The sequence below is a fragment of the Pinus tabuliformis genome, chromosome 2_1 (genome assembly GCF_031772625.1).
Source record: "Pinus tabuliformis cultivar Carrire ecotype Pingquan chromosome 2_1, CPIR1, whole genome shotgun sequence".
Taxonomy (NCBI): domain Eukaryota; kingdom Viridiplantae; phylum Streptophyta; class Pinopsida; order Pinales; family Pinaceae; genus Pinus; species Pinus tabuliformis.
The window spans coordinates 435,595,976-435,668,064 of NC_142299.1; the positions used below are offsets into that span (position 1 = coordinate 435,595,976).

Consider the following 72,089-nt stretch of genomic DNA (forward strand, 5'->3'; position numbering starts at 1 on the left):
TTAGAGGCTCCCTATAATCAATCACCTTCTTTGAGACTTAGTTGATGAATACATTCACCATACCTGTGATTCTTCGAACACAGATCAAACAAAATAAAGAAACCAACAAAACATATCAGCAACCTATCATAGCTGCAGACATTCAGGAAATTGTTTGATATTATAGACAAGGGCCTTCACACACTGGAGTGCCTGATGAATCTAGGAGTGCTGAAGAGTTCAATGAGACTAGAATGAACTGCATGGTTCAAGGATCCTATCTAACCTTATCTAACACAACGCAATAGCCTGAACATAGTTATTCATGCATTTGGATATAATCCAATCTCTGATCAAAAGATGTCTCAAAGACAAATTTATTCAGACACTGGCAAGTGCATTGCCTCATTTGCACCCATTTTTATGCCGACAAACTACAATTTCCAAATCCACAAGTACAACTAGATCATGACTGGATAAGACAGGTTTTCAATAAGCATGACCCCTGTCAAAGTCAGATAGGATTCATGGTATAGTAATAAATCCATTCGAAAGCATCCAAGTGGATTGGGTACCAGTGGTGGATGTGGCAATGCTAATTTGTTGGCTGTATGTGGAAAAAGACGCTATACATTTGAATGAATCGTTAGTGCTCTTAATGCATCAGATTCTTTATGAAAGATCATTTTTTAACTGTGCGTACATAATTTTTAGTAATACGATTCTTCGGTGCTCTTAATGCATCAGATCCTTTATGAAAGATCAATTTTTAACTGTGCTTATATAAGATTTAGCAATCTGGCCTCAACGTTTCAGAAAATTCATCAAGTTCCAGCTAACCAAATGCCAAAGTTTAATGTGACTTCATATTTAATGGTCAGTGTTTGTGCACTTGCCTCTTCCCAAGAATGGGTTGGGCATGAAACCCTTTCAAACCTATTGTTCATATATTTTGTTAGGATTTGTGGAACGACAATCATGCAGCAAAGTACAAATCCATATGTGATAGTTTTTTTGGCAGTCTTGTACAAGGTTGTATTTGGGAAACTTTTCCCAACGTTTTTTGGGAATACCATAAAATTTTTGGAGCCTATTGGTGACTTGTATGTTGAACAGAATGCGAATTATATTGGAATTTATGGAAGAACCAAGGCTTCCCATTTGTTGTCTATCCATGTGACTAACAGGTTAGTTTTTATAGAGATCACATACCAAAGAAATCTCCATGGGACAAGTGTAGGTCTGAAAGGTAAAAATACAAAACCATTCCCTGCATATCCCATGACTTTCAGGGTATATAGTCCCTCTAATTCTGTTTATGCTCAAATGTGGGGCACACAGTTGGAAAAATATAGATTGGAGACATGATCAGATCATTTCAATTCACAAGGCCTAACTCGAGCTTACTGTGACCAAGATTGTCCTAAAGAATAGTTATATAAGAGAGCCTTAAATTTTGAATAGGTTTTAAGAATGAAAGGAAGTTGAGAGGAGAGAGCATGCCCTTTAAATGCTCTGACAGATGCAGTCCCTAGAGGCATGGATCCCATGAACAAAGGACAGTCCACCTATTTTCAGGAGAAAATGGATTTGTCTACCAAAGGAATGGAGAAGGAAGCCAAAGGTACTATGGAACAGCAACAACATGACCTAGGTAGTGCTGGGGGGGAGACACAGGGCAAAGATACTGATAAAATAGATACTAAACATCAAGGAGGTCATCCTGGAGATACCATGGGTACTGAAATTACTCACCTGATGTCATTAAAGAGAAGCAGAACACAATAGGCCAAGAAGCAATAAAAGATCCCAAGGAAAGCACAAGCATGAGTATGGGAACGATTGGGGGAATTTCTAGTCTTCTCAAAGCTTCATAATAGTTTCATACTTATTGAATGAATTGCCCTGACCCTTCAATCGTGATCCAGCCATGATGTTGGAGTCCATTTCTTTTGACAAACACTCGAAGATGTTGAAGAAGCAAGTTCACAAACAAAAGAGAGTAGGGAAAGAGAAAATAGCTAATGAAACCAACAAATCAACTATTGTCAATGTAGGAACAATGCACCCAACCACAATGAAAACTACAGGAACTACTGTGGCAGAAGCTATCGGATCTAAAATCTTGATAATGATGGAATAAACGATGCAGAAGGACGAGAGGATAGCCAATATTGAAAACCAAGATCTGTACTATAAAGCAATGAAGCATCTCATGAATGAATTTGTCACATATATGGAGAGGCTCAATGAAGAAAATTTGTCTCTTCAAGATGAATTCTATGAGCATGTTCACACAACAAAAGATATTGTAGCCAAAGTTTCTGTTATTTCAGGACTGTTGTAATGGAAGATAGTTGATATGGCGAATAAGCTGCAAGATTAGGGTAGCACCATCCTATGGGAAGGGGATTTCAAGCTCATCTCAACAAATGTAGGTACTCTTTGGTGCCGCGTTATAGATCAGCTTGCTGTGAGCTTTCAACATGCTGGAGATTGCACGAAGGGAGCCAATAAAGACTCCAAGACGTTCCTCCAAGACAATGAGGATCTCATATCCAAAGCCCAAGAGATCACTGAACACTATAGCATGCCCCTATTCAAACACGGGGATCAGTTCATTCCTTTAGCTGAAGTTGTCATCAAGTTAAAGAAATCCCTAGAAGAAGACAAACAAAAGCAGTGTTCCATGGGGACGCGTCCCCCAGGGTCGGGTGCACGCACCCCTCGCACCCCATGCACCTGGGACAGCGGGACGTTTGGGGAAACGTTTCCCCACGTCCCCCTTTTGGGGGGATGCGGGGAGACGCAGGGGGGATGTTTCCCCAACGCGGGGGACGTGACTCCCCAAAAGCCAGGCGTCCCCCCTCAAAATGGGCTATGCGTCCCCCCTTAAATTTGCTTGTAAACAATGATTTATGACAGGGAAAACCTAGTATTTGACCATATTTCCCTACTAATGCTATGCAATTCATGGTAATGTTAAATTCTTAAAGTAAAAGTGACATTCTCCTTTATTTTTCATTTTCATCCTTTTACTTAAATTTTTAACATTACCATGAAATGACTCAGGATGTTTGAGAGTGGTTTCAACCTCATTGGATTTCATATGGAGAAAGTAGAATTTTAGATCTCACTCAAAATCCAGCAAACTTAACAGTTTTTCAGGAATTCAGGATTCGATGGATTGCAATGTTTCCATTGCATTTTGTCATGTACAAGGGTATGGAATTAGTATTTAATCAAGAGCACCAAGCCCTCTGTGTATTTTAGAGTGACTTTTAGACTCATCACTCCACTGTTTTTGAGTTTTAGCTATATCAATTTACTATTCCAGACTTTAGATTTCAGTATCTATTATAGTCTATTTTTCTTAGTACTAATTAGATTCTAGAATGATGAATTTAAATTTTAAATCAATTTAGAATCTAGAATGATGAATTTAATTTTTAAATCAATGTAGATTCTAGAATGGTGAATAATGAATAATGAATATGGATCAAAGTATTTCATTATTGAATCTCGTGGTCTATGGATGAATCATGTATGTATTAGTAAGGATGATGAGTATGGATCAATGTATTTCATTATTTAATTCAAATATGTATGTATTATTGTATTTATGCTTTCATTATAGAATATGAATTTGATATATATATATATATATATATATATATATATATATATATATATATATATATATATATATATATATTAAAAAGGAAAAAAATTATATACCCCTCGTCCCCTCGTCCCCCCGTCCCCCCTAAATTTACCTAAAATTTGAGGGTACTCCCACATGTCCCCTTTGTGCGTCTCCTTGCACCCGCGTCTCCCCGTCCCGATGTCTTGGTGGAATATTGAACAAAAGTTGCTGGAGCTGCCTAGTATTTAACTTGGGATAGATTAATCAAGGAATGTTAACTGAGAGTAGTTTATCAAGATAGGCATATATAATGCAGATGTTATAACACAATAAACTAGGATTGTATAATATCTGAGCAAACTGTTGGAAGATGGGTATTCATTGTAAAATGAAGAACCAATGTAGCACTGGGATAGACCATAGGACACAATTTAGATTGAGGGCTGAGTTAGACTGAGTAATAATCACGTTAATAGGTGTGTTTAGTTGCAATTAAGTTTCTGTTTGATGCAAATAGTTAAAGATTATGAATGAAATAGCATTGCATTGTGAAGACAGATCACATTGACAAATACCAGCATAGATTCATCTTAACTCCACACCTATTGAATAGCTAGAGGGATCAAATCAATGTTGTGAAAATCGTTATCGGGAGTAAATCGGCGAGGGGAAAAACCGGAAAAAAAATCGTAAAAAAATGGATAAAATCACTGAATTAATAGTGTCCTTCGTTGCTTCAGCGACTGCCACATATTTTGTCTTAGTTGTGGAATCCGCTGGAGTTGATTGTTTGTGTGCCCTTTAGGAGACAACTCTTGATCCAAGAGTCATAACATAACCTGAAATAGATACTCTAGTTTCTTTATCTCCATCAAAATCTAAATCAGAGTATCCAATCAAGTTGAAGTCATACACTTGTGTATACTTGAGTCCAAAGTCTTGAGTTCCCTTCAAGTACTTTAGAACTCTTTTGCAGCAGACTAATGAGCCTCACAAGGCTTTTGCATAAACCTGGAGATGATTCAAACAACAAATGCAATGTTTGGTCTAGTAGTAGTCAGGTAGTTGAGACTTCCTACGAGTTTTCTGTACTTTTTTTGCATCCGCAAATTCTTTTCCCTCAGTGGATGTAAGCTTTAAATTTTGTTCCATTGGAGTGGTCAAAGGATTGCACTCAACCATGCCAAACTTGTTCAACAAATCTCCAATGTACTTCTGAGAGAGGAATATAAACTTTGGATGTTCGGTTACTTCAATACCAAAATACTAGTGAACATAGCCCAAATCTGTCATGTCAAAACCTTTCTTCAACTCTTTCTTTATGGATGCAATGTATTCTCATTGTTCGTTGTCATCAAAGGACCATCTACATACACCACAAGGTGTACAACTATTTTGCCAGCTTTCTTGACAAACAAAGTTGCATCATCAAGATCATAATATTTGAAATTGAGTTTCAGAAGTTGCTCAGTCAATTTCTCGTACCAGGCTCATGGTGCTTGCTTGAGGCCATACAAGGATTTGACAAGCTTACATAGTTTATGTTCCTAACCGTTCACAACAAAACCTTCTAGTTGGGACAAAAAGACATTCTCTTTCATATCTCCATTCAAGAAAGCAGTTTTTACATCCATGTGATGGACTTTCCAACCTTTTTGAGCTTCCAAGGAAAAGAGTGTCTGGATGGTAGCCCATTTTGTTATGGGGGCAAAAGTCTCCTCATAATCGACCCCTTGTTTTCGTGCAAAACCTTTTGCCACAAGCCTAACTTTATGCTTGTCAAGTGAGACATATCCTTTATACTTGTTCTTGAAGACCTACTTGCAACCTATTGGTTTGGTTCCCAATGGAGGATCAACCATCTTCCAGGTGCCATTCTTTATCAAAGAAACATATTCTTTTTGCATTGCTTCTTTCCATTCATCATTAGAAGCAACTTGTTTGAAGGAAGTTGGTTCGAAATCTGTAGACAAATTTAGTTCACAATCATAAGAAACATCCATATCAACAAGTGAATCAATCGTCTACATCACCTCCATCCTATCTAATAGAACTTCTTGTCCCTGTGCTTCCAATGTCATTAGGATGAACAGTTTCAAGTGTCTTTGTGAGACATTTAGGAGGACCTTTCTAAGATGGCCCAGGTCGTTCAATTGATTGAGATGGGGCTGAATCAAGATTTAGCCTCCCAATTCTCTCAATCACATTACTTAAAGTTTCTTTTTGATCAGTCGCTAGAGCATCATGAGGGGAAGAGAGTGCTTCAGATGGAGATTCCACAAATTGATCCAGTATAGGGATCCCCCCTTAAAGATGTGGAATCACATTATCAAATTCTTGAAAAGACTTTGCATGCCTGAATTTTTCCAACCGATCAAGATGTTGCTCAACAACATTGTCAGTCTTGGAAGATTCAAGAAAGATCACGTCTCTAGATATTATGAACTTCTTATTTACTTCATCATAGAGACAATATGCTTTTGAGGTATCTGAGTAGCCTAAGAAGATACTTTTGCGACTCCTTGCACTGAGTTTGTTTCATTGTTCCTTAGGTATCAAGGCATAATAGGTAGAAGTAAAAACCTTGAGATGCCTCATCAATGGAATGTGGCTATAGCACATTTCATAGGGAGTCTTGTTTTTCAGAGCATGAGATGGACACCTATTCTTTATATACACAACGCATAGAATTGCATCAGCTTAACATTCTTGAAAAACTTCATTGAACGTACCATATTTAAGATTGTCCTGTTCATTCTTTCAACTAGACCGTTCTGTTGAGGATTACAAGGCATGGTTGTTTGATGTTTGATCCCATGCTGGCGAAGATAGTTGTCAAATTCGTTTGAAGTATATTCTTTTCCATTATCAGTACGAGTAGAGTTAATATGAGATTTTGTATGATTTTCAATCCATGCATGAAAGTTCTTGAATGTATCAAAAGCTTCAAATTTGTTCTTCAATAGATATACCCAATACATTTTGGTGTAGTCATCAATAAATGTCATCATGTATTTATTACCATTTGTAGAATGTAGGTTTTAACCCCGTACAGAAATTACCTGCATACGAATTCTAAAACACAGAAAATAAATAATGCGAGAGCAAAACACATAAAACACATATGCACAGAGATTTTCCCCTGGATCCCAAAACCGGGACTACCAGCTTGAATTTTCATTATGTTCTTTTCAATGTTATAATACATATTTATACATGCCGAAGCATCCAATACCATGGACCAAAAACCATCGCGTCCAAAAAACATGTGCGAAAATCATGCACAAAACCATAGGTGGGTCCGCCCAACCTAACATACAGTCCAAGAGAGATAATGCCCTTCAAACCCCCTGTTAACTACGTGGAAAGAATATAACACAACCCAACATTCTCCCACTTGTTGTTTTCTTTCCACAGGGGGCCACAAGAGAGCTTAGTCATTTTCCCAGCCCTGAAATGCCCATTGTCTCTCTACACCAAGAGAACTTCTCAGAGCTCACAGATTTTGTCAATGCATCTGCAGTATTCTTCAAAGTGTCCACCTTTACCAGCAACACCTTTTTGTCTTCTATCATATCCCTCACAAAGTGATACTGAACATCAATGTACTTTGTCTTTGAATGATATGCAGGGTTCTTTTCCAAGAAAATTGCACTTTGGCTGTCACAGTCTATCCTTATAGCTTCCTGTACTAACCCCATACTTGAACACAATCTTTGCAACCAAACTGCTTCCTTGCTTGCATGAGTGGCTGCCATTTATTCTGCCTCTGTAGTTGACAATGCCACTATAGATTGTTTCTTATTCATCCAACTGACTGCACCTCCAAATAGGTTAAAAACATACCCACTTGTAGATCTTCTCTAATCCAAATCTCTAGCCCAGTCTGCATCAACAAAGCCACGAATATCCAACACTTTGTCCAATCCTGGTCTTCCTTGGTAGCACAGACCATAATCACTAGTGCCACGCAAATACCTGAAAACCCGCTTTACTGTTGTCCAATGCTCCTTTCCTGGTTTTGACATAATCCGGCTCAATACTCCCACTGCATGTGCAATGTCTAGTCTAGTACATACCATTGCATACATTAGGCTACCGACTGCACTTGCATATGGAACACGGGACATGTCCTCTTCCTCTTCTTGTGTCTTGGGACATTGTTCAACAGATAACCTCACACCTACAGGAATAGGAACCTTCACCGGTTTACTATCCTGCATATTAAACCTCTGTAGTATTGTCTCGACATACTTCCTCTGGTTTAACCAGAGCTTCCTTTTTGCCCGATCTCTTTTAGTTTCCATGCCCAAAATATAGTTTGCAGCACCAAGATCTTTCATGTCGAATTTGGAGGACAATTGGGTCTTCAAATCCTAGATAATTTCTTTTTCATTTCAACCAGCAATATATCATCCACATACAAGACCAGATAAATAACATGGTCACCAATTAATTTAAAATACACACAGTGATCTGCGTTGCTTCTGGTGAAGCCAAGTCCCCGTATAAATGTATCAAATTTTTGATACCACATCCTTGGTGACTATTTTAACCCATACAGAGACTTCTTTAACTTGCATACTAGTTCTTTCTTACCCTTCGCTGCAAAGCCTTCAGGTTGCTCCATGTAGATTTCCTCTTCCAAATCCCCGTGAAGAAATGTTGTCTTCACATCCATCTGTTCTACCTCAAAATCAAAAGCAATAGCAACAGATAAAAGTAATCTAATAGAAGTTACCTTGGCAACAAGAGAAAAAATATCACCAAAATCAATTCCCGGCACCTGGGAATAACCTTTTCCTACTAACCGAACTTTGTATTCTCCACTTTTCCTTCTGCATTTGTCTTCTTTTTGAACACCCATTTGCTGCCAATGGGTTTTCTTCCAGCCGGCAACTCCACCAGATCCCAAGCCTCATTTTTGTGCAAAGATACCATTTCATCAACCATGGACTCTTTCCAGAGTTTTCCATCTTCTGAATCCACTGCTTCCTTCACAGTTCTTGGATCATCATTAGTAACAGACAAAGCAAAATTTGAATAAAACGCAGATGGACTATACCTTTCTGGCTGCCTTCTTTCTTAAACTGATCTTCTCACAGCCGGAATTTGTGGCTCTTCATCTTCTGATTCCTCCTCTGCTGTAGAGTCTGATTCTTCCTCCTTTAGCTCAAACTCTATCTTCTCAGGTTCCTTTGGTTGGACTTCATGTTTAATAACATCTTTTACCTCTCTGAACACCACATCTCGGCTGTACACAACCTTCCGTGTGACTGGGTTCCAAAACTTATAACCCTTTAAACCATCCTTACACCCAATAAAGATGCACTTTTTAGATTTACTATCCAACTTGGTTCGTTTCTCCTTTGGAACATGTACATTTGCATCACATCCAAATACCCTCAGATGTGAAAGAGAGGGTTTCTTACCAGTCCATACCTCTTGTGGAGTCTTAACCTCCAACGCTAATGAAGGTGACCTGTTGACCAGGGAACATGCAGTATCCACCACCTCTGCCCAAAATTCTTGTCCTAACCCAGCACCAATGAGCATGCTTCTTGCCCTTTCCATCAATGTCTTGTTCATTCTTTCTGCAACTCCATTTTGCTGAGGTGTATATGGAGTAGTCTTCTGTCGTGCTATAGCACACTTCTTACATAATTCTTCAAATTCCTTGCTGCAAAACTCTCCACCGTTATCTGTCCACAGCACCTTTATCTTCTTTTCTGTTTGATTTTCCACGAGAGCCTTAAATTCTTTAAACCTGTCAAAGACTTCAGATTTCTTCTTAAGGAAATATATCCATGTATTCCTTGAGAAGTCGTTTATAAATGATACATAGTACCTAGAATTACCCAGTGATGGAACCTTCAAAGGTCCAAACACATCACTGTGCACAAGTTCTAATATCTGTTTCGCCCTCTTACTACCAGAGGGGAAATTCACCCGATTCTGCTTCCCATATACACAATTTTCATAGAAATCAAAATCTAGAGAGCTATTACTCATACCTTCTACCATACCTTTACCATGAAGTATCCGAAGGCCCTTTTCTCCATTATGTCCAAGCCTTTGATGCCACAGCATGGTCTTCTCTCCAGAGACCACTAGATTTTCTGCTCCATTTTCAGGAACCACAGAACTATTGCACCCATCAATAACAGTGCTACCTTGCAGCTTGTACAGAGTTCCAATCCGAACTCCCCGCATCAATACCAGTGCTCCCCGAATCATCTTGCAGGTATCCTTCTCGAACACTGTTTTTACACCTGCATCATCTAACTTGCTAACAGAAATCAGATTTCTGGCTAATGCAGGAATATGTAGAACACCTGGAAGCGTTCTAACCCTTCCACCTTGCAACTTCAACTTTACTTTCCGCGACCAACGATTCTAGCCTTCCTGTCATCCCCCAAGAAGACATCACCACCATCATATTTCTCATACTCGCAGAACCACTCTCTATGGGGAGTGAAGTGAAAGGATGCACCTGAGTCAATCAACCATGCTTCATGATCTACATGTGTACTTGAAGAATCCAAGTACACATCCCCACCTTCATCTGAGGTGGTTTTCGCCTTTGCAGAAGGAGCCTCATCAGATCCCTTTCCTTTGTCAGGAGCTTTAGATTTACAGTCCCTTTTGTAGTTCCCTTCCTTTCCACATTTCCAGCACACCAACTTTACTAGTTTTCCTGGAGATTTAGATCTCCCTCTAGATTTAGATCTCCCACTCGATGACTTATTTTTGTTTCTGTTCTGGGACCGTCCTCGTACAGACAAGGCATCACCATTCTGGCTCTCCATATTTTTCCGTCTCATCTCCTCCATTAGCAAGGCTGAGACTATTTCATCAAACTGCAAGGCAGTTGCATTGCTACCTATTGCAATAACTAGACTATCCCACGAATCTGGTAGAGAACACAACAAACTGATGCACTTATCTTCATCTGAAATTTTAATATCAACAGATGCTAACTGACTTACCACAGTATTAAATGCATTCAGATGCTTTGTCACCGAGTCTCCATCTTTCATCCTCAGGTTATACAGCTTTTTCCGTAGGAATAGTTTATTCACCAGAGACTTAGATTGGTACAAAGTCCCTAACTTGTCCCACAAAGCTTTCGTCGTAGCTTCCCTTGATACATTCAGCAATACTGAATTTGAGACACACAATCGTATTGTGCTCTTTGCCTTCCGATCCAACTTCTTCCATTCTTCATCGAACACTCCGTTGGTTTAGTACCCGAATCTACCGTGATCCACTGGTCTTTATCCACCAATAGATCCTCCATCTTGAGTTTCCACAACTCAAAACTTTGACCATTAAATTTCTCGATTTCTATCTTTCCAGTGCTCGCCATCTTCTTTCACTACCAGAATCGATCTCGCAGATCTCCCACTGAACAGGGTCTACCACAAGCCCGAGTGAAACCCCTCAACAACAAAGGCGTCCCTTTGAAGTCAAATTTGCTCTGATACCGAATGTAGGTTTTAACCCCGTACAGAAATTACCTGCATACGAATTCTAAAACACAGAAAATAAATAATGTGAGAGCAGAACACATAAAACACATATACACAGAGATTTTCCCCTGGATCCCAAAACCGGGACTACCAGCTTGATTTTTCATTATGTTCCTTTCAATGTTATAATACATATTTATACATGCCGAAGCATCCAATACCATGGACCGAAAACCATCGCGTCCAAAAAACATGTGCGAAAATCATGCACAAAACCATAGGTGGGTCCGCCCAACCTAACATAGGGTCCAAAACCAAAATTTTTCGGGCCACTACCCCAGACCCCATAAAGTGGGGTTACAGGTGCCCTTCAAACCACCTGTTAACTACGTGGAAAGAATATAACACAACCCAACATAGAAGGAACAGACACTGGGCCACACAAATTAGAATGAATGAGTTCAAGCTTTCTATGTGCTCTGGAATGAGAATCATGAAATGATTGTTTGTTGTGCTTTCCTAAGATACAAGCATCACATTGCTTAAGTTTCCTAGGAATTGTAGGCAAACCAGTAACACCATTTTTCTTCAATAAACGAAGGTTGTCATAGTTCAAATGTTCAAATCTAGCATGCCATAAAAGACTTGATGGAAGTGTACCTTCATCATAGTGAGAATTGTATGAAAAGTTTTGTGCACGAGTAGAGGTTCCTTGCAGCTCCGAAAGTCTTTCTTCTCTTATCCCAATCATGACAAATGAGTTGTTTGATGCTTTATGGGCTCAACCTTTCCATCAAATATGTGAATGGAATGTCCTTGTTAGCAGATGTGAACCAAGAACAACAAGTTTCTCCTCAACTCTGGGAGGTAGAGCATCATGAAGAAGAAAGTTTGGAAGTGTTGAGAAATCTAGGGTGCAGCAAGTGTAGGTGATTTCTCTTTATTGATAATGCTTGTGATGCATTTTTACTTTACTCGATAACTTCTTTCCTTTATTATTATTAGTGTTATCTATCATCAAACAACTACTGAATCATAAAGAACAATGAGACAATAAGACACAAGATATAGGCGATTAGCCAAGGCCAAAGCATCTCCAATTGAGAGGGAAACCTATCAGAATTCTTCCCTTCATATAGAACTTCAATTGACAAATTCCAAGACCTATGACCCTTGACCAAGACTCTCCAAGACCAAGTCAATTTTCCTTCTTAAACAACTTCCAACAACAAACTTCGACTTTCCAACAACTTCTCCGACAACTTCGACCCCAACAACAATTTCTACAACTTAGACCTTGATGCAGCTTCAGGAGCTTCGACCTAGCAACATCAGGAGCTTCGACCTAGCAGCTTCACAGCTTCGACCTTGCAGCTTCATAGCTTCGACCTTGTAGCTTCATAGCTTTGATGCAACGTCACTACTTCGATGTAGCGTCACAATTTCGTCTTGCCCAGTAATAGTAGAAACCCTAACGAAAAAGAGGGAGAGAGAGGCCCAAAAACTTTGATCTTGATCTTCTTCGTCCTTTTCTAGCTTCTATCTTGAGGAGATCAAACTTGCTTGAGTGAGTGCCCAAATGAGGTCGAATTCGTTCTTATTTATAGGCTTGTGAGGGGTACGAAATTCGAACTACTATCTTGAGGCCAACTTGATCTTTGTGCCATGACAAGGTCTTGGAGGGTCTTTTGACTCGATAATTTTTTCTTTACAATCTGTAACATGCCCAAATGGGTCTTCAATACATGAAAATGACTCAATTGACTTTATGACAAACCTGGAAGCACTCAATGGGTGCTTGACCTAAAAATAAATTTCCTGTGAGCATGAAACCCATGCCTTAAGAACACATAATAAATTTATTTTTCTCTTTTTATTAAATACAAAAATTCACGATTACATATGCCATTATGAAGACCGAACCTAGTTACATATTTCAACACTCCCTCTTAACTAGGGAGGTATTCATAATCCATACAAGGTAATTGGACATTCTCAATCTGAATAATTCTCATAAGAAGAGTCGGATTGGTAACCCATATGTATAGCATCATATCATCTAGCATTGTCACATAGCAAGGCCTTCACTAATAGCTCTATCTCTCCACAAGATCAAAGCACAATGTTGGCGAGACCAATGATTTATAGAAACTCCCATCATTGTCTCTCTCGGAACATACCCCATCCAAGTTCTCTTAGAGTATGTTACTTGGATTCCACTCCTCAAAGAATATCGGTCCTCTACGACTACTCTTATCTTGGATGCCCTACCACATCCTCTAAGAGTATCGGATGCCAGATGCGTACCCAATCCTCCATTCTCTCTTCCTAGGTGAAGACAAAAATGATGTTTCTATCTCTCCCTCTCAATTTGGGAGGATATGCCTATTATAATGAAGGAATGTATCCATTCCTATAAAAGGAATATACCAAGCTCCCTCTTGACTAGGGACTTGCTTCCAACAAATCTTTAGGTGGAGGTCATGGGACAACCCCATGTTGCTTGGGAGCGGGAGCGAAAACGGGAGCGAAGCGACCATTTTCAGAAGCTCCCGATTTGGGAGTGAATCCGGGAGCGATTTTTTAAAAATATATATATATTTTTATATTTTTTAATTTTTGATACATATATGTCAACAAAAACATGTAGAATGATGAATTAGACATAAAAAACATAAAAAAAACATAGATTGATCATTGAACCATATCACATCAGTCATCTAGAAATTATAATCGTCATAAACCATGTCCACAAATTAGTAAAATACATATTACAACTACAACATATTGAGCCTTATGAATCATGATTCATCAAATTCAATCTTAAAGTTTCAACTTCAAGCTTTCAAAATTGAAAATTCAATAACATTTATCATCATTGATCACCCAAGTTGTACTTGTAAGCTAAGTTTAACCATTACAAGAAGTAATATCTAAGATATTTCTAAGTCCTAACTTCTAACTGTTAACATGATATGAAATTTTATAAATTTATAAAATGAAACATGAATAATGAAATGAAATGAAACAACTTTAGTCTTTCACGAAGCATCATATTCATAATTCACAATCATTACCAATGAGTTATAATTGCCAAGGCCCAACTTCAAACTTCAAATTTTCATTGTCACAGTGATATATTGTTTACAAAAAATATCATTATGATATGAAAGAGTCGAGTCAAGAGTCAAGGACTCAAAACTCAACAGTTATGAAAACTAAAGTCTAACAGAAACTAAAAAAGACAAGTAAACTGTAAATCTACATGTGGCCCTTGCCACGAGAGTCTCCAGGAGTATAAGCAGGTCATGGTGGTCTTCTAGGAGACTCCCGCACAGACCGACGACCAGAACTAGAACCTCCATGTGAGGGTGTAGATGGAGGTGGCGACAGCAAAGGAACAAGACTCGGACCTCGAGCACTGCTACTGGATGGTGGAGGTGGAGGTGGAGGTGGCATGGCTGCTTCATCTTCATCCCTTACGAGTTCCTCTTCTAGTTCTTCAATATGTACAATGCCATCCTCCAAATTGTCATCCTCTGGGTGATTGTCCCAAATTTTATATGTGGGATCCTCATAAGCCCGATCACAGTAATGACTCAACAACCTCAAGTTGTAGTGCACATAAACCAAGATTTCTGCTCGGTTTTCATTGAGTCTGTTTCTTTTCACATTATGTATGTAGCTGTAGGTGCTCCAACACCTCTTTGCAGAAAAAGTATTTACAACCTGTGAAAGAACTTTTTTTGCCGATTTTGGAAAAATTCGGTGGCCGCCATATGTTTCCCACCATGTGAGAGTATCAAATCTATCTTTGTCATCCATTGCATGGAAGTTACCATACAAACCAGTGCCACTGAGGTATCTGCCTATTTCAAGGCGCACAACTGCACATTCCTCCCTGTCAGGTACCAACTTTTCTAATGCTTCCAAATATCCTTTAGTTACCTCTGGATCTAAATGGGGTTTGGTCCTAACCCCACCCCCTGTTGCAGGTTGGCCCAACCAAGATTTAGAGTAGTATTTTGGCGTAAGGATATGCGCCAAGCAATGTAGTGGAAGATTACGCCTATTCCACCGTTCACACACACAATCATGAATCAGTTTGTACAAGTTGGGATCTCTATTATGAACAATATCTTTTATTCCCCCCAACATGGTATCCATTTTCTCATACACCTCGCCAATCACTGGTTTGTCTGTATCTGCAAACCTAATCATGTGATAAATTGGCTTGGTGAAATCCAATACCTGCCTCACACTTGTCCAAAACTGCCCATCAAGAGTGGCCTCCTCCACCATTTCAAAACCTCCCATGTCAGCTGCATTTGTAGCCCTTTCCTTTAATACCTGCCAATGTGGACTTGATACCATGCTAGCTAATGCCTCTCTTACCTTCAAAAGGCGCCTGAAGGTGAGGTAATAGCTACCAAATATGGTCTTCGCAATCTTCAACAATTCCAATCTCGAGTGACTGCGGAAAAGGCCATGGGTATTGCTATGATTTTTAATAAATTTTATCATTTGTTTGCCTTTCTTGTACAAATCACCAATCCATTGGTATTGTTCATTTTTGTTCTTGACAATATCATGCAACAGAAGGTTCAATGTGTGAACCAAACATCTAGACCAAAATATTTTGGGGTATTTATCCTCAATAATTGCTCCCGCTGCCTTACAGTTAGGAGCATTATCAGTGATGACTTGGATGACATTGTATGGGCCAATACACTCAATTGTTTCAAGTAATGCTTCTGCAGTGTTGATGGCGGTCTTGAACTTGTCTGAGTAATCATGTGCATTTAGAAAGATGGGACCACTAACAGACACAGTGAGAACACTTATCAATGGCTTGCCTTTTACATTTGTCCATCCATCAGATACAATGGACACCCCATGGTCAGTCCAAGAACTTGTCATTCTATTCAAAGAATGTGATATTTTTTCTTTTTCATGATCAAGGCCAACGGTTCTTGCCTTGTCATACCCAGGGCTCTTGTATCCTTTAGGGGCATCATTTATGGCAGAAACCATTTCGTGCCAATAAGGTGAGCGAAGAACATTGAATGGTATCCCACATGCATAGAGAAACCTGTAAACCTTTGAATCCACATCATTCCTACACCCCTCATCAAGGAAATCTGATATGGTTCTACGCCTTAAAGATGATGACCCTGTGCCTCCATATCCACTGCCTTGGGAGGATGCTGAAGGAGTTCTTTGTGATTGTGAGCTTGGTTCAAAGAAACCCCTTGATTTTTTTGATCTGTATTGGGCTTCCTCCTCTTCCCTTATGTATTTGGCTCTATCCACTGCTGACACCGCTGTACAAGTTTTGATTCCTATTTGTTTGTCTCCATCCCATGGCCTTTTCCCGCAGAGGTGTCTTCTAACACGTGTGTATGAACCTGTGTAAACAATGTTGCAATGGGGGCAATGAAATTTAGTGGTTCCACCCCCTCCTTGTTTCAGCCCTGTTAACATATTTCCACAATGGAGTTTGGTCTTGTTTAGTTTTTTGAGGGTCATGTTCACTCTCCTCCAGCTCCTCATCACCGGGGTTTTCACCAATTTGACTTTCTCCAACTTCTTCATCCCCCTCTTCAGTTTGGCCCCTCCGTTTCCTACTCTCCAGCACCATAATAACCATAAAAGGGACCAGGAAGAGGAAAGTGCCAAGAAATATAGCCAGGTCCATGGTGTTTGATGTTTGTAGGGTTTTGATTCTTGAATCTGCAAATTAATTTAATTTATTGGGATTAATTAATTTAATTTAAAGTCATGATTTTTAAACTCAATAAACTAAATTAAATTAACTAAATTACTACCTAACTAAATTAGAGTATGAGGCTATTCCTTCTTCTTTTGATATCTTCATCTTGTAGAGATTGAGCTTCTTCTTTTGGCGATTCGACAATTAAACCCTTAACATGACCAACGACTTCATTTTCTATGAGGATCAAATCTATTCTCTTCTTCCATGCAAGAATGTTTGACAACCCAACCAAATTGTTGCTCTCCTTGCAATATGAAGTCATTTTGACATATTCAAATATAGATATTAAAATACTTGTCAAGTGAAGATACTCTTTGATGTCAATATCTTCAACTCAATACCTTCTTGATTTTGATGATGATGTTGACAATGGAAGATGTCTTCCTTCAAAAGTGATCCTTCAAAGAGAGGGAGATCACCTTGGTTCCTTGATGATGATGACAACACCTTCTCCTTGATGAGATTCCCTTTCTTGATAGTCAAATTTGCCTTCTAGTAGTTGCAGCTTCTTATTCCACCTCTTTTTCGACCCCTGCAATTTGACTGCAATTTTTCGATCACTTTAGAAACCCTATTTTTTGTACGCATGGGAAAATGACAGATTTTATCATTCTCTTTTATTCTCTTGGATAGAGGCTTCTTTTGCATTTCAGCTTGCAAGATGGCTTGTCTTCTACTTGGTTTTGGCCTCCTTAGGTGACTCTATGATTCAGCTTCTGTTGCAACAAATGAGCCCTAATCTCCTCGCATATGTGAACAAGAATAGCCCAAAACAGACCGAACATTACTTCGATCCTTTTATCTTTGAGATGTGATGATCCTTAATATGAATGGTCCTTCTTGATGATTGATGCTCTTGATGATTCCAAGATGATCTCTTTATGCTTCATCCCTTGAGTATCCTTCTTTGTGTTGCCCTTCCTTGATGTAGTCACCTTAGCTTTGATACCATGTTGAGAAATCTAGGGGGAAACAAGTGTAGGTGATTTCTCTTCATTGATAACTGCTTGTGATGCATTTTTACTTTACTTGATTAACTTCTTCTTTCCTTTATTATTATTAGTGTTCTCTATCATCAAACAACTACCAAATCATAAAGAACAATGAGACAATAGGACACAAGATATAGGTGATCAGCCAGAGCCAAAACCTCTCCAACTGAGAGGAAAACCCACCATAATTTTTTTCTTCGTATAGAACTTCAATTGACGAATTCCAAGACGTATGACCCTTGACCAAGACCCTCCAAGACTAAGTCAACTTTCCTTCTTGAACAACTTCGAGCAACAAACTTCGACCTTCCAGCAACTTCCCCAACAACTTCGACCGTGATGCAGTTTCTGGAGCTTCGACCTAGCAGCTTAACGACTTCGATGTTGCAACTTAATAACTTTGACCTTGCAACTTCGATGTGTTGAAAATTCTAGGGCATCGAGATAAAGTGATTTCTCTTGTTAGTAATTGTTTATGAATGCTTTTTACTTTCTTAGATTAGGATCTTCCTTTACTTAGATTATTAGTGTTCTTTTTCATCAAATAACTACCAATGCATAAACCATAAAGAGACAAGAGGCAAAATATAGGCTATCACCCAGGACCAAAACCTCTCATACTTGAGAGGAAAACCTGAACAAATTCTTCTTCTTATAGAGATTCCAATTGACGAATACCAAGACCAAGACTCTTGACCTATTTGCCACTCCAAAACCAAGACACAAGTTCCCTTGATGAGATCCTTAGACAATGACAATCAACCTTCTGTTGCCCTTTTCTTAGCTTCTCTTCCACTTCGACCTCCTTTTGCTTCAAATCTTTGGCCTCCTTGAATTAGGTCTGCAATCCTAATTCAGAAACCCTATCTCATGTACAAGACCTTATCTTATGCTTTCACTTTCTTCGCTTTGGATAGGGTCTTCTTCTAGCTTGTCTCAACCTCCCTTATGACTTGAACTTATCCCAATTCGGTTACCTTGAATCTCGGCCTTACTGCAACTTCTTCTTCACATGTGACAGTAAATCCACCCTAAAACAGACCCAAATATGAAGCTAAGAACTTCGTTCTACTTCCTTCTTCCTTCGCTGATTATTAGGCTTCCTTCTAGGTGATTTTCACACTACTAGATTTCAGAACTACTTGACCGAAAATTTGATCCTGAAATAATGCTGAGATGGCCTATTTATAGTTGTTTCCCATGCTAATTAGCTGACATGACATGTTGGTGAGCCGATGTGTCTTTTGGTGCAGATATTATTATCTTTCTTGAAGTCGACTTGTAGGAGGAGACTTTGCTTGGTCTTGGAGGGCCTTCCTATACATTTAATGACTTATACAAAAATGTAACATGCCCAAGAAGGGTCGTTCGTACATGACATAGACTCAAATTGAGTTTTATGACTAGATGACAAATCCTAAAGGCTCACAATGGGAGCCATCACTAAAAATAAAATTTCTTGCTCATGAAACCCATGAGACAAGCATTACAATAATAATTTTATTTTTCTTCTTTTCATTAATTACATAAAATTTCAATTACACATGTCATTATGAAGACCGAAGCTAGTTACACTTTTCAACACTCCCTCTTAACTAGGGAGGTATTCATAATGGTACTTGGTCATTCTCAATCAGAATAATTTCTCATAAGAAGAGTCAGATTGGTAACCCATTTGTATAGCACCATATCAACCAACATTGTCACATACCAAGGCCTTGACTAACATCTCTATCTCTCCACGAGATTTGAGCACAATGCTGGCGAGACCAATGATGTATAGACACCTTCATCATTGTATCTCTTGGAACATACCCCACCCAAGTTCTCAGGGTGTGTTCCACCAAGACTATTCTTATTTTGGATTCCCAATCCTCAAAGAATATTGGTCCTCTATGAGTACTCTTATCTTGGATTCCCTAACTCATCCTCAAAGGGCATTGGATGTCAGATATTTATCCCATCCTCCATTTTGTCTTCCCAAGTGAAGACGAGAATGATGTGTTTATCTCTCCCTCTTAATTAGGGAAGACATATCAATTCCAATAAAGGAATGTCCCTAAGCTCCCTCTTGGCTTAGGAATTTTTGCTTCCAAGTAAGAAACTTGTTTCCAGGCTCCCTTTTAATTAGGGACCTATAGTAGCTCCTCAAGTGGAGATGATGGGACAACCATCTTCTTGAAGAACTCATCCTCACGATGTCATGGACTTCTTTTCGTTATCTAGGAGTTTTCATGTTTGGGACTTCGTCATGTCATCATCAGAAAGTGATCCATCTGTTCATATTTTGCCTTCCTTCATGCCATGTTTCTATAAGGATATTTCATCCTACTACATGTGCATCAGTGGTGGAAGACATCCATATATCTTCCCTCAGCAGCCCTGCATAAACCCATCCAGATATTTGTTCAAAAATAAAGGAATGAACATTAAAATTCAGCATTACCTTTGCAATGGTCTTTCATCATGACATCTTCTAGTTTGCATCAGCATCCTGCATACATATCGACACATCTCCCAAATATATATATTGTCAAGGGTCTCTTTCTTTTTCAGACTCCATCAGAGTCTTCATATCTTTCATGGAGATATCCTAGTTAAATCTTCTTGGTCTTTGGATGTTGATTGCCTTCTTCCATGGTTGCATATCCCATGATCTCTTCCTTCCTTTCTTCACACATTTTATTCCCAGGAGCTTCCAATCAAATTTCTTCAATTGTAGTCAACCATCTCATACTTCATATGAGGACATATTATGTTGATTTCATCTAGTGAATGTGTGACCCATGCATTCCTGCATCCCTTTGAGGGAGGAGATCCTTTATTTTGATCATGCTCTTAAGATAGAGCATTGGTCCATGATATCTGCAACCATATGACATGACTTCTACAATATCAAATGTAAGCATACATACCTCATTTTTCCTTTGGGTCATCCAAACTTCCAACAACTTTTTTGATTGAAAGAGCTTCAATTCATTGATCTTCTTCACTTTTATGTCATCATACCATCATCCCATGAATTCCACAAGTTTCAAATTCTTGATGAAACACTTGCTCCCCTCTTGATTGGTGAACCTTTCAATGAAGATTCCATCTGAGAACCTTGAGGATCTAAAGTATCCTCATTAGCAGATGTTTCCTTTTGAAAAATGTATGATGAACCTTGTACTATATGACCTTGCGACTTATGTTTCCAATGAGATTCCTAAGAGCTATATCCTTGACTTCCATAGATTCTAACCATATTTCATGCTTCTCTATGATGATGTCTTGAGCTCTTTCTTTTAATGCTTCTATGATGTCTTGAGCTCTTTCTTTCAATGCTTCTATGATGCCTTGATGCATCTCATTATTTTACTTAGTGAATCATGATAGCCATATCTTACAACATAAGACTTAGAAACATGAAAAGAACTTATGTGAGGAAGACTATCTCAGTAATAGAGATCTCTTACTTCCTCTTTCTTGGACTTCTTCTTTTCATCTTCCTCTACTTCTTTGTTGATATTATGGGTTTCTTCTCTTCCTCTTTTGTTGTTGTCCTTCTTGGTCTTAGCATAATCTCTTTTGTAGCGTCCATATTCTTGACACCCATAGCATTGGATCTTAGCTATGTCCCTTTTCTTTTGAAGAGAATTAGACTCTCAAACTTTCCTTTTCTTCTTGTCGTTGTACCATAAGCTTGATTTTGCTCACCTGCTCCCACATTAGATTTGGCCTTTAGTCTAGATTCTTCAATCTTGCATAGTGACCATAGATCCTGGAATGTTATAGCTTCTTTCTTCCCATAAATACCTAAAGTAAAGTCACCCCACTCCTTCGGTAGTGCATTTAATACAACTACAATCATTTCTCTATGAGACATGACTTCTCCCAGATCTTGTAGTTGATCTCGGATTTCAGATATCCTCATAAAGTATGAGGTTATTCCATCTTCCCTTGACATCTTCAGCTTGTAGAGTTCTTTACTTAATGAGATGCCTTCTCCAACAGTGCTTATAGAATACAACTCTACCCGTTTGTCATAGATTTCTTTCCAATTTTCGAGATTGGATACATATGGGATGAGGGGATCCTTGATAGATTCTATGAGAATCCTTTGAGCCCTAACTTCTCCTTTCATATACTTTGCAAGAGCTTGAGCATCTTCCTTTCTTGGCTTAGTGATAGATCCTTTGACATGTTCCATAACCTCATTTTCAATGAGATTTAGATTTGTCATTTTCTTCCATGCAAGATAGTTTGAAGTCCCAACAAATTTGTTGCTTTCTTTGCAAAAAGACATTTTGATAGATTCAGATGTGGACATAAATATACTTACTTGATAGAATGCTCCTTCTCGTTGTTGCTTCCTTGATGTTGACGATGATATAGAGAATAGAAAACGTCTCCTTGATGAAGGTAGTTTTTCTTCAAGAGTAATCCTTGATCCCACAGAGAGTGAGATCTCTTTGGATCCTTTGATGAAGATCAATGATGACTTCTTGGTGATGTCTTTAATGGTAAGGACCTTGATTCGTAGATCTCTTCAACTTGGCCTTCTTTTCTTGATGATGATCCCAAGATTTCTTTGTAGACTCCTTCGATCTAGGGTTATAATGCTTCCTTTGTAGATCTTGTCTTAAAGATGATCTTTGCTTTGATGCCTTCCTCGAGATTTGATCCTTGAGTGTCCCTTGATAAGATGCCCTTCCTTGAATTTGTCACCTTAGCTTTGATACCATGTTAAAAAATCTACGACATCGAGATCAAGTGATTTCTCTTCTGTTAGTAACTGCTTGTGAATGCTTTTTACTTTCTTAGATTGGGATCTTCCTTTACTTAGATTATTAGTGTTTTTTTCATCAAACAACTACTAATGCATAAACCATAAAGAGACAAGAGACACAGAATATAGGCTACCACCCAGGGCCGAAACCTCTTCTACTTAGAGGAAAACCCCAACAAATTCTTCTTCTTATAGAGATTCCAATTGACGAATACCAAGACCAAGATTCTTGACCTATTTGCCACTCGAAGACCAAGACACAAGTTCCCTTGATGAGATCCTTAGACAATGACAGTCAACTTTCTGCTCCTGCCCTTTTCTCGACTCCTCTTCCAGTTCGACCTCCTTCTGCTTCAAATCTACGGCCTCCTTGAATTAGGTCTGCAATCCTAATTTAGAAACCGTATCTCATCTACAAGACTTATCTTATGCTTTCACTTTCTTCTCTTTGGATAGGGTTTTCTTCTGGCTTGTCTTGGCCTCCCTTATGACTTGAACTTATCCCAATTTGGTTATCTTGAATCTCGGCCTTACTGCAGCATCTTCTTCGCACATGTGACAACAAATGCACCCTAAAACATACCCAAATATGAATTAAGAACTTCTCTCTACTTCCTTCTTCCTTCACTGATTATTAGGCTTCCTTCTAGGTGATTTTCGCACTACTAGATTTCTGAACTGAAATTTGATGCTTAAATAACGTTGAGCTGCCCTATTTATAGTTGTTTCCCATGCTAATTAGCCATCATGACATGTAGGTGAGCTGGCATGACTTTGGTGCAGATATTATTAGCCTTCTTGAAGCCGACTTGTAGGAGACTTTGCTTGGCCTTGGAGGGCCTTTCTATACATTTAATGACTTATACAAAAATGTAACATGCCCAAGGGTCCTTCATACATGACATAGACTCAAATTGACTTTTATGACTAGATGACAAATCCTAAAGGCTCACAATGGGAGTCATCGCTAAAAATAAAAATTTTTGCTCATAAAACCCATGAGACAAGCATTACAATAATAATTTTATTTTTCTTATTTTCATCAATTACATAAAATCAAAGTTACACATGTCATTATGAACACTGAACCTAGTTACACTTTTCAACATGATGCAACTTCATAATTTCGTCTTGCCCAGTAACAATAGAAACCCTAATGAAAAAGAGAGAGAGAGGCCCAAAAACTTTGATCTTGATCTTCTTCTTCTTCGTCCTTTTCCAGCTTCTATCTTGAGGAGATCGAACTTGCTTGAGTGAGTGCCCAGATGAGGTCGAATTCCTTCTTATTTATAGGCTTGTGAGGGGTACAAATTGCTATCTTGAGGCCGACTTGATCTTTGTGACATTACGAGGTCTTGGAGGGTCTTTTGACTCAATAATTTTTTCTTTACAATATGTAACATGCCCAAATGGGTCTTCAATTCATGACAATGACTCAATTGACTTTATGACAAACCTCGAAGCACTCAATGGGTGCTTGACCTAAAAATAAATTTTCCTTGAGCATGAAACCCATGCCTTAAGAACACATAATAAATTTATTTTTTTCTTTTCATTAAATACATAAAATCACGATTACATATGCCATTATGAAGACCGAACCTAGTTACATATTTCAATAGGAAGACCATGCAGTTTGAGCCTGATGGCTTGAGTTTTGACTTGTCTGCAAAGTAGACTGCTCCATCAACATTGTTAGTGAATTCTTCAAAGAAATCTCTTCTAAAATTGATGTGGCAAGTTGCTCCTGAGTCAAGCCACCAAGCATATTTCCATGAAGCAAGTGAAGCATTAAATAAGTCTTCAGTTACTCTAATGTTGCAACATGCCACAACATAATGAGCAGATTCGAGTGCTTTTCCTTTCCCTTTATTTAATGATTTTCCTTTCTCTTCATCCCTTTCTTGTCTAATCCTATCCTATGAGAGCTTACATGTAGAAGCATCATGTCCATTTCTATTGCACTGTATTCAATGAAGATCAGGCCTTTCATTAGAGAAATTTTGAGGTTTAAAATGGGCTTCCTAAAGAATATTATAAACTAATGGTGGAAATAATAAAATAAAATTAGATTACATCATCAAATTTTAGAGGGAAAAATACTACTTTTTCAATTTGTATTTTCAACTTATATCCCTACGGTTTTACTCACATTTCAAGCAGAAGCACTCATTGGAAGTGGAATTCAGTTCCTCTTCCAAGGAGTACCCACGTTGTATACTTTCGATGGACCATGCAATCACGTTTTTCATGTATGTCTCATTTTTCGTGTAGCAGGTCCATCAAAAGTATGTGACATGGGTACTTCTTGGATGAGGAATTAAGTTCCACATCCAACGAGTGCCCCCATTCGAAATTTGAGTAAAATCATAGGAAGATAAGTTGAAAATATGAGTTTAAAAGGTAGCTTTTTTATTTTGTTATTTTTAAATGTCTTTATTTTTTTACTCCAAAAATGGTGAATCATCCCCCATGGTTGACATCACCATATTGAATCCTATTAGTTTTTATAAAGTGGATTTTGATTGTACATTTTTGTTTTGTGGCCCATTTTAGACCTTAAAAATTCTTTAATGCTCCTTGTAAATGTTTGCCCCCCTGTGTCTAAAATTCTTCCTTCCTCGTCCTCTTCAGCCACCTCTTCTTCTAGAAGAATTATTTCCTTGATTCTTCTCTTTTTGTGCAAGGCATACAGTGTCTTCAGGAGGCTGAGCAGTTGTCTTCTTCTTCCCAAAAGCTTTCTCTCTTTTCAACAAACTTGTCCACAGGAGAGTCAAAAGAAATCTCTGAAAGTTTGCCACTAGTTTGCAGTGACTCAAGATAATGGGAATAAGTGAGATACAATGCCTTGAAAAAAGCTGTGAGAGGAACATCCGTTTTGACACCAGTGGCTTTTATGTCATGCATACTGGCTCTTATTTCAGAAGCTAAGGCAAGGGGATCATCATCCTTCAATTCGAAATTAAATAGTTTGATGATCAATAATTTGAACAACTTCTAGCTCAAAGCGTGAGTCATATAATTCTTTCAGCATCTATAAAGCACCAAAAGCATATGTGAATGTCATAATATGATGACTCGCCTCTTCATTGATTGATGCTGCAATCAAGGCATAGGCCTTCTTGTTCTTGTTCTCCCAGATGGCAAGCTCCTTACCAGAAGTGGGCTTCTGAGGATGATTGCCTCCTTCTCCTTCACCAACTCCTTTCCACAACTCATTGAAAATCAAGGTGTGCTTTATCTTCCTGGACTACTCCTAGTAGTTCTCTTTGCTCGTGAGAAATACTTCCAATAAAAAATGGAGGTGTCTTTGCAATAAAACGGATTAGCTATGTCTTGAAGAAGGCATCAACTAAGGATGCAGGGTCTCAATATTCATATATCATCCATGTATCATGCAATATATATTGTATACCATATGGCCTTTTAAAAAACTCAACGCACAATCAATGGAACAATAAGCATACCATACCAAAACGACCAACGCATACCATATATATCGAATATTGAATATGCATTATTGCAATCAAACACATGGTCATATATACCATGGCCTCGATGTATATACCACATTATTCAACAAAAAATATACAACGCATCCCTTCTCAACGTACAGGTCACAACCTTCGTGGAAAAATACATACAATTCAACACACAGTTTGAACTTTTGAACGCACCATTTAAGCATTCAACATAACATGAGTCTTTAACGCACCAAGCGCACTTGATATTACTCACCATGAAATGCACCATGCCTCAAGGCACGATCATAATCAATGCAGAGGAGCACAAACAACATAGTTACTCAATGGACTAGCTCACAGGACGCACAAAAAGATAGAATGCAAAGGGACAGAGGATAAAGGGATCTCACGCTTTGTTTGAAGTCGGTGTATGAAATTAAAATTCGAAAGTGGTACTTCACAGTACGCTACATACCATTTTCCCTACAATGAAGACAAAGATGATGGTAGGAATTCTCGCACCCACAACCATAATGTCGACGACGTTAGGTGTATGGCTCAATTAAAATGGCAAAGAATACGAACACGCAGACGATGGGAGGGATTTTACAGTTATGACAGACTACAAAATCTACCCAAAAAAAAAAAAAAAATGGTTGAAGGGAGTTACAACAACAGAAAAGGGAGCCAAAAATGAGGTGTTGGCTATGGGACGATGTCAGGTTAGGCATTGGGTAATTCCACGAATGGATGATATTTGCATTAAGAGTTTATTGATATATACATCGAAGGGAGACCCTTCAAATTCAAAATCTAGTTTCTTTTCTCCTTCCTTATTTTCCTATTTACAATATTTGCATAAATTTCCTACTTCCAAAGATTAGGTGTCAACAATATGGTCAAATGGGTCTTAATGTGTGTTTGGGTATGTCACTTTTTTTTTAATCAAGTGACCCAGAGGAACCCAGCAACCCGCCTGACACGTAACTCTCAGTAAACCTCTAAGGGGTCGAAGGTTTGTCCTCCTCTCCGTAAACCGGGTCGCAAACAGGGGGATTTGAGACCCTTGGAATTCAAATTCTAGTTTCTTTTCTCCTTATTTTCCTATTTACAATATTTACATAAATTTCCTAATTCCAAAGATTAGGTGTCAACAATATGGTCAAATGGGTCTTAATGTGTGTTTGGGTGTGTCACATTTTTTTTTAATTAGGTGACCCAGAGGAACCCAGCAGCCCACCTGACACGTAACTACCAGTGAACCTTTGGGGGGTCTACAGTTTGTCCTCTCCATAAACCAGGTTGCAAATAGGGGAATTCGAACCTGGGTCTCGAGTTTCAACGATTTTATATATCTCGGATTACCAATTGAGCTACCCCTAGGACTAAAATATTTTTATTTTAAATTATACATTTATTAATTAAATTTATTAAGTTTTTTATCATTATTAATTATATGTTTTGAAATTTCATAGTTATGAATATGAATAATAATTATTTTAATTTATTTTAATGTGATATTCCTATTATGATTTTTTCGGGGGAAATTTGTTTGGAGTTTTATTAATAAAAGCAAAATTACACTATTTTTATTATTTATTAATTTTTTATATTTTTAATTGAGTCAACATTACGTATTTTTATTACAACATCTTTCCTATATTTGGCCGACATATATATGTTTACACTCATTTACAACACTTTAACATCTCTTTTGTGTTGAGCCAAACTTTAAGTGTTTCAATTATTCACTGACACTACAACATCATCCCCTAACACTACAACATCACCCCCATACTGGGTTGTAGAGCGCCTCTCGGCACAATTAATTAAGAATTGTGAGTTAATTCATTGTTATTTTTGGTGTTATCTGTGAATTGAAGAGATTGCCTTTTAAACTATGCAATGTTGTTTTTTTGGGAGATTGCCTTTTAAACCATGCAATGTTGTTTTCTCCAAAAGGATGTAATATGACTTTAAAGAGCTATACACCCTTCTCCACTGGAAGCATCTCATGCCCCTTGTTCTGAATCCCCGAGGGACCTCCTCCAAATTATGAATTATGGTTGGAATTTTAAGAATTAGAAAGATTCAAGAAGGTTTCTACACTCTAAGATAAGTATGGATCCTTATGAATTTTGGTTGGAATTTTAAGAATTAGAAAGATTCCAGAAGGTTTCTACACTCTAAGATAAGTATGGATCCTTAACAAATTATGAATTATGGTTGGAATTTTAAGAATTAGAAAGATTCAAGAAGGTATCTAAAGCTAGTTTGGCTTAGCGCAAGTTCAATCATGGTCTTTACTTATGTGGTTATCTAAAGACGGTGAAACACATTATTTTGACTGCAAGTTTGCCTGAAGTTGTTGGAAATATCTCCAGGATTATCGCTCATTCTTGCTTCTAGGGAAGATTTATTGAGCAGTGTTGTTGGGAGATTCACGCTACCTAGTGCTTTCCACTTTCTTGGCAATTTGACATTGCCCTTAGAATCATTGCTCTATTCATTATTTGGAGGTTAAGTTTGTTTCATTCTTGTCATGTTTGGCAGGAAGATGTATGCATGCAGTTGTGCGGTAAAGGTTTTATTTTGATCACAAATAGTAAATAATTAGACGCCCCAGCATATTCTGATTTCTTCTCTGCTCTAATAGCGCTGGGAAAGCAGATATGAATCGTCTATATATATATGCTCTTTCACTTTTATCATTAGTTTTTAAATTGTATTTCTGTTAATAGAGGATGTATTTTATACAAAAAATTTGTTTTGGATGTGCAACATATATTGATTACTTATGCGTGGTACGACTTCTGCTCAACAAATTGACCTTGGGGCATAGTTAAATGGTGTGGGGTTTTAACCTGTCAAACCAATTTGTGTTTTACTTTTAGACAAACAATGATTTGGGAGGATGAATGTAGTTTCCCAGGCCCTTAGATTCACGACTGGGGAGCCATTTTATTGTAGAATAAAATGCTATATTTTACATCGCCAATAAATCATAGGATAAAAGCGAGTCATATGTTTATCAAAGTCATTTTCTATTCGTGCATTTGGTAAAACTGTTGGACATAATCTTCGAAGAATGGGCATCTACATGTACATATAGAATTTACCTTTTTTCATAGGTTCAGTATGGGTTTCACTGAGGCTAATATGAAATGCCCGGTTATTTATTGTGTATGGCATGGCCAGATGTTGATATCATGGAAGATATTATTTTCCGGTGGTGTGCAAATTGATTATTTTTCCATCTTTTACTGAGCCTGGTAGATTGAGCTCATGAAATTATATGTTTCCAGGTTGCACAGTGTCGATCAGAACAGGCAGGTAGTATATGCCAACGATTGTTGAGCAGTAACAACAGGGGGCAGTTGTTGTCCCGGCAGAGTCTTGCAGATAATAGGATGTTTTCTGATATATCTGCCAACCTCCTTCAGGAAAATCATGTAACAGGAGATAAAGGACAAGTGACCTCCGCTGCACCATTGCAGCCCATATCCTCCTTTGTAGATACTGCATCACACATTGATGAAAACCATAAGAAGGCTGCAGCTGCTGTTGCAGCCAAACTTGCAGCTTCAACTTCATCTGCACAGATGCTCTCGTATGTGTTGTCTTCCTTGGCTTCTGAAGCTGCGACTATGACAAGTGGTTTGAGAACGAGTAGTGCCCCAGTTGGAATGTCAACCGACTATCCTTTAGAAAAGAGGCAAAAAATTGAACAGAAACCTTCCATCTCAGAAGAGAACTTGCCTTACATGGTTCACGCTCCTCCTGCTCCATCTCATAGCAATTCAATGAGGCTGCAAGCTGCTCCTTTGTCACAGCAGGTTTCTCCTTTGCAGCATCAAGCTTCTCCTTCGAACCTCCAGCATCAGTCTCTGAACATACAGCATCGGGCATCCCCTTCTAACATACAGCATCAAGCATCTCCTTCCAACATACAGGAATCGTCTCCAATGAAAAATCAAGATGCTTCTACTATGTCACATCATATGTCTTCTCTGCAACCTCAACCTCCACCGCCACCCCCACCACCACCTCAGTATCTTCAAGGTGTCCGAAATATGGTGGGGATGACTTATGGGTATGGAGGGGGGAGTATACAGCGACCACCACCATTACCTGGATATCCGATGATTGGATTGCCTCCACCAGGAATGCCACCTTACTCCATACCACCTAATCCTTACCAGTCATTTCAATCATCTGACATTAATTTTTAAAATCAACCACCCTTGCCAACTGCTCCGCCTATTTCTCGACAATAAATGCTGCAAATCATTAGACATCTTTGTGTTGCTGTAATGTAACTGGATGATGCGGCTTTATGCAAAGTTCTTCCTGCATATATTAATTAATGTATGCATGATTATTTTATTTGCAACCCCAGTTAAGTGGGTTGTGCAATCTTAGAACGCGGTGTTTATTCCTGAGATATAATCCAGAGCTTTGTACTTATTCTGAATTTAACTTCTTGATGCACATATTCCCAATGTTTCTTACTAGGTAACTGTATAGTATATCAGTTTTCTGCAGAAAGCAGACCACATTGCTTAAGCAAAGTTTATTGACTTCCTTAGTAATGTGAAAAAAGGCAGGCAATTGGAACGAAAAGTTGAGAGACGCATGTAACTTAAGTAGCTTCCGTATAGTATCTCTATATCACTGTGTTGTTTATTGATGTGGTCGTGTTTTTCTCTCCAAAACAGATTTACATGGTTTTATATTTCAGATTTAGTTGCATTTACGTCGCAAATTTGTAATTATTAAGTAAATTGCGTATAATATTATCTGTCAAATTGTCTTCAATATTTGTTGCAATAGCCATTAACATTTTTATTCCATCGCATTCGCTTATTTATTATGATCCAATATTTTTCTTTTCAGAAAAAAAAGCATTATATTTATATTAAGGCAATATAAACATCATAATTCTGATGAGTTCTCATGAAAATCATATCGTCCAGGCAAGACCGCATCTAGAAAAGGAAAAGCTGATGCATCACATATGAGGATATTGAAAACTTGAGAATAAAGTTTTCACCACCATTGACTCACTGAAAACTTCAGGAGTGGGGAGAAACCCACAGCCAAACTAAAAAGAACCTTCAGAATAAAAAATATGAACACTAGACCCTCCAAGACGTGCTGTAGTCATGTGATAGGAGGATAGAGTGCTGTGACAGACGACAGCACATATTTGAAGGAAATGTTTGAATTCTCAAAAAATTTTAAATTCCTCCATTTCCACAGGCACCAGATTGTTGTAGGGAGGACAGGGCGCTTGTTTACATCTTGACGTCCCCACCATTGAAAAGCTGCATCCACAGAAGAGAAGTTAGGGAGCTGAAAAGAAAAATGCATGGCAAGTTCATACCAGATTTGTTGGGATGTCCTGCAAGAGAAGAACATATGGAAGTTGGTTTCCTCCTCCATATTGCAAAATACACATCTGCTGGGACCATGCCAAGATCGCTTTCTTAAGTTTTCCCAAGTTAAATTCTTGTTGTAGAAGACAAGCCAAGAGAATATGATCACTTTTAGGGGGCAAGCGAGCTTCCACCATTTCGATGGGAAGATCTTTCTAGCCGGAATAATTTTCTTGGAGATGAGATCCGAGTAAATATCCTTGACAGTTGCTCTTGAGGAGGAAAAAGACCAGACCAAATGATCGTCATTCCCAGCGCGCTTCAAACCTACTTGTTCAATAGATAATTTGAGGTTATCCCATAGCGAAGACAATGCCTGCGGGATGCCGAGATCAGCTGCACTCTTGATCACAGGATAGAGCCCATTCCATTTATCAATGATCCTGTTCCACGTAAAAAAACCAGACCTGTGGAGATGAAAAAGAAGAGAATCTGGAATCTGAGGAAGTCCTTTGTAATCAGCAAGAGGGTCGAGGCCAATGAAGATCTTACGACCAGAAAAAATCCTCCATTTGAGATTGTTTAGGAAGTAATGTTCTATTCTCCTGAAGCTTAGCCAAATGGCGGACCCCTGTTTGATACCGATGGCGCCAAACCTGTACCAGAACTCCACGCTCCTCCCTTTTTGGTATTTATGGCGAATAATAGCACTCCATGGATTTGAATCAAAAAAGCCTCTCCATAAGGATTTACAGAGAAGGGATTTCCCAAAAATCCTAATATCCTTCAGACCCCAGCCACCCAAATTTTTTGGCAGTGTTATGAAATCCCATTTTGAAAGATGGATTTTGCTCCTTGCCGCTTTTGCCCCCCAGATGAAATTGGCAGAGACCCTATTCATGGCCTGTAAAATGCTAGCCGGAAGAAGAAAAAGGTGAGCCCAGTAGACCGATAGCTGCATCAATACTGCTTGGGCAAGAACTACCCTTCCTCCCAGAGATAAAGACCTGTACTCCCATAGAGAAATCTTACTGTGAAATCGATCAATTAGCCATCTCCAATCATCCTTTGAATATGCCTTAGGTTTAAGGCGAAATCCTAGATACTTAATTCCTTCAGATAGCGACCTGGAGGAAATCCCAAAGAGCTGGGAGATCCAACTTGTAAGAACCTCATCAGTGTCATTATGGAACAGGACCGATTTTGATTTGTTGATGGCGAGCCCAGATGCTTTTTGAAACCGGTCAAGAATGGATTTGATGCATATCCAGGTGACTTTAGAAAGCATAGCAAAAAGTAGAACGTCGTCTACGAAGAGGTTATGAGATATGTGAATGTGTTTGCATATTCTGATCGGAGCATACTCATTTGTCTCCACAGCACGATTGATATGCAAACTCAGAGTATTGATGGCTAATATGAATAGAAGTGGCGACAGCGGGCATCCCTGTCGTAAGCCCCTTTCCGCCTGAAAGAACGTAGAGGGAAAACCATTAATCAAAACAGCATAGTTTACATTTTCATAACAGGCCATAATCCATCGGATCGGACCCCGTTCTAAGCCTATTTTCGTAAGGAGGCATTGCAGATATCCCCAGTCCAGGACATCGTATGCTTTCTGAATGTCGATTTTCATGATAGCTGCATTTGTTTTGTGCACAACCATAGAATGAATGCATTCTTGTGTCTGAATGTCAATTTTCATGATAGCTGCATTTGTTTTGTGCATAGCCATGGAATGGATACATTCTTGTGTGCTGGCAACAACATTAAGAATATTTCGGCCCTTTAAAAATGCATGTTGGTTAGGGGAGAGAGAAGATGCCAATGTCCCCTTGAGTCTCTCTGCAATAATCTTAGAAATAATCTTGAAAGTTATGTTGCAAAGGGATATGGGCCTAAAGTCCAGAAAAGTTTCTGGCTCTTCCTTCTTAGGAATAAGAGCAATGAAAGTGGATGAGGTGTGAGAATGAATACTGCCCGAGAGTCTGGATGCTTCCACCATGCTGAGCAGGTCCGTTTTGAATAGGTCAAAGAAATGAATAAAGAAGTCAATTGACCATCCATCGGGGCCAGGGGATTTATCCTTTTTAAATGATTTCATTATCTCAAGGAGTTCCTTCTCTGTTACTGGGCTGAACAGGGCTTCATTTTTCGCTTGATCAAACATCTGTGGCACCAAATCTAAGCCCCATCTTATGTCGTTGAAGGCAATCTCATCATTCCTGCTATATTGTTTTTTAAAGAAATCCACGGCCTGTTTAGTAATATCCTCCTGAGAGATCGCAGAGTTGCCCTGGTCATCCTTTATTTTCCATATGAAGTTCCTTGCTCTTCTTGCGTTTGCATATTTATGAAAAAATTTCGTATTTTTATCTCCTTTCTTCATCCATAGGGCTCTGCTTTTGAGCCTCCATTTTGCTTCCTCCCGTTGCAGCAAACAGTGTTTTTCTTTTTCCAAGTTCCTAATGTGACATTTCATCTCTAGGGAGCATGTGGCGTAGTCTGTAGATGCCAGAAGCTGATCTAATTCCTGTTGGATCCTTAATCAATGTAAGAGCTGCCCTGAGATTAATTAACATATCTTGCGATTATTAGTTCTTTGATGCCATAAAAAGTGATGTTGCTAAATGCCATCTGAATACTGATCGAAGAATTCCTTCAACGAGAACTCCCAGCCCACCTCTACTGCCACTTCCTCATCAACACTGCTCTTGCTGTCAGACCATCTTTTCATATCCCAATATCGTCCACCGCCGTTTAAACAGGTTGTTTTTTTCTGGAAAAATAATAGTGTTCTTTTGTTTTTGATTTTTTTTTTTTAACAATGCTAAACTATTTAAAGAAAAAACTAAAAGATGTAAGTCGTAAAGGATAAGTCCATTTTTTATTTAAGGGCAGCGCAAAACCCAAAATAGTAGATGGTTGAATCAGAGACCGCCCACCTACCAATACGCCCACCTACCAATGCCCAACTTGGATCACCCCCGCATTTAGTGAGAGGGAACATAGGTCGGTCATTAATTGAGACTGCGCGCCCCCGCGGTTGGAAATAGCATTTCCCCGCATTTAGTGAGAGGGAAAATACGTCTGTCATTAATTGAGACTGCGCCCCTCCTTCATGGCGGAGCCGAATCCAAATCCAACAACCAGAGATGATGTTAAGCAGGGAAAGGGAAATGGAGAGGGTGATAAGCAGGGAAAGGGAAAGGGAAAGGTAGAGGGAGAAGGAGAAGGATCTTTTAACCCTAGCCTTCATCATCAGGGAGAGGGTGATAAGCAGGGAAAGGGAAAGGGAAAGGTAGAGGGAGAAGGAGAAGGATCCTTTAACCCTAGCCGCCACGAGCATAAGCTCTTGCTGTTTGAGGATCTTCCGGTGTACACATGCAGCGGTTGCAAAGAATCCGGAGCCAACACAGGTTACAAGTGTCAGCAGTGTAAGAAGCTCACTCTGCACAGCGTCTGCGCGGTCTTGCCTGACGACATCCAACACCCGTTTGGCAGCAACAGGAACCTCAAGTTTCGTTCCGAGACGATAATGGTGCACCGCTGCAGTGCCTGCCGCGAGCGGTTGAGAGGTTTTGTGTTCGAAACTGAAAACCGTGATATCAGGCTCCATCCTTTGTGTATGGTGCTTCCTAAAATTCTCGACTACAGTGGGCACGCAAATCACGAACTCAAAATTTTGACTGGTGATTTAAAGGACAAAGCATACAAATGCAACCCCTGCGGTCATTCCATTCGTGGTGGTTGGAGATATCGGTGCGCGGCGTGTAAGTTTTACGTGCATCCGGGCTGTGCTAAAAATGACATGTTTGGACTCCCAGAGGAAGGTATTCACAGCACAACTGGCGGTAAAAGGAAGACTACAGCTGCTTTCTTTAAGTCAATCTTCAAGGGAGCAGCAGCAGCCATCATTAGTACAATCACCAGTGGAGCAGTAAGTGAGCTATTCCAAGGTGAATCATCAGAGGAGCAGTAAGTGGGCTCGTGAATCAGTAATGTTTTAAAAATTACCATGGTTAGTTATGGGGATCTTTATGTCAATGGTAGATTTTGGAAATATTTTGAAATTTGATGAAGATGTGAGAATTTTTGATAAATTTACAGTAAACATAAATTTAGATTTATTTTAGACTTAGGACATGAATATCTATATGTAAGTTTTTGTTTGTTACTTAAGCTTCAGGACCAGAGTATCTATTTGTAAGTCTGAAATCATCTTTATATTGATTGTCTTGTAAATTTCACTCATAAAAATGAATATTTATCTGTGAGTTTGCAATCATTTTCATCTTGATTGTAATCTATTCTGATTTTATCATTTTATCTTATTTTCTTGAGCTGTAGTTTTTAAAACATCTCCCAATTAAAAGTCTTTGGTCCAATTCTCCTCTATATTCTTTTGTGAACATAACGTCACTGATTTAATATCCTCCATACCCTAAGAGTTAAACCCATCATTAAGACAAAGAAAAGAGAAATGCCTGAAATACTATTGCCACAAAAACATAGCAGTTAGCGGTCACCAATATCTGCATCTCACCATAAACCACTCTCAAATTAAAAAATAAAAATAAATCATACATGGTTTTCAATTGTCTTTCTGTACTTTTATCGTCTGTTGGATACAACATCGCGCAGCGTGATTATTTTCGACAACGAGTACTTATATTTTTTGTGGATTATATTCAACACTTACAGCGTGGGGCAAAGTAACCTTTTAAGGTTTCGAACAATCTACTATTATATTTAAAATATCAAGGAATTGAAAAAGCAGAAGAAAACTTTTAAAATGGGAATTTAAAAAAATATATATATTTTTTCAATTTTTTATTTAATTAATATAAAAAAAATTAGAACACATCATTATATTCTAATTTTTTTAGAATTTGTTTTTATTTTAGTTATATTAATTATTTATTTTAAATTGGGTAAAACATAAAGATTTACTTCTTATATAGGTTGAAGGGATTAGTGAATTTTGTATTATTTAATTATTTTTATAAAATTATATATATTTTTTTAATTTTAAATGTGAATTTAAAACTTAAAGTAATTTTAAATGATTTTGTTTGTTTTTTTAAATGTTTATTGTCTACTTTATATGTTTTTTTATAATATAATTTATTCTGTACATTTAGATGTTTGAGTATTTTGATTTATAAGGTGAAGTTAGATGTTTGATTATTTTGATTTATAAGGTGAAGTAATTGTAGGAAATTTAGTTTCAAGATAGTGCATATATATAAATTAACTGTATGATAAATGTAAATAAACATTTAAAAAAATGGCTTTATTATGCAACTTACACTAGTGAAATAATAAAAAATCATAAAAAATAACTAAATTATATTTGTAAGTGTAGATTAACTTAACTCACCATTGTGGCTTCAACTTCCTTAGCTAACTATCCCTTAAATAGTTCATTTTTTGCAAATTTTGGTCTGGGTTTCTCTAGTTGGGGAGATAGTGAAGAGCTTAGAAGATCACAAAAAATCCAAACTCTCTTAAGGAAAGAGATTTATTAGATATAATATATCAAAAGTTGCTCACAAACAGATTCAACATAATCACTCCATCAAAAAAATTCAAACAAATGAATTGACATTAAAACAATCGGTTCCAATTTGATGAAATCAACAATTCAACTTGCAACCCATAGGAGGATACCAAAATTAGAATTTAGTGGCACCTTTGATTATGGAATTGCACTCCTAAATTTATCAAAACTCCACAGAGTCCTAAGTTTGTAGAGGCAAAATCGAAGATGAAAACCAAAATGCTACTAAAACATATCTAGAATTTCAAATTATGAGAACTGCAACCCTCTATGGTAAGGCCTACTACATGAGCATTAGCTCCAAGAATATTGAGTCAAGTGAGGATCATAATTAATCAGCCAAAAGACCTAGCAAAATACCAATAAATGATCCTGGAGCTAAGAATGATAGCTCGTCCATTGGTCGATGGGTCCATCCCTATTCCACGTTCTCCACGAGGTTCAATATGGAGGGGCATGCAAATCCTTCGTGGGATGAGAATCCTATGATCACCATTACCAACAAATCCTTGTTGATTAATGCAGAGGAAATTAATGCCCTCCTTGATTATTTTCCCCATTCGATAGAACTGGCAATAGAGAGTCAAGAGTCGATTATTCACCATGATCTATGGAATTTAGGGTCAGATTTGATGTCAAGATTTACTCTGCAATCCTTCACAAATCTTCTAGATCTAGACGAGAAGGTGGGGAAATGCGTAATGGTATACATGGAGAATAGTTGCGTAATGGCTACAATAATAGTATCACCAAGTACTCCATGTACCTATGGGAGCTTTAGGAAGCACTAGATGAGATTTCCTAAAACATTCCATGTAGTTGCATACATCACATGCCTCATGTGGTTGGTTCTATATTGCATGCAATAGATTAACCCCTGCTCTTATTTTAGGAATCTTCAAAAGTAATGAATGTTGTGCCACCTCATTCGCTTTTGGCCCGATTAACTTAGCTCCACATTGTTGCTTCAACCTCCTTAGTGAATTATTCCTCCCAAATTTTGGTCTGGGTTTCTCTACTTGGGGAGATATTGAAGAGCTCAGAAGATCACGAAATACAAAAACTCTCATAAGGAAAGAGATTGATTAGATATAATATATCAAAAGTTTCTCACGAATAGATTCAACATAATCAATCAATGAAGAAAACATTCAGACAAATGAATTGGCATTCAAACCACTGATTCCGATTTGATGCAATGAACAACTCAACATGTGACCCGTATGAGGATACTGAAATTAGAAATTCAGAGCCCAAAATATGATATTGACACCGCTGATTACGGAATTAACACTCCCAAATCTATCAAAACTCCATAGATTCCTAAGTTTGTAGATGAAAAATCAAATATGAAAACCAAAATGCTACTAAAACAAATCTAGAATTTCAAATCATGAGAACTACATCCCTCTATGGTAAGGCCTACTACATGGAGATTAGCGCCGAGAATACTTAGTCAATTGAGGACCAGAATCAACCAAAAAAAGCTAACAAAATAATAATAAATGATTTTTTAATTTTTTGGAAAAACCTGTGAACAGTTTTGAAACCAACGTTTCGGACTAGCTTAGTGAGTCCATCATCAGGGCAATGAGATTTGTATTTGAGAAGAGAGAGCGAGAAATCACAGAGCTTATTAATAGTTATTTCAAAAATATTTCTGATATCTTCTTTTGTAGTCAGCTTACAAATGATAAATTAATTAATAATTTTTTTTTTTTTTTTTTTGAAATTTATATTACTTGTTTAAGATCCTAACTATATGTTAATTGTTTTACAGGAATGTATATAATTTTAAAGATTAGTTTTGAAAATTTATGTTAACTAATTTATTATGTGATTAAATTGTTATTTAAAGGATTAGATAGGGAGTTAGCTATGATAGGTTATATTTATCAATTTTAATTAATTAAATAATTTTGTTTTTTTTGTTTTTTATCTTAATATTGATATTTACTTATTTATTTATTTTTATTTTTATTTTATTTATTTATTTATTTATTTTTAATGAATGTGTGTAAATCTTTGTTTATTGCTTTTTTATTTTATTTAATAGGGGTTTCCAGGTGTTACTTAACTTTAGTCCGTCATCTCTATTCATATTATTGGAGGATTTTTCGATTTCAATTGCTTCCTTCACCCTTCTTTTTAAATAATGGTCTTCCTTGTGAATTAATTTTGCTTGTTCCATGCAAATATAGTGTGAGGAGGAACATGCATGCTCAGCTAGACCAGATTTTTCTGACCTATTTCTTGAAATGTCATTAATATGCTCTTTTAGCCTAATGCCAAAGGATCTCCCTGTTTCACCTATATATATTTTGCCACATGAGCAAGGAACCGAGTATACTCCTTTGTGATTTTTTGGGTCTATTAGGTCCTTGGTAGAATCTAGCGTGTTTCTGATGGTGTTAGGGAGTGTGAAGGCAACCAAAATGTTATGCTTGGTGAGAATTCTGGCGATTTTGTCAGTGGTTCCTTTAATATAGGGTAAGGAGATTCTAGGGTTTTCCAAAGTTTTTCTTTTTCGGGTATTGGTTGTGGATTTTTTAATTATTTTTTGGATAATGTTTTTCTGATAGCCATTGTTGATAAAGACCTTGTAGAGATGGTTAAGTTCTTCTAAATGTTCAGGGTCAGAGATTCTTGAAGCTCTGGTAGCTAGGGTTTTGATGACACCTACTTTTTGCTTCGGATGGTGGTGGGAATTTGAGTGAAGATATTTGTCGGTGTGAGTTTGTTTTCTGAAGACTTGGTGGCTTAGTTTGCCATTTTTCTTGGTAAGGAGGACATCTAGGAAGGGGAGCTGGTTGTCTTTTTCAATCTCAATAGTGAATTTAATGTGTTTTGAGAGGCTGTTTAAGTGGGATAAGAATTCATTAAGTTTATCTAAACCATGTCTCCATTTAGCGAAAATATCATCTACATATCTTTTCCATTCATCAGGGGTAAAGGGGAAAGATTTAAGGGCCATTTGTTCAAAATGTTCCATGTATAAATTGGCAATCAGAGGAGATAAAGGAGAACCCATGGCAACTCCATGAGTTTGCTCATAGATTTTACCTTTGAAGCTGAAGTATGAAGATTTAAGGCAAATGTCTACTAGTTCTACAGTTTCATGGTCTGTAATATTCTTCAAAACTTCTATGGCTTTATCTATTGGAATCATAGTGTAGAGAGACACTACGTCAAAGCTAACTAGGAGATCATTGTCACTAATTTCCAGGTTTTTAATCCATTCTATGAAAGAAGCAGAATCTTTGATATAAGAGGGAGTGTTACCTGATAAAGGTCTAAGCTTGTTTGCAAGGTATTTTGCTAACCAGTAAGTGGGTGATCCTATGGTGTTCACAATGGGTCTCAGAGGAATTCTAGATTTATGGATTTTGGGTACACCATAAATTCTAGGGATGATGGCACTTTCGGGTATTAACCTGTTCTTAGTAGTAGAATCAAGAGATGAGTTTTTTATTTTGTTCTATCGGACTTCAAAAAGCATCTAATCCGCCCTATAATCCTTTCGGATCCGCCTTTGGTCGCTATCGCAAGTCCGCCATTGATCTGTGTGATCTTTGATCCAACGGTTGATATTCATTTTGGGCAGCTTATGCGTATGGAGATTACCCTCCCGAAGAGGCAGTTTTCTCTCTCCGATGCCAAGCGATGTGTCAGCTCGTGTATGGGATCGGATGGAGCCCGTCCAATACCACTTACTGCCTGAGGCTCGTCTGAAATCCTGCTCATTACAAAACTCAAAATATATAAAGCCACATGTATAAACTTTTCGGGTTTGTTTTATTGCTCTGAGCGCATTTCCTTTGTATTTCGTTTATTTAACGAAAATGTGAAAATGTTGGACACTTAATCCTCAATGGATTAGTGTGGAAGCCGAATGGACAAAAGGAGTCCAAGAGACCTTGGGATGTGAAACCCAATGGTCACATATTGTACTATAAATGTATATCTCTTGTTAATAAAAATTGTACTCATGATTTATCATTCATATTGTTCTTGCTCCCATGTGTGTTTAACATGGTATCAGAGCAGGCGTATTCCTGCCTTGCATAATTATTTTTAAGCCATTTGTTTTATGGCCCTTATGTGTATGTGCAGATCATTTCATGAATATTTTCTCAGCTAACTTCTCATTTCTCCAACGCCATTCTCATTTCTCCAACGCCATTTTTGGCCTCTCTCTGCCATTCTGAATCTTCTCAGTGGTAATAATCTGCCTTATTCCCCTCAGACTTGAAATAACCTACCTCTGCCAGCGCTGCACATCTGTCCATACTATTAATTTTTTATAGCACTGTCATTTCCTGTTTTAGCGCTGAGGCTGACATGGAATCAAGTAAAGCAGAGATCATTGAATCTGCGTTGAATGCTGAGTGGTAGATACGCCACCATCGATGAAGGTCCAGATCCTGGTATCCGTTATTGAATCATATTAACGCTGAATGGTATATGCGTTGAAACTGACTTTGGTATATGCGTTGTTCAAATGTGGTGTTGAATACGTTTGAATGCGTTTGGTTCGAAGTTGAATGGTATGCGTATGGTTTTTTGAATATTAACGCAGTTGAGTGTTAACACTGTCCATAACAGCTAAATGCCTGTTGACTATTAACGTTGTGCTGACAAAAGGAGTTCATTCCAAATCTGTATATGCGTTCATTCCAAATGCTGTGCGTTTGAATGGTATGCGTTGAACTATACAACGCTTTGTTGGTGTTGAATAATATTAACGCTGTGCGTTATATCAGAGTTTGTCTTTGCGTTGAACTACAGTGGTATATGCGTTTGGTAACGCTGTCTAGTGGTATCAACGTTTGTTTTATTGAATGGTATCATGAATGCGTATTAACGCTGTTTTATTGAATGGTATCAACATTTTATTGAATGGTATTAACGCTATTGAATGAATCTGCTGCGCCACTCCGATATACCTGTATTGCTTTATATATATTAATGCCGTGGGTTTATACATATGCCTGTCCAAAATCTGTATGTTGAACTGAACTGGTATATGCGGATATCAGAGTTTGTATATGCGTTGAACTGACTTGGTATATGGTATTGAACTGAGTTTGTAGAATGGTCCAGCGCATAGTCACAAGTTATGTGGAGTCCAGCAAAGTGTTGAATTTTTGAAGGGCTGTGTTTTGTATTGGTAAATTTAACTGCTCTCTGCATTGGTGTATCATATTCCATGCGTTGCATGGTGGGTAACAGTTCCAGCGTATGACGTTGTTGATTTGAGCGTTAAATTGAGTGTTGTGTTGGTCCTTTGTTGACTTTATATGTGCGTCGAGCTCTTGTATATCGAATAGAATGTGGGGTCATAGCTGTGTGATTAAGAACAACAATATATAAGCGCGCCTCAGACCTGTTCTTGAAGTCAAATCGATTGAATCCATTTTTGTCTGACATTCACAATAATCTATACGGAGGTGATCAGTTTAATAATTCGATTTCTGTATACAATGAATTGACATTTGGAATTGCAGAGGAGGAACATAAGTTAACAAGCTGGCAAAGTCATTGAATTGAAGGCTCTGAAGAAATACACTCTGGCAAAGTCGAATTACAACGTTAAAGAAATACCGGAAGAGCGTTTGAAGACCTGATGGTATATAATCGAATGGAATTCGATTGGACAGCGTTGGACAAGGAAATCGATTGAAGGTTCTTTGTGTAACTGTTCTGCGTAAGGAGATTGGAACAGTTTGCCAAGTCTACATGCAGTGTAAAGGCGGAATGAGAAAACGATGTGGAAATTGGGTATAAGAGAAAGCGCGGTTGAATTCATGACTGGTATGTATGAAGAGACACAGAGTGTTGTTTATAAATAAATTAAATAGTGATATCGATTTATGTTTAATACAATAAGTCATTGGTTCTATGTGGAAACGAGAATGGAGAAGTCTGGTGAGGAAAAGTTGAATGAAGAAGTCGAGCCTTACTGGATTATGGTTCGATTCTGATATGAAACCATTTATTTGCCCATATTATTTTACATATGCTGTTTTGGTATAATTAAAGGTGCAGTTCATAGTTGATCAAGTCACATTGCAAGCAGATGAACTTCATTTGGTCGATGCGGTGGTAATAATGTTGTTATTGGTTGATCCTGTGAAAAGTATGAATTGTGCGCATATGCCTGAATGGGGCGAGTATTCTCTAATCTCCTGGAGGTTTTCCTGAAACTGTGCATAGTTGGAAGGCTCTTGAAAGGTCATGGTAAAATGCTATGGTATATATGACCAGCACTATACAGTTTGCTAAGTGCTTGGACATGTAAGGAGGTCTATCATTGTTGTTTCAGCATGCTAGAGATTCATTCCAATGCCCATGACATGGTGTTATAATTATTGAAGTTTTGATAGCCATCATTTCTGAAGGAGTACCTGAAGGATCCAAGCGAGTTTGCAGTTGCTGCTGCCCCAATTGTGGCATTGTATTTAAAACCCATTATAGTTTCTGTCTACATATATATGCATTGATTCCCTGATTCATTTGCTGCACATTTATACAAGATATTGCCCCCTTGACATCCGCTTTCAGTTCAACATTGGAAGTTCGCACCCAGAACCCGAGTGTTAGTGAGGCGGGCCGACTGATAAGGAGAGAGGGAGAGGATGCGTAAGCAGGCTCGTGTACTGTAAGTGGATATTACTTTTCTGCATTAAGTAATAATTGTGATCAGTTTTTAAGGTGTAAATCTGACATTGAAGAAAAATCGCCAGAATCAGTGAAGTATTAGAGTTCATGAGAACTCTTATACAATCTACTGTTGATGACACATTACAAATCAGCATAGGATCTCTCTCAGAAATTCAGACATGTCTACAAAATGCACAGGAAAAGATTGATTTTTTGCAGCTTGAATCTTAGCTACAACAAGAAGAATTACAGCAGTGGAGTCATCATTCTGAATCTGTTTCTGTTCAGAGCTTTGAGATAACCACCCATCAGCAGCAAGTCAATAATGTTACAGTTCATTCAAATAAAGCAACAATTGTCCATGCAGATGCAGAAACTCAGTCTGCACTTCCCAAGCCCATCATCAGACCTTGGGAACAGCTTGTCCACAACAAGCACAGAACTGGTCTTGGATATGACAAGGACTTGTCCTTTCATATTCCAGACTATGCCAAGCCCATTCAGTTTCAGAGTGTTGGATTCATTCATGACAGTTCACCTGCTCCTCATGATAGTTCAGCTTCAACTGTTCCAGATTTTTCCCCTCTTCCAGAGCAACAACAACAACAACAAATTGTGAAATGCCAACACTGTGACCGAGTTGGCCATTTGAAAGATCACTGTTTTGATCTTCATCCATGTAAGCACTGTCATAAAACTAGCCATTCTTCACACAGATGCTTCAGAAATAAACGTCCTGCAAGAACAAAAATTCATCTTGGATGGATCGCTTCTTGGCAATGGGCATCAACAGCCAAGAAGATATTCCAAACACATGTTAGAACTTGCTCCAGAATATTGAACAGTCTTGCAGTTAAAATTGAGCTGAAGAAATATTCATAAGGAAATATTCATGAATTTCATGGCAGAAATAAACTGCACAGAAAGGCCATAAAACTAGCCATTCTTCACACAGATGCTTCAGAAATAAACGTCCTGCAAGAACAAAAATTCATCTTGGATGGATCGCTTCTTGGCAATGGGCATCAACAGCGAAGAAGATATTCCAAACACATGTCAGAACTTGCTCCAGAGTATTGAACGGTCTTGCAGTTGAGTTTTCTCCATCATATCACCTTGTATTTGACGGGGGGGAAATGATGGTCATCTACAAGCTTCAAAGTCACATCAAGCCAACCTGAGCAACAACCTGCCACACCAGTTTCAGAGTTGTAGCCAGAAACAAAGATGCCTGTAAACATGCCTTCAGTTGGCAATCTGGGACACTTCCTCTAGCAGAAGACTTCAGCTTCTTGCCAGCTTTGGAAGAATTCCAGGAACAAAATTGGGGACACTTCCTCTAGCAGAAGACTTTAGCTTCTTGCCAGTTTTGGAAGAGTTCCAGGAATTGCATTAAGCATTCCAGAGTTGTTGGTCATCCTTAAACCATCACAGGTTGAGACTTCCCTTTTTAGGTTGAAGTTCTCCCTTTTATTCGGGGTGAGACCTCCCTTTATTGGTTGAAGGTTTCCCTCTTCAAAACAATAGGAGAACTTTCTCTAGCAGAAGACTTCAGCTTCTTGCCAGTTTTGGAAGAGTTCCGGGAACTGCACTAAACGTTCCAGTGTTGGTGGTCATCCTTAAACCACCGCCCTTTATACCGACATTTCATAGAGCACATTCAGCCTAGTGTTGCCATGCATATTTGCACATTTTGTATTACATCTCTCTTCTTGGACTCATACATAACCCTTCGGATTAAGGGGGGGGAATGTTGGACACCTAATCCTCAATGGGTTAGCGTGGAAGCCGAATGGACAAAAGGAGTCCAAGAGACTTTGGGATGTGAAACCCAACGGTCACATATTGTACTATAAATGTATATCTCTTGTTAATAAAAATTGTACTCATGATTTATCATTCATATTGTTCTTGCTCCCATGTGTGTTTAACAGAAAATACATAGAAAGCCCTTTTTATTGGAACTCAAAATATATAAGTTCACATCTATAAAACCCGTCGGGTCTGGTTATCGCAAGTTGCATGTTTGTATCGGCCCTGCGCCTTTGTATCGCTGCAATGCGATATATCTTAATCGCATATCGCATGGTCTTCGGGCCCCCGATAAGTCTTCCCTTGTGTTTTAGCGATGCGATATTGCGATGTAATTTGGGTCATTGATTAGCGTGCTTGATCAACGATCCTTGTTAAATCGCGTTGATCTCTATCGCGATTTCCATAAGGCCGCCTCCAATAGACTCCGCCTGCTGCCTCCGATTGCGATATGTCGATTAGATCTGGACCGTTGATCGGCCAGATCCAACGGCGCTTGTGCGATGTTGCTTAAACCTCTGATAGATTCTGTTTTCGCCATTTCTTCATGTTTTTCCCGTCTAATAATGTTTTCCGCCATTCTTGAAGGTTGATCCTTTGGGATAGTGTTTAAGTATTGAAAGACTTAGAGCTTTTTAGGATCCATTTTAGATCACGCCTTCCCACTGAAAAGTTTTTGGACCACCAAAATTTGGTTTTTAAGCATCAATCAAGTGAGGATACAACTCCCTTACTTGCCCAATTTCTATCCATCATGAAGTGCTTGGGTTTGAACCTTTGAGTCTGATCCTTAGGTACTCAACATCCCCTCTACGCGTAGTTCTCACCTTCCTATCCAGGTCTTCCTGCAACTCATTAAGATATTCAAGCAACAGATCATCAATAGAAGGCAACTGACTTTGCTCTTCGGTATCTTCAATCAATGAAGGTTCATACAGTCTCAAGTTCTATACATTAACCACTGAATAGATATGCATATAAGCTGGGAAATCAAGGCGAAAAGCGTTTTCACCAATTTTCTCAAGTATCTTGAAAGGCCCATACCTTATTGGTTTTAGCTTCTTACCTTCACCTTGCATTCTGTCTTTGCTGATGTACAGCCAGACTTGATCACTAACTTGGAAACTATGCTCAATTCGTTGCTTGTCATGCCTTGCCTTGTACTTAGCCTGGCCTCTTTCCAGTTGTTCCTGCACTGCTTGGTGAATTTCTTGGATCTGTTCAATGAACTTGGTTGCTTTGTCCACATCACTGTGTCCATCAACTGCTATGTCTTTACCAAAGACAAAATCCAAGGGAGACTTTGGTATAAAACCAAAACAAGTCTCAAAAGGAGATCTCTGAGTAGAAGAGTGCTTGGCACAGTTGTAAGCATGTTGCACATAACACAAATGTTCATCCCAAAGCTTGGGATGCTTGCTGCAATAGCCTCTGAGCAACTGGATCACTGTCTTGTTGACCACCTCTGTTTGACCATCTGTTTGTGGATGAAATGCTATGCTCTTCTTCAATCTGGTGTCCACCAACTCCCATAGATTTGACCAAAACTTCCCAACAAATCAGGAATCTTGATCAAATAAAATAGAAGTGGGTAACCCAAAATGAACCCATACATGTTGAAAGAACAACTTCGCTCTTTGTTCAGCTGTAATCTACTTGTTACAAGGTATCAAAATACACATTTTTCTGAAACTATCCACAATAACATACAAATAATCATTTCCTTTTCTAGATTTTGGCAATCCCCCAACAAAGTCCATGGAAACACTTTCGCAAGGACGAGAAGGAACTGGAAGTGGGGTGTACAAGCCTAATTTTCTATTACTGGGCTTGCTTTTAGCACACATAGTACACCTTTTAATATATCTAGAAACTGTTTCATGCATTCTTGGCCAATAACAGAACCTTTGCAACTGTGCAACTGTTTTACTTACACCAAAATGACTTGATATGAGAGAAGTATGTGTTTCTCAGATTATGTTAACTCTTTCAGTTTGTGGAATACATAACTTTCCTAAATGATATAAGAGTTGTTCCTTAACATAACAATCCAATTCTTCTACTTGCTTACCATGACTTAAAGTTGCATATACATCTTTAAAATCTACGTCTTGAGCATATTGTTCAATGTAACTTTCATGCATTAATGAGTTATACTTAAATATAGTAGATGCATTTATGATTGGTCTTGATAGCATATCTGCAACCTTATTGTGTATGTTCTTCTTATATCTGATGACAAGATGAAATTGCTATAGAAAACCCATCCACCTATAATGTCTTCATTGTTGCAATTTAGTTTGTGAATGAAAATATTCAGGTGGTTGATAATCTGTATGTATGATTTTTTCTTTGCCCATTAGGTAATGTTTCCACTTTTTCATAGTCTGTACTAATGCATACAATTCTTTATCATATGTGGGATAATTAACTACTGCAGAAGTAAATGTTTCATAATGATAGCATATGGGTTTACCGTGTTGCATCAACACTGCTCCCGTGGCATAGTCACGGCATTTGTTTCAATCTCAAATGGTCATGAAGATCTGGCAGTGCTAGCACTGGTGCTGTACTAATTTTTTCTTTTAAGGTGTCTAAGGCTTTCTACTGTTTGCCTCCCCACTGAAACACCTTGTTCAATCCTGTTAAAGCATGTAATGGAGCTGCAATCAAAGAAACGTTAGCAATAAACTTTCTCCAATATTGTGCTGCTCCTAGGAAACTCCTAACTTCTGTAGTAGATTTGGGTTTATGCCAGTTCACAATGACTTCAACTATCTTCAATTCACCACTTCCTATAATATGACCCAAATAATTTAAAGATGTTTTGCCAAATTCACATTTTGATAACTTCACATAGGGATTTTGTCTTTTCAAAGCATCTAAAGTCTGCTTTACATGCTTCAAATGGTCTTCTCATGTTTTACTGAAAAAAAAGAATGTCATCTAAATATACGATTACAGAATCATCAATAAAAGGTCTGAGTACATCATTCATAATTCTCATGAAAGTGGCAGGAGCATTAGTTAAGCCAAAAGGCATAACCAGCCATTCATACAACCCTTGCTTTGTCTTGAAAGCAGTCTTCCATGCATCTTATTCTACAACTCTGACCTGATGATAGCCACTACGCAAGTTTAACTTGGAAAAGTAAACTGCTTCTTTCAACTAATCTAATAGATCATCAATGCGAGGAAGAGGATAACGATTCTTGATCATTATTTTATTTAATGCTCTATAATCAATCCACATCTTCCACGAACCATCTTTCTTTCTCACCAGTGCGATTGGAGATCCACATGGTGATGTGCTTGGTCTTATGAACCCTTTATCAAGGATTTCCTATACCTGCTTCTTGATCTCTGCATTCTCTAAAGCGGATAACCTATACATTTCGATGTCAGGTAATGGAGCATCTTGCTGCAAATGAATATCATGTGTAACTTCCATGCAATGGACGACAAAGATAAATTTGATTCTCTCACATGGTGGGAAACATATGGCGGTGACGGACATTTGCCAAAATTGGCAAAAAAAGTTCTTGCACAGGTTGTAAATTCTTCTTCTGCAGAGAGGTGTTGGAGCACCTACAGTTATATACATAATGTGAAAAGAAACAGGCTCAACGAAAACCGAGCAGAAAGCTTGGTTTATGTGCACTACAATTTGAGGTTGTTAAGCCATTACTGTGATCGGGCTAATGAAGATCCCACATATAAAATTTGGGACAATCACCCTGAGGACGACAATTTGGAGGATGGCATTGTACATATGGAAGAACTAGAAGAGGAGCTTGTACGGGATGAAGCTGAAGCAGCTGCAGCAGCCATGCCACCTCCACCTCCACCATCTAGTAGCAGTTCTCGGGGCCCGATTCTTGTTCCATTGCTGTCGCCACCTCCATCGACACTCTCGCGTGGAGGCTCTAGTTCTGGTCGTCGGTCTGTGCGGGAGACTCCTAGAACACCACCACAACCTACTTATACTCCTGGAGACTCTCGTGGCAAGGGCCACTTGTAGATTTACAGTTTACTTGTCTTTTTTAGTTTCTATTAGACTTTAGTTTTCATAACTGTTGAGTTTTGAGTCCTTGACTCTTGACTCTTGACTCTTTCATATCATTATGACATTATGATATTTTTTGTAAACATTATATCACTGTGACAATGAAAATTTGAAGTTTGAAGTTGGGCCTTGGCAATTATAACTCATTGGTAATGATTGTGAATTATGAATATGATGCTTTGTGAAAGACTAAAGTTGTTTCATTTCATCTCATTATTCATGTTTCATTTTATAAATTTTTAACATTTCATATCATGTTAACAGTTAGAAGTTAGGACTTAGAAATATCTTCGATATTACTTCTTGTAATGGTTAAACTTGGCTTACAAGTAAAACTTGTTACTTTGGTGATCAATGATGATAAATGTTATTGAATTTTCAATTCTAAAAGCTTGAAGTTGAAACTTTAATATTGAATTTGATGAATCATGATTTATAAGACTCAATATGTTGCAGTTGTAATATGTATTTTAATTTTACTAAGGTTGATGACGATTATAATTTCTAGATGATTGATGTGATATGGTTCAATGATCAATTTATGTTTTTTTATGTTTTTTATGTCTATTTCATCATTCTACATGTTTTTGTTGACATATATGTATCAAAAATTAAAAAATATAAAAAATATATATATTTTTAAAAAATCGCTCCGAGATTCGCTCCCAAACCGGGAGCTTCTGAAAATGGTCGCTCCCGCTCCCGCTCCCAAGTAACATTGGTTCGCACTCATACCTTGCCTGATTAGCACAACCTCACAAGGTGTTTGGTCCATAGACAATGGGAAGTCATTCCATATGACAGGAGTTAGAGAGTACTTCTCTAGCTACAAGGATGAGGACATAAGATTCCAGATTGAGATGGGTAATAAGTCCAAGTGCTCTCTAGTAGGGAGGGGGGCAGTCTTATTTCAAAGGGAGTCTGGCAAGCCCATTCTAATCCTTAATGTGTTTCATGTGACAAGAAAGGGGATGAACTAGATTTCCATTTCTATTCTTTAGGATAAGGGGTATAATGTACTCTTTAGGGGGAAAAAGATGTTGATTAAGCGATAGGAGCGGAAGTCACCCATAGTAATTGGAGTCAGAAGCAGTTGAATTTACAGGTTGAAGGTGGATACTGCAAAGGCACTAGTAAGAAACAACAATTAGAGATATCACAAAGAGCTTTGGCATAGGAGGATGGGCCACGTTACCCACCAAAAGTGGCTGACCCCATAGGGGGATTTTTCTCCTAGATTTGCTTTTAGCCGACAACCAGGGATTTTTCTCCTAGATTTGCTTTTAGCCGACAACCAATAGCGCCTAACAACCACCACTGTAGCCGATATATTGTGCCATTTGATCTCCTCTCCCTTAACTATTCATATGTCCCCTCGCCCATCTATTGAGAGCATATGTTTGAAGGTGGACAGTCCAATCCTAAAGGTATGTTTTTCATTGTGCAACCAGGTGTTTATGCTTGTTTTTCTTTAGGCATATTGGACATGGATTATTGGGTGACTTGGAAGGAGAAGGGGTTTTGACTATAGTTTTGTTTTGGAAGGAGTAGGGGTAATAAGTCCAAGTGCTCTCTAGTTGGGATGGGGACAATCCTATTTCAAAGGGAGTCTAGCAAGCCCATTCCAATCCACAATGTGTTGCATGTGCCAAGAAAGGGGATGAACTAGATTTCCATTTCTATTCTTCAAGATAAGGGGTATAATGTACTCTTTAGGGGGAAAATGGTGTTGATGAAGCGCTAGGAGTGGAAGTCACCTAGAGTAGTTGGAGTCAGAAGCAGGTGACTTTACAGGTTGAAGGAGGATACTCCAAAGGCACTAGTAAGCAACAACAATTCGAGAGATCACAAAATGCTTTGGCGTAGGAGGATGGCCCATGTTACCCACCAAAAGTGGGTGACCCCATAGGGGGGTTTTTCTCCTAGATTTGTCCTTAGCCGACAACGAATAGCACCTGACAACCACCACTGTAGCCAACATATTGTGCCATTTGATCTTCGCTCCCTAAACCAATCATATATCCCCTCACCCATCTATTGACAGCATATGTTTCAAGGTGGACACTCCAATCCTAAAGGTATGTTTTCATTGTGCAACCGCGTGTTTATGCTTGTTTTTCTTTAGGCATATTGGGGATGGATTATTGGGTGACTTGGAAGGAGGAGGGGTTTTGACTATAGTTTTGTTCCCTCACCTTAAATGGGGGGTTAATCCTCAATCCTAGTTTCGTGGGATCTCCCCTATTGGCTTATAACTTCAGGAAGAGCACTACTTGGGAAACCCTGATTTTGGTAGTGCGGTCTTGTTTTCCCATTTCACATTTTTCACTCCCCTCTACACATTACAAGTCCTATTTCATCATCTTCTCTCTCTGGGTCCACAAGGCACTGGTACACCCTCCCCCTTGTCCACATGTTTGGGTCGGGCTTCAAATGTCGCCCCAAAGGTTGATGCAACTAAAAGAACATTAAAATCATATTATGGCCACAAGCAAGAAACAAAAGAAAATAATTTTATGGCCACGTGGGAAAAAGCCAAACATGAGCTCTACCCGTTATCATTATGGCCATCACCCTAGTTCCCAGGACCCCATGAGTGCCCCCACATCATTAGGGAACCCGTGGATGTCCCAACCCTTGGTGGGCGATGAACTGCCCCACCTTAAGGGGGTAATCACTGCTTATATCATACATATCATGTTCTCATCTCTTGGAGCCCGAGCAGTGATATAAAGATAAAATCATGAAAAGGCAAATGAAGAAGGGAAGAAAAACAAAAGCCGAGGTAACTCATGTATCCACGATTCCTCCCTCCTACATCTATACCCCTAAATATGTGCATCCCTCATCACTACCATCCTTGAACCCATGGCATTTGGCTTTGAGACCCTTGTGTCCCTATCCATTTCATCACCTATGAAACCGGATTCGTCCAAACCCCTGGACGAATCCCGAATCGGACACGATTCTGTCCTGACACGTGTCATGTTGCAAGGACTCGTCGTGTCATATTCTGGTACGTCGTGTCATGGGCGTGTTCAAAAAATGAATAACGTGTCACGAATTTTGGAATCGAGTCCTGGTTTCGGATTCGTTTTTCGGGCTGCTGCTAGGTTTAAATGCGCTGTTGTCTCTCCCATTTGACGGCATTTGCAAAGGAAACAGCGATCAGGTTTCATTCACCGAATCACCAGTTGCAGCGAGGAGCGGACCGCATTGCAGGTTAGTTTGCTGAGAGTCGAGACTTATTTTTACTATAGAGCGATGCTGTTGTGCGATGCTACTGTATACATTTGATCATGTAACCGTTAAAACATGTTTTACTATGACCCAAGACACGACACACACATATGGTCCTCGCCTTTCCTTTGTTCTTTTTCCTTTCCCCTCGTATTTGATGAATTGTCATAGTGAGTGCAGGCATCTTTAGTCCCATAGGTCCTGGTCTAATGGATGGTTTAATAAAATATCAAACGGGACGGACTGTTACATTTCTGTGGTGAAAACCTTTTGTGTAACGACTTGTAAGTTTTAACTGTATTCCTATTGCGATAAGTGTATAGAACCCTTATCACAGCAATACTGTAATCATCAAATCTGAGATAGTTCCTACCACTGTGAGGACCGAATCAAAATCCCTGAGATAGTAACGAATCTGTGGTTAGTAGGTTACCTTTATAGTACTGAAATGTATGACTGTGATGCAATCCAAACTGTCATATCCTTTGCTGCCACTGTAATACGAACTGTAGAGGGATCCAAATTCCCTACTTATCCAAACTCTGTCTTGAGTTCTGTTCTCTCATCCAAATCACAGAGATACCCGGCGTGAAAACTTGTTTACTGCTCCAGTTTATTACAGCAAGGCTGTTGACCCATGTCATTTGCATGAGTTCATCTCATCTCACAAAAGAGAAAAGCCTTCTTTGTATCCTTTAATGAGGACCTTATTGTGATTGAGATAGTGAAGGTCATGGTGAAAATACTAGTATGTGGACTAAACAACCTTGTGAAGACATCCATTTGTCAATTTCCGTAGGTAGAAAATAAGAAGGAACAAGCTGGTGTGAAGGAAGATGGATTAATCATGGCCTAAATGTGCACAACCTTGGGTGTTGTAGTGATATTGCTGCACAAAATTTTGGTGATACTGAGGATATTACTAATTTTGAGATGTCTGAGGGTGCTGTTAATAATTGTTCTCTTGTTCATATCATCAATGGAAACACCACAAGTCCGGAAGAAGATTTATTTTACAGGGAAATTTTGTTTGCTGCCCATACAACTTGGTGTTGGATAGAACATGTGACAGCATTAAGTTCTGCTCTTGACTACAAAAATACTCAGACCTTGGCCTGTCCTGGCAGTGTAGAACACTGTCTTTTATAACACTCAGACCTTGGCCTGTCCTGGCAGTGTAGAACACTGTCTTTTATAACACTCAGACCTTGGCCTGTCCTGGCAGTGTAGAACACTGTCTTTAATTTTTTATACAGCAACATAGAATACATTATACAGCCAGTGAGCCACTGCTATATACTATAAAATGAACTTGATTCTTGTTCATTTCTTTTGCTGTTTGCATTTTTAAATTTTTACAGCAGTTTGACTGTTTGTTCATTTTTTTTACAGGTTGAGGTAACATGGCTCAATCAACGGCAGGGGCAGCAAGGAAGGGCAAGAATGTCATGGGTAGAGATGCTCTTCCTCCCCCAATATCATCAGAGTCTGCTGCAAGTAATCTTGAGGGAAGAGGAGTTAAAGACAATGAAAAATATCCATTGTGGAAATATGTCGCAAGAGAGGATGGGTCAAACAGCAAGGGAAAGGGAGGAGGCAATGTGCAATGGAAATGCAGCTTTTGTAACATTTCTTTCACAAGCACATATCACCGTGTGAGAGCACATTTGTTGGCTATACCTGGTAAGGGGATTGGAGCTTGTAAAGATATTCCTTCACAAAAGAGAAAAGAATTGGAAAAGGAGGCCCATGTTGGTATGGAACATGTGGCACTGGCTTCAAAATCAAAAGCACCCAAGGGCAAGAATGAAGACCCCCTTCCATTTTTGAGGAAAGCCACCACCAAATTTCCATTTGAGAGTTCTACTTCTACTGGGGGACAAGCATTAAAAAGAAGATCACTTGGTCCAATGGACAGGATTTTCCAAAAAGAGAGACGGGACGAGCTTGATCTCACCATTGCCTTCTTCTTCTATCAAAACTTCATATCATTTAATGTTGCACGTTCACCTTTATTTGTTGAGATGTGCCGAGCTCTAACTCAAGGGGCTCCAGCAGGGTATGTGCCTCCTGGGTCAGAGAAGCTGAGAACCACATTGTTGACGAAGGCAAAAAAAGAGGTGCAAAAAATGCTCGAGCCTATTAAGGCATCATGGCCAACATCTGGGGTTAGCATTGTTTCTGATGGATGGACAGATCCAGCACAACACCCAATCATCAACTTCATGGTGTCTTCCTTGAATGGTCCAGTTTTCCTGAAAGCAGTGGATACACTTGGCGAATACAAGGATGCACAATTTATGGGTGAGTTATTTATTAGAGTTGTTGAAGAGGTAGGTGTTGATTCTTGTGTGCAAATCATTACAGATAATGCACCTGTTTGCAAGGCGGCTGGCATGATTGTGGAAGCTAAATATCCACAAGTGTTTTGGACACCTTGCATTGTCCATTCATTGAACTTAGCACTGAAATCCATTGCTTCTGATGTGCTTTGGATTGGAAGCATTATTGAGGATGCAAGACATATCCGTAACTTTGTGCAAAATCATACAAATGCCCTCACTATCTACAAGGAGTACAGTAATCTATCATTGTTGAAGATTGCTGATACACGGTTTGCATCTTCATTCATGATGTTGAAGAGGTTGAGGGAGGTCAAGACTGCTCTTGGGTCCATGGTTATTTCTGAGTTTTGGTCTTTTTGGAGAAAGACAAATCAGGCAGCCTCTAAAAGAGTGAAGGACACGGTACTAGATGATGCTTGGTGGGAGAGGGTAGATCTAATTATTCGGATCATGGACCCTATCATCTCTTTGCTTCGAGTTGCAGATACAGACAAACCCATCCTAGGAGAGGTTTATGAGGGATGGGATTCCATGATTGAGTCTGTGAGGAGCATTATTCTATAGAGTGAGTGCTCCCCGTATGAGACATCACCAGAGGCCTTCTGCGATACCATACATGATATTCTTGTCCGCAGATGGGACAAGAATTGTACACCTTTACATTGTTTGGCTCACTCATTGAACCCCAAATACTACAACCATGAGTGGCTGAATGGTGGACCTTCCCGCAGATTCCCTCCTCACATGGATGGTGAAATCTCACAGGTGAGGAAAGAGGCATTGAAGCGGATTTATCGTGATAGTGCATTGCTTGCTGAGGTGGAGGATGCCTTTGCAGAGTTTTCCACTGGCACTGGTCGGTTTGGAGGTTATGATGTGATTAGAGACAAGGGGCTTAAGAAGCCCTACTCTTGGTGGGCAAATCATGGGGCAACAAGCCCTCCTCTTCAGCAGTTAGCCATGAGGCTCCTCTCTCAGGTGACTTCATCCTCTTGTTGCGAGAGGAATTGGAGCACATATGGGAATTTGCATACTGTGAAGAAGAACAGGCTTGAGCAGTCCAGGGCAGAGACAATGGTGTATGTGCACACCAACCTTCGTCTTATTTACAGGCAGAGGGAAGAGTGGTTGAGGGGAAAGACAAAGATGTGGGATGTCTTTCCTGAAGATATGGGTCTGGACACCACTGTTGAGTTGGCATTGGCCAACATGGATCTCGGTGATCCAGTGCTAGACCCTATTAGTTTTGATGACTTAGAGGGGTCAACCTCCATACCAGCAGATGCAGAGGCGACTATGGATACAGGGGAGGAGGAGGATGCAGAGGAGAGCAGTGGGGACCATGATGATGGGGACAGTGATGCTGATTCTGATGCTGATTGATGCCTTGAGGTTTGTATACCTATAGTTGTTTTATATTTTCTATTTCTATTTGCCATTGGCATTGCACCAACACTACCTATGTAACAGATTTTGATTTGATGACTTAATGAGAAAACTACAGTTGTCAGTGTGTTTATCTTACTATATTGTAGTTGTAAGTTGTCTTTCAGTTATGAATTATGAATCATGATTTAAATTTTTAATAGATTTATCATTTATCATTTATGTGACCAGTACCACTGACATTTATTTGAATTTTGTATGTACTATGCATGCTAATAGCTATAGATGAAGATCTATGTTTGAAATCAATAAATTTGTATCATTAATTAAAATTTGTGTAAGAAATATGCTAATAACTAATTTTTAAGATATATATATATATATATATATATATATATATATATATATATATATTTTAATAAAATAATATATAACGTGTCCTAACGTGTCTTGTTCCGGGGGTCAGTGTGTCCCGAATCCGACACCACGAATCCCGAATCCTACGTGTCCCGAATCCCCGTGTCAGGTGACTTAGTTCATCACTATTCACATGACCCCTATCAATTAAAGGACTTACCTTGGACCTATCTTTCCCTTTAGGGGTTGGGAACACCTAATAAGGTTGTTTATTAGCCACTCCTACCTAGGGAGGTAACACTATTACAAGCTTAAAGCCTCAAATTTGGAAGGGAATCCCATTATGAAGTCTCAATGTGCCATTGATTAACAAGCTTGGTTCACTTAGATGCACTGATGAATTATTGTACCTAATGTTGACGAAGCACATAGGATCTTATACGTAATTGGCAGGTGGTCTCATCATGTGATGGGCAACTTAAATGGGGCCCAAGCCCACCAAAGGATCATATTGACACTTATAGGGGAAGCGTTGAGAGCCATGGGACTCCATCATATGTCAAAACATCATTTCATGCCGTGGGCACCCTCGACACATTTAGAGATTTGTTCAATGCCCCACATTATTCGAGATATAATGCACTTGGACTAGCGTGCCTCGACCGACCTAGCATAATTATGGCAACTAATCCAGGGTCCAGAGGAGGTTTGTCTCACCCTTGAGACATGGGAGGGCAGACACCATCATCAAAGCCCTCATTTGGAGCATTGTACATGCTTTTCTTTCATCTGGAGACCCATGAGACCAATAGTTGTGCCCCAAACCCACTTTGGGGCCCCACATGATGACTTGCATGGAAAATTAGGGGCCATCCCCTAATTCATCTTTATTGGAGCCCTCTCTCTCATCATGGCACTTAGAGGAATCAACGCGGCCCCACTTCATGACATCATCAATTCGACTTGCATATGGATGGCTAAATCATAACTTGTGATAGATACTTGGTTAGCTTGTGATCAAGACTTGTTTTTAGCACATTATTTTATAATTTTGTGGCCTCATTAGGATAATTGGATTTAGAGAGACTCATATAAATAGAAGTGAATCTCATTTGTGAGAACTCATCATCATCACTTGGATTCTTCTCTTGTAAAAAAACTCACACTTTTTCTTTGGAAGCTATTGGAGATTCTTTGATGCATTTTGACATTTGGAGCTGAAATTTTCGATCTTCTTTGGAGCTATCTCATGATTTGTGGATGGATATATCATATTGTCATCTTGTAAGTGCTTCTTGTTGAATATTTTCTTGGAATAATGTCTAATGTATGGAATTGTTGTAACTAGGTTAATGCTCTTGTGCCCTAATTTGTTGAATATCATTTTGGAAAGTTATTTGGTTCACAATTGCATGTTACTCATTGTATCACAAATGATGAATGTTCCTAGTAGATAAAGTTTTGTATTTCTTCCATAAAACTCCATAAATTTTGAGTGGGTAAATGTTAAAGGTTGGTTGCTAGGGCATCAATCTTTAGCCTCCTTAAGGATGATTTTGCCAATTTAAAACAATCTAGGACTTCATAGCCCAAAGGACTTAGGCACTAGTCCAAGAAATTTGGTGATCGACTCCTCTTTTCTCCATGTTTTGTTCTCCTAAATTTCAATCCCCTAAAGGTAGGGCAGAAATCTAGGGCTTGCAACGAAATTTTAGGGAGATGATTTTTTGGGAATCTAAGGGTCCAAACATCAAGCTCCAGGTTTAGGCTACCTATGCTCCAAGTTTGGTGGGCATCCCCTTGAATTTCATCCATAAAATCTCTTGCCCTAGGTGCTACTCAAAGAGGGAAAACCTAACTCTTTTTCTCTCACCTTAGGTACTTATTTAAGGGTTGTGTGAGCATAGTATTCGCTGGAATAAATCATAAGAAACCCATTCTTCTCCCTTGCCTTGACCTTGTGAGTACCATGGAAGTATTTCTTCCCACTATTATTCATAAAACCCTAGGTCTAGGGCAAGTTTTTCGTAGGTCTCTCAAAGAACCCCTTGGAAGTGTTAAAGCATCACATAGAGCTTCTTTGAGAGGTCCTATCCCATCACTTGGAGTCTTCATCTTAGGAATACCTATTATAATTGCATATCTCAAAACCCTAAGTCTTGAACTCCTTACTTTTATGGCCATCTTGGGAAAGCATTTTAGCTTCTTTAAAGCATTGAACCATAGTTGTGTCTCTCCTTGAATGGGCTTTGTGGAATCACTTCATACCTGAATCATTAAACTACTAATTCTAAGTGATTCCCTTCCCACCGAGACTCCTCCCATCGGCGAAGATTTTCCTTGGATAAGGGAAATACTGTATTGAGATATTGAAGAGAGTCAAGATGGAAGATTGCAGAGCCATGCCTACACCCATGATAACCAATTGGAGGGAGACAGATAGATCCAAGGAGAAGGACGTGGACCCCACTTTATACAAGTAGTTGATTGACTCTCTTATGTATTTGGTCAATAGTAGGAAAATTATATCCTTTGCAGTAAACTCTCTGAGTCAGTTCATGGTTGAACTAAAGAATATGCACTGGACAACAACAAAGCATGTGTTGTGTTATTTGCAAGCTACAATCGAGTATGGGATCAAATATATTCGAGGTGATGGTGTCAAGTTGATGGTCTATATTGATGCAAACTGGGCAGACAGTGTATTGGATAGGAAGAGCACGTTAGGGTGTTGCTTCAACATGGGATTAGGAGTTGTCTCTTGGTACAGCAGGAAGCAAAAGACCATGGCATTGAGCTTTGCAGAAGCGAAGTATATAGCAGCAAGCATGGCAACATGCGAGGCCATTTGGCTTCGAAAGTTGTTAGTAGCCTTGTTCGATAAGAAGGTTGAGACAACTGTGATTCATTACAATAATCAAAGTCGCATCAAGCTCTCTAAGAACCCTGCGTTTCATGATAGGTCGAGGCATCATTTCATCAAAGGATTGTGTATAACGCGAGATAGTTCAATTGTTGTATATACCTACAGATCAACAAGTAGCATAAATCTCGACGAAGTCCTTGGGGAAGGCAAGATTCACCTTCTTCATAGATAAGTTGAATGTTATTCAGAACACCTTCCTCGCTAGAGGGAGTGTTAGTTTTTGAAAGATAAAATAATTAATTATCTCCAAGCTCAATAAAATTGTCTAAGGGAAAATGTCTTAATTAGATTATTAATTAGTTTTTAATTATTTTCCTAAGTCTAACTTAGGGAAAAAGGTTAATTAGTCAATATTAATTGAGACAAGTCGATTTCTCTCTAGTGACTTCTAGAAAAGTGACCTGATGAAGTCAAGATGATCTTAGCCATCAATCAAGACTAGATCTTGGCCTTTGATTTCTCAACGAAAGATTATAAGAGGAAGTTGATGGGCATCTACGTGACCATAATGAATGATAAAAGGCGCAGTGATAGCGTGGAACACCAACAAAGGGTTTCAACAGTGATTGAGGAGAGATTTCTTCACAATGACTTCCAGTTTCTTAGAGATAAAAGAAAGTTAAATTTTTTGAAAGAGTCGTATTTATTTATTTTTCGATGGTGCAAATTACCTAAAGGAGGTCGTTCTGCAGGAGGAAAGCCGTACAAAGATCAATTTTCTAGTGGAGGCTGAAATATTTCTCCAGGGGTGCGAGTTGCCAATGGAGTTCGATTTTTCTCTAGGCCACACGTGTGGGCCGAGTTAGGGTTGTACAGGAGGGTCGAATTGCTTCCAATTAGCAATTTATGTAATTTTTAATTGTAGGTTTGCTGAGGAATAATAAAACCCTCATTTGCAGAATTGGTTTTCCCCACATTGGGGTTTTTTTCTAGGGATGTTTGTGCAAAAATCTTGGTGTTTAATTTTATGTGTGTAGTTTTCTCAATTCTTGTGGTTTGTTAATTGGTGAATATTGGAGCTGTGTTTTTATTCAATATTTGCAATAAATTAATTTGTTCGAACAAATAATTTGTAAATAATTTGTTCGAACAAATAATAATTACAAATTATTATTAATTTGTAATAATTTGTAATAATGAAACGTTTGTCCACTAGACCATTCTTTATCCAAGTCCAAGTACTTGACTTAGGATTTCCATCCTAATCCATCACAGTACATGACTCAAGAATGTTTGTCCAAGATGCTTATCTAATCCACCATTCTCCTTGTCCATGTCCATATACTTGACTTAGGAAACCAATCCTAATCTATCACAGTACCTGACACAAGGAGAACCAGTGTTCAACCTTACTCCCTCTCAACCTCAAAGTAGATATCCATGCTCACTTCCTCTCAAGCAGGGAGATTGCATCAACAAGCCTCACCTTGTGTCAAAAGTACTTATACTTCTTTTACATCAACTACTTGCAATTGTTGTAGCTTCCTCAACCAACCCTCTTATCACTGAGTTTGCTCATCTTGTAACTTCTTGAACTAGGGCTCCAAATTTTTCTCTTAACAATCTATGATCCTGTACTGGAGGTGTTTACCTACTGCATCCTGAATAATATCCAACATTACTTCCTCACTGCACTACTTCCTGCCTTGAAAATATTCCATCACACAACTCCTTCAATTGGCTAATTACAATACAAGGTTAGCCAATCTATTGTTCAGTCAACCTTGAACACAACTTAGTTGACCTTTCCAATCAGTCTCTATCAGTTAGCGCAACTCCATAGCCTCAAAAAATTATGTCGTCACACTAGTGGTTTGACCCTCAAACCACAAATCTACAGTTAAAGGATTTTCCCTCTTACGATCAATACTTTCACTGATCTAGGCTCCTCATAATATTGTTGCTCATTACCTATGAGCAGACTTCCAATCTTCTCCATCAGTTTGCCTTTTTACCTTCACTGTACAAGCCCATCTTGGTTGCCCATCTGCTCATTCTTTGAAGATCTTTCTCTCCTCAAAATTGTAGGTCGACTTCTCTTCATCCTTGAGCGATAATAATACTGTGTATAGGGCATACCCTTAAGGTCTACGTACCATGGAAGGAACCCTTGGCAAGGGTACAAACCACTGTTGTTCAGATCTTGAACAAACCTCATTTTTCTCTCCTCTTCATGATAGTCCACAACATACTTGCTTATGCTCATCCTTCTACTCCAAAATGCGACCATCTCTTGGATCTGCTATCCATACAAACCCTCAGGCTCTCTATTTCCAGATCAATGATCTTGTTGTAGAGATAGCACCCTATCCAAGGAGCTCAGCCTTAGTTACATTCTACACAAAAAAATTACCATCTGGTTTTGGCACTATATACCATACATCCTTCCTCAAAATGGAGTTATACTCTTCCATCATGGCATCCCTCAAAACATGTTGGTCATCAACCTTCTAAAAATCGGAAGGGTAAGAAACAAAAAGTTGGTCATAAGTGCCACATAATTTGGAAATTTCCTAAGAGATCTACTTACCCTGAATGTGCTCTTGAGCATCCCTCAATGTCTGCTCAAACCATTGAGGTCTCCTAATAAAACTGGTAGAAGGTGATACTGACTCCTCCTCACCTGAAATCTGACCCTTTGAACGAGAAGTAGTTGATGAGCATTGCTCATCCTTCAGAGCCTCCTGCTCCTCATCCTCGGTCACTAGAAGTGGCTCATGAGACCTGAAATTTAACCCTTTGAACAAGAAGTAGTTGATGAGCATTTCTCGTCCTTCAGAGCCTCTTGCTCCTCATCCCCGGTCACTAGAAGTGGCTCATGAGACTTCCTAGATGCTAGGTCCTCCTTGAACTTCACATCCCTACTAACAATTGCCTTCTTCTGTGTTAGAAAATCCTATATGCCTTTGAAGTCTCATTGTATTCCACAAATACGCCCTTCTCTCCTAAGGGTTGTAGCTTTGTCCTCCTCTATAGGAACACAAACATACATTGGATAGTCAAAGTGCGAAAGTGCCATATCTCTGACTTCACCCTTGTGAATTCTTCCTCAAGAGTCTCGTTCCCCAAGACCCTGTGAGAACTCTTGTTTTGAACATAAATTGTCATGTTGCATGCCTTTGCCCAAAGAAACAATGGCAAATCCTGGTCATGAATTATTGCCTTGGCATCTCCTATAATGGACTGATTCTTTCTCTCCGCAACCATGTTTTGCTAAGGGTTGTATGAGAATCCCTCTTGATCCCTACCTCCTTTTAGAAATCCTTGAAGACATTGGAGGTGTACTCTCCCCCATTATCGAACCTCGAGACCTTGATCCTCCTCTCTTCTAATTCTCCACCTAGGCCTTTAACTCGCTGAACTGATTGAAGGCCTCATTCTTGGTGCTCATGAAGAAGATCCAGGTTTTCCTAAAATAGTCAAAAATGAATGTGACAAAGTAGAGCCCTGTATTGATGCCATAAACATCGGTCCAAAAACATCTGAATGAACAAGATCCAAGATCCCCTTGGACTTGCTCTCATTGCTTAGAACAATATCCTTGCCATTCTTTCCAAGTGGACACCCTCTACACATGCCATACTGCTCAATGCTGAACTTCGGGAGACCAAAGAAAATCTTCCTCAGAATCGACAATGCGATGTAATGCAAGTGTCCCAACCTCTGTGCCATAGCTCACTTAGGTTGTCATTGCTATGTATTAAGCCCTATACTGGCTTCACTTTCAACCTGTTGAATCGAGACTAGCTCCCTTTGTACATATGAGTACCCATCCCCTCTAAAAAATCACAATAAATCCTTTGCCCTTCTTAGCTAAGGCTAAAAGGGTGTTCTTCCTCAACTTTGGCACATATATCACATCCTTAGCCTCTAGTGACCCTTTATACTTGAGTTGGAACATGATAGTTAAAACACCCCTTACTGCATATCTAACATTGTTGATAAAGCTCCCCATGTAAATTTGAGTCCTTTGTCAAACTAGTGAAGAGCTCTAATGTTGTTGTCATGTGGCGTAATGCACCACTAACCAAGTACTGAGTACTCTTGGTGGTGGTGTTGTTAGATAGATAGGAGACCAATGCGAAGCCTTTCACAAATTGTGTTGCAACTTTATTAACCTGTGCTGATGCTATTATCTATTGTGACTTCCCATTACCCTTCTTCTCCAAGCACTATGGTGCATAGTGCCAATTCTTGTGGTAGATGAAGCACTTGATTTTACTCAAGCCTTTCTATTTTGCCTGACTATGAAGGAGACCCCTCATTCTCGACCCTTTTGGCAGATAACTTTCCTCTGCCTTCCTTGGCTTAATTGACCAAGGCCAAGTTCTCGTCTCCACCACCTTGTCTGTTGGCCTTAGCCTCTTCTTAATGCAGTCATCCCAAAGCCTTTCCCAACTTGGAAGATGCTCCTAAGAGCATATCCCCTCAACAAATGGTTCCCAAGACTTGGTGAACCTATTCAGTATCACATTTACTAGTTTTGCTTCCCCCACCTTTTCTTCAATTGTTGCACGTTGATCACACACTTGGGTATCTTTACGAAGTAGCTGGTCACATTGTCCAATCTTGACATTTGGATGGATCTTAATATATTCCTTAAGATCAGCTAGAGCATTGAACATTCCCTAGTTGTTTTATTTGTCGCCACATGAGGGATTAAGTGATCCTTAATGGTATCCATGATGTGCCTTTGAGTTTCGATATCCTTCTTTTCATGTGCAGCCAACAATGTTGTATTTGTTGGTGACTGAGTCTCCTTATCAACAATTTCCTAGAGATTATTTTTTACAGAAGTAAGGTAACCCTTGACTTCCAAAGTAGGAACTCAGATGCCCCATTCAAATTATCCTCAAACCTAAGACTGATAGCTGCCATTTTCAAATCTGAACAAATAAAATTGTCATGTGCTAAACCCTTCTAGCAACCACAGGAAATTACTATTGTGTTTTGGTTGTGCACATAAGAAATCAACCCCCTCTTAAAAAATGCTCTAATACTATGTTAATTTTTCTAACCCCAATACATGACAAAGTTTTTCCTAGCAAATTTCCTTGGTACTTTTAATTAATTTTTCAGCTTGCAAAGCAAAATGTACCACTAGGATTTTAATTGGTAAATTTATTTTTTAAAGGAAGAAAAATAAACAACCAATTTCATTTCACAAACACACATAAAAAAATTTCCCTTCAAAATTTAGCTTTTCATTCAACTAACTTCACAGTTCACAACGGCTTTCCCAACCTAGGAAAATTTGCACATTGAGAAAATACAAGGTACAACAACACTCAATTCTTCTTTTGAAGAAATTTTGGGCACTTGTACATCCATACGACCATTTGAAATTTTTAGATCGACCCCCTGTTTTGCAAATCTCACATGTACGACTACTAATGTGTGACCCATTTGTTGTTGTTTTCAACCTTGCTTTCACATGATATCAACACATGTGAGGACACACTACTGTATTGCGCCCTCCTAAACTCGTGCATGTGGCTCAGAATTTTCAAACCTACTATACAGATTTGTTGTTGCTAATCTATGTTCTTACAATCACTTTAGCCCAATTCTTAACTTCAATTAGCAATCAAATCTATCTCCCAGTAATAAATTGCAATTGTAGATAGAACAGTAAATGAAATATATAGTAGAAGACAATCAAGAGCAATGACAAGAGACACCAGGATTGGTGAAAGATCAAGAAAAAACCCCACAAGGGGGAAAAGCCTTTCAAAATCTTCTTATTAGATTGTCATAAAATGTTCAGCAAAGAGAGCGTACAATGTTCCAATTTCTGATTCAAAAGTCAAAGTCAATCCTTTGAGTATCCAACAAAACCAACCAAACAATATCCAAGAGATGAGCCCAATAAACAAACCTGGTCAAAATAAAAGTCTCCAAGCCCACAGTCAATGGTCAAAAATATCTTAGGTCATTGCCGCAAGGAGCTAGTGACCATCAGTGCAGTTGTAGCTCTCCAACTGCAGGGAGCACCCTATCAACTGAGCGGTTGTAGCCAAAATTTCCTTGAACCAATCCTGCGGCTCCAGAATATTTTATTCCTGTCACACGTGTGAGCTCGGACCCTGCAATTTTTGGACTTGTACGAACCAATCTAAAGAAGAGAGAGAGATGAAGATGCTTGATGCGATGATCCACTGAGGTTGACCTGTCTTGTATTTATATGCTTCCAAGGGTGTCCAATTTCTCTTTAAAGTTGACCTATACTTTTGTGCACAAGTGGGTTTTCACCTTAGAAATACATTTTTCCTTACCTAAATTAAATTCTTCCAAGGGCTAGGAGGGGTCTTTCTTGTTCAACATATAGAACCAAAATCAAAGGCATACCTTGGGTCACTTTGAAGTAGAGGTTTGGATCGACACTGCTTTTCATGAATCCAAGCTTCTCCAGGTTACTATCAATGCGTGCATACTAGGCTCTGGGGGCTTGCTTCAAACCATATAATGCTTTCTTTAACTTGTAAATGTGAGTCTTCTTGTCCTTCACTTCAAATCCTTGAGGTTGTTCAACATATACTTCTTCCTCTTGTATGCCATGAAGAAATGTTGTCTTTACATCCATCTCCTGAAGAGTCCATCCTTGACTAGAAGCAAGGGAAACGATCAATCTAATAGTGGTGTAGAGGGCAACAATCAATCTAACATATCATCATAGTCTTCTCCCTCTTCCTAGGAGAAACCTCGAGCCACAAACCTTGCTTTGTACTTCTCATTGCTTCCATCAGCTCCATGCTTGATCTTGTATAGCCATTTTAAAGTAACAACAAATTTTCCGTTTAGTCTCGGAATGACATCCCATATATCATTCTTTGTGATCAATTCATACTATTTTCTCATGGCATCCTTTCAAATGTGTTCTTTCACAACTTCTTCAAAGGTAGAAGGCTTAGCCTGGATCATAGTGCTCATAGCTACAATGTATCCCTGGGTTTTTACTTTCACCAAATGTCCTTTTGGCAGAAACATATCTCTCAGCATCTTGTAAAGTATCACGAAGCCACAATGGTCTCTTTTGTTGAGAAATCTAAGGGCAACTAGATTAGGTGATTTGTCTTGCTTTGATAACTGCTTGTGATGTATTTTTTGCTTAGCTTGATTAGATTTTTCTTTTACTTGATTATTGTTAGTGTTCTCTTCATCAAACAACTACCAAACCATAAAAAACAATAAGATAAAGGACACAAGATATAGGCGACCAACGAGGGCTAAAACCTCTCCAACTGAGAGGAAAACCCAAAAGAATTCTACTCTTCTTATAGAATCTTCAATTGACGAATCCCAAGACCTATGACCGTTGACCAAGACCCTCCAAGACCAAGTTGAACCTTTCTTGAGCTTTCTTTCCATCAACTTCTGTAATTTTGATCTCCCAACAAATTCTTCTGCAACTTCGACCTGCCCAACAAATTCTTCTGCAACTTCGACATGCCCATCAAATTCTTCAGCAACTTCAACCAACAGATTCTACTGCAACTTCGACCTCTCCAGTAGATCCACAACTTTGACCTAGCTGCAGCTTCACAGTTTTGATGCAACTTCACAACTTCGATGAAGCTTCGATGCAACTTCACAGTTTCAATGCAGCTTCATAACTTCGATGCATCTTCAGAATTTCGTCTTGCCCAATAACTGTAGAAACCGTAACAAAAGAGAGAGAGAAAGGCCCAAAACTTCAATCTTGTTCTTCTTCTTCTTTTTCATCCTTTTCCTAACTTCTATCTTGAGGAGATCGAACTTGCTTGAGAGTGTATCCAAATGAGGTCGAGTTCCTTCTTATTTATAGGCTTTTGAGGGGTACGAATTGCTATCTTTAGGCTGACTTGATCTTTGCACCATGACGAGGTCTTGGAGGGTCTTTTGACTTTCTTTTGACTCAAATAAATTTTCTTTACAATATGTAACATGCCCAAAAGGGTCTTTCATACATGACAATGACTCAATTGACTTGTAGACTCAATGACAAGCCCTAGAAGCACTCAATAGGTACTTAAGCTAAAAATAAATCTCCCTTTAGCATGAAACCCATGCCTCAAGAATAACAATAATACATTTATTTTTCTCTTTTCATTAAATAAATAAAATCATGATTACATATGCCATTATGAAGACCGAACCTAACTACATATTTCAATATCTTCTTCGCAAGGGGACCACTTGGAGGAGGGTCCAAGGGGTCCATAAACTCCATGGAATCATCATCCTTCTGAAATTTTAGCACAGAAGGACCTTCTAGTAAATCCATGTCATCATCTCTTTTCTTAGGAGGCAGAGGAAGGTCTCTTTTTTTCTAAGGACAACATATTCATTGAAAGTTTCATTCCTGATAAACCCAATCTTCTTTTGACTATATATATATATATTTGTGTGTGTGTGTGTTTTAGAATTCTCACAATTACCAACAAACATACCTTTCTTTTTGTTGGCTTCCAACTTGTTCCTCTTGTCCTTCGACACATGGAAATACACGGGCCAACCAAATATCTTGATGAGGAATCGTGTTTTGTACATAAACCATTGTATTTGTGTTGATTTGGGGTAGCATTGAATGTGCTCTAGCCACGAAAATTGGTGGAGAGGCTAAAGCGCATGAGATCTCCAATACCCAGAAATGGTTTGGGCAGATTCTAAACAGTTTGGCAGATATTAAATTAATTAATATTTTTAATGGAGTCCGTAAGTCTAAACTTAGGGAAAATAAAATATTAATGTGAATTAATATAAAACTATGTTAGAAGGGTCCAAAAGTCATCGATCAAGCCAGAGTTAATCTTAGCTGTTGATTAGGGACTTAATCTCAGTCGTTGAATTGTCAACGAGAAAAGTATAAGAGGAGGCTTGAGGGTCACTTGGAGAATACATAGAGTTCATCAAGATTTCGATTTACTGGGGCAGGGTTTGCTGAGGAACTCGAAAGAGTGATCAGAGTTGCAGCTGAGGGGGGGCAATGAATACAGAAGTAAAGAGGCAGAGATAGTACCGGGAAGATCAGCGAAGAAGCTGGGAGAGAGGGACGCAGAGTCAGCTAGAGACCACGCAGAGCCAGCTAGGGCCCACGTAAAGGCAGCCAGGAGCTGCACAATGCCTCAGAGAGCCAACGTGGGTGACACAGAGGCTCTAGAGGCTAAGGCAGTGCCTCCAGAGGTTGACACAGGGGTTATTGGGCTCACGCTGGGCCAAGAAGGGCTGACGTAGTCCATAGAGGCTAACGCTGGGGTTTTCATGGGGCAAATTAGAGTTGGAGCTGTTGGAGTGTTTATTCGGGGTTTCAGTCGGAACATCTCTCTGCGATCAGAGAGGTACTGCTGCCGAGATTATTCTCTGTTGGGTGAGCTGGTTTTGGTACTCAAATTGTATTCAGAAACTACATAATAATAAAACCCTCAAATAGCAGCACCGGTTTTCCCGCATTGGGTTTTTCTGAGGATATTGGTCCAAAAACAACGATGTCACTTGTGTGCTTGTTTTGTTTCCTTCAGTTGATGATCTGTAATGTGTTGAGCATGTACTTGTATTTATTTTTAGTATTTACATGGTAAATAACTTGTTAATTAATCAGAACAAGTAGGTAGAAATAAATCAAAAAAGTACATGAAGGGCTAATAACGAATAGACTAAGAAATTCCAACAATTTGTAGCTTCCTCCCAAGAGGAACTTCGATTACTTTTGATCATGCAGCATAGCTCGGGCAACTTCCATGATGAAGTTGTTCTTTCTTTCATCCACACCATTCTGCGCAGGATTGTAAGGTACAATAGTTTCCTTCTTTATTCCAACCTGCTTGCAAAAATCAATGAACTCAGTTGACATATATTCTCCTAAATTGTCGGACTTGAAAACTTTGATCTTCTTCGGTGTTTAACTTTCTATCAGTGCCTTGAGATCCTTGAAAATATCAAAAGCCTCATCCTAATGCTTCAAGTAGTATATCCATGTCTTCCTAGAGAAATTATCAATGAAAATGTTAAAATTTGGTAGCTCAGGGATGAATTTCTCCTAGAAGAAATCATATCTTTCAATTCTATTTGAACCACCTATAATAAAATAAAATGTCTGACAATTCTAATATGACTTTCCAAAAATAGTAAGTCATAGACATGACTTTCAATCATGATTATACATGTTAAGAATTAATATTGTTATCCTTATTAGTATTATTATTATTATGAAACTATTATTTACAAAATAGTCTAAAGTCGTTCACCTTTAATGGATTAATAAAAATGAATTCTCTCATGGAATAAGTAAATTAAATTGAGAATCTCGTATTTGGCAAATCGAACTTTTCTCTTGGAATAAAATAGTAACTCCACACTTAAGAGAATGTAACTCTCCCTCACTAATTCATTTTATGGAAAAAGTGTAACTCCTCAATAAATGCGCTTGTAACTCTCTCATTCAATTCGATTTGTAACTCTCATTGAATATTCTCTCATGTCTAAGTGTAACTCTCTCGCTCCCTAATTCGAATTGTAACTCCTCAAAACAAGTGTACCTCTCTCTCTATTCTTGGGAGGACTTACACATTTCGTCAAATAACTCATCACTCATGGAATTCGATTTTCCTATTATTGGTTCAAACCATGAATTCGTTTTGTAACTCCTCTCCTTTCTCATCCATTTAAGCAAGGGAAAGTGAGAGTAGCATGTTCATTGTGAAGAAGGAGAAAACGTTTTGAGTGTGCGCAAAAGAAGTGTGAGAACTAGTGAAGAGCAAGAGCAAGGGAAGAGTTGGAGCAAGTGTGAATGACGTGATCTGATCAAGAGAAGGAGGATATCTTCAAGCGAAGAGCAAGTGCAGTTCAGCTGCAAATTGATCAAACATTGGTGACTTTATTCATTCTCATTCTCTCCCTCTCTCTATGTACTCTTCTGAACAATTGAATAAATCTAAGAGAAGAAGAATCATTTAGGTTTTCCCCTTTGAGGGGTTTTGTCGTGGTCATTGGACCAAAATCTCAATGTCTCATATTTGTGCTTGACTGTCTTCATATGATCCTTAAGTTTATGTTCTATCTACAATTGTTGATCAAAAAAGTTTTGACGAAGATATCTGGATTCCAAGTAATTGCAAAAACATAGAATATTCGGTTTTCTACAAAGTACATTCAATTCCATTTAATTTTTTGCATAAAAGCTTCAAGTTTCTGCAAAGAATTTTTAAATTTTTGCATAGAATATTCAAATTTTAACATGGTATCAGAGCCATGGTGAAGACAAGTCCAAGAAGAACCGAGATCACCTAAAGAGACCCCACTTGTGGCCAAGGTTTTTTGTTCAACATGACTTCGTCCTCCTTCAAGGTAGAGGAGAAGCTCAATGATGCTTCAAACTTTGGTCCATGGAAAGCAAGGATAGATATCACTCTTGAACAACACGAAGTTCTGGAGTATGTTGAAGGCACGATAGCTAATCCACCAAAGAATTCAAGAGTTGTTGTCAAATCCAAACATAGAAAGTGAAATAAAAGATAGAAAAATTATCCTTGATTCTCTTAGTGATCATCTCATTACTTATGTTTCTTCTTTGAGGAAAGCTAAAGAAATGTATGGCAAATTAGTTTCCATGTTTGCAATTACTAATTTGACACAAATTATTTCTTGAAGAATCACCTGAAGGACATCAAGAAGAACAAAGAAGAGACATTTCAAGCATAATTCCTGAGAATGACCAAAATCAGGAATCAACTATCAATAATTGGTGAGGTTGTACTTCATAAAGAAATGGTGTTGATTGTGCTTAGAGGCCTTTTTTTCTATTTGGCAAACTTTTATCACCACCATTAGAAATATCAACACTATTCCCACATTTGATGAGTTTCTAGGAAAGTGTATCCAAGAGGAGGCCAGAATGATCTCCAGAGGGAGAATTTCACATCATGAAAGAGGACCTACTACATTTTTTCCCTATGACAAGATAAATAAAGGTAATAAAAAGAAATATGTTTTCAAATCGAATAAAGGGAATCTAGACATGTCAAAAGTTAGATGTTTTCACTGGCAAAAGCATGGTCACTTTGCTCATGATTGTAAAGAAAAAAGAAGAGCACCTAGATTCAAAAACAAATCTAATTATAGAAAATACACTTCTGAAAATTAAAGAAAATACCATCTTAAGAAAACAGGAAATCCAAGATATAGAAACAATGTAGCGGAAACTCAATCAAAATATTTTCTTGTTTCTGCTCTTTCCAGTGCTTCTTTTGCAGATTCATTTGATAGCTGGTTAATTGAT

At 38.6% G+C, this 72,089-nt stretch overlaps 1 protein-coding gene across 1 annotated transcript; it reads left to right on the top strand.

The window, feature by feature from the left end:
• The first annotated feature begins 29,405 nt into the window (after positions 1-29,405).
• LOC149200772 (uncharacterized) lies at positions 29,406-30,332 on the top strand. Its single transcript, XM_089401060.1, has one exon. The coding sequence runs from the start codon at positions 29,511-29,513 to the stop codon at positions 30,330-30,332; it is 822 nt and encodes a 273-aa protein (XP_089257186.1). The 5' UTR covers positions 29,406-29,510.
• The last annotated feature ends 41,757 nt before the right edge of the window (positions 30,333-72,089 follow it).

Excerpts from the sequence above, each read along its gene's own strand:
- LOC149200772 (XM_089401060.1), top strand. The coding sequence starts at position 29,511 with ATGTTTTCTGATATATCTGCCAACCTCCTTCAGGAAAATCATGTAACA.